This window comes from Cucumis sativus, chromosome 3, assembly GCF_000004075.3.
Source record: "Cucumis sativus cultivar 9930 chromosome 3, Cucumber_9930_V3, whole genome shotgun sequence".
Classification (NCBI taxonomy): domain Eukaryota; kingdom Viridiplantae; phylum Streptophyta; class Magnoliopsida; order Cucurbitales; family Cucurbitaceae; genus Cucumis; species Cucumis sativus.
The window spans coordinates 24,317,106-24,389,194 of NC_026657.2; the positions used below are offsets into that span (position 1 = coordinate 24,317,106).

General features: G+C 31.7%; 3 protein-coding genes and 1 long non-coding RNA gene across 6 annotated transcripts; 2 read left to right on the forward strand and 2 right to left on the reverse strand.

The window, feature by feature from the left end:
• Nucleotides 1-3,645: 3,645 nt before the first annotated feature.
• Nucleotides 3,646-6,617, reverse strand: LOC116402637. Its single transcript, XR_004215092.1, has 2 exons — nt 6,184-6,617; nt 3,646-4,074 (listed from the first exon to the last, which is right to left on the reverse strand). It is a non-coding gene; the product is annotated as an uncharacterized LOC116402637 (long non-coding RNA).
• A 19,909-nt stretch (nt 6,618-26,526) lies between these two features.
• Nucleotides 26,527-31,756, forward strand: LOC101205688 (probable plastid-lipid-associated protein 14, chloroplastic). Of its 3 annotated transcripts, none has more exons than XM_011653294.2 (15): nt 26,527-26,662; nt 26,801-26,930; nt 27,010-27,336; nt 27,429-27,472; nt 27,553-27,631; nt 27,720-27,836; nt 28,243-28,425; nt 28,502-28,588; nt 29,044-29,150; nt 29,240-29,327; nt 29,533-29,613; nt 29,692-29,768; nt 30,479-30,614; nt 30,733-30,795; nt 30,987-31,756. In XM_011653294.2, exons 3-15 carry the CDS (start codon nt 27,028-27,030, stop codon nt 31,608-31,610), a joined length of 1,995 nt encoding a protein of 664 aa, XP_011651596.1. In that variant the 5' UTR covers nt 26,527-26,662; nt 26,801-26,930; nt 27,010-27,027; the 3' UTR covers nt 31,611-31,756. The 3 variants fall into 3 exon arrangements, with proteins under 3 accessions (XP_011651596.1, XP_004145708.1, XP_031738945.1); XM_004145660.3 differs by having other exon boundaries at nt 26,801-26,926; XM_031883085.1 differs by lacking the exon at nt 29,533-29,613.
• Nucleotides 31,757-32,926: 1,170 nt separating this feature from the next.
• Nucleotides 32,927-41,491, reverse strand: LOC101205916 (splicing factor SF3a60 homolog). Its single transcript, XM_011653295.2, has 13 exons — nt 41,103-41,491; nt 40,482-40,595; nt 38,406-38,507; nt 37,067-37,209; nt 36,861-36,957; nt 36,448-36,612; nt 36,275-36,346; nt 35,311-35,469; nt 35,115-35,192; nt 34,581-34,709; nt 33,772-33,918; nt 33,259-33,434; nt 32,927-33,159 (listed from the first exon to the last, which is right to left on the reverse strand). Exons 1-12 carry the CDS (start codon nt 41,274-41,276, stop codon nt 33,288-33,290), a joined length of 1,527 nt encoding a protein of 508 aa, XP_011651597.1. The 5' UTR covers nt 41,277-41,491; the 3' UTR covers nt 32,927-33,159; nt 33,259-33,287.
• Nucleotides 41,492-45,658: 4,167 nt separating this feature from the next.
• Nucleotides 45,659-50,593, forward strand: LOC101206155 (vesicle transport protein SFT2B). The gene is made up of 6 exons (XM_004145662.3): nt 45,659-45,955; nt 46,055-46,108; nt 49,269-49,342; nt 49,629-49,746; nt 50,051-50,109; nt 50,281-50,593. Exons 1-6 carry the CDS (start codon nt 45,857-45,859, stop codon nt 50,357-50,359), a joined length of 483 nt encoding a protein of 160 aa, XP_004145710.1. The 5' UTR covers nt 45,659-45,856; the 3' UTR covers nt 50,360-50,593.
• The last annotated feature ends 21,496 nt before the right edge of the window (nt 50,594-72,089 follow it).

Here is a 72,089-nt window from a genome sequence, read left to right on the forward strand (position 1 = left end):
GTGATTATGTTACACCTCTTGCTTTTGGTTTGTGGGTGTTTTTCTTGCAGAATGGTTGTTTGCTTGTTTGTTTGGTGGCGCGATGACATGTCATTGAATACAGATCATTGCATGCAAAGTGCTCTCCAATATTCTCTTCATCATGCGAGTTGATATTATCATTGCATGCATAATGCTCTGCATGTCTCCACCACCTACTACTTAGTCTGCAGAGAGCAAGTTTTCCTTTTGTTTGTCCAAATGTAAGCGAAACAATAGGTTTACCTGGGTGAACCAAGGTCAAACATAGAAAATTGATATCAAACCTTAGTTCTAGGGTCTACTTACGACAAATGAGTTAAAAGAATTAAAACTACCAAAGTATCCTAGAGATGTTGTAAAGTTAATTTAATGAGGGTTATTATGCGAATGGAGGGATGAATGAAGTAACTTGCATTAAGGAAGTGGTTGAAGGAAGGTCTTATGCTACCAGACAAATAAGTTATACGACCACCTCAATGTGATATAACTCGCTAAGCTCTCATATTTAAGACGTGCTCCTCTCGGAGTCATTGAACGCCACTCTTGGTCTCTTTTCGGGATCCAAATGACTGAGAATAGTTTAAGACTAGTTTGTAAGGGGTAGTGGAATTTTAGGATTGATTGAAAGAAAATAGACTTTTAGGAAAAAATATGAATGAAAAGTCCAATTTACTCTTGAATGAAAATTTCCCCTCTCTTTCACACAACAAACTCACTCTTTTCTACCACATGTTATCTTCTTCCTCTAACTTCTCTCTGACCTCTTTCAAACTCTCTTTCTTTTGAAAATAAATTTTTATTTTAATTATTAAAAAAATATTTTTGAAATAAATTTATATTAATTTTCTACTCTTTTATTCCTTAAACATGTCATAAATATAAACAAGTAATAAGTTAGATTGTTTATACCTTTTATAGTTAGATAAGATATTTTTTTAATTGTGCTATATTAACTTATCTAGTTGAATTTTGATATGATTTATCGTACAATTCATAATTTTATATATATTTTTTGCTTCATCTATGTGGTTTAAATTTTAGAAAAAAACATTTAAGTTTATGATTATTTTATCTTATTTTATCTGTTTATGTGAAATTAGATAGGTGTGTACCCGAACTTTGATTTACTTATTTATTTATTTAATAGTTTATTAAACTTATTCTTTCAAACTTACTTTTAATCTTCTCGCCACTTTTGACTAAGTTGTCGTGTTATTTGATAAATGTTAATTGAGTTTGTTTTTTTTAGTGTTATATACTACTAATTTTTTGTTTGGAAAAATTCTTTAAAAGTTGAATGTTTTAATTGAGCTTATGTGTTCTTAACTAACGTGGAAAGATTAGCATGATTCTACACATAAGAGAATGTACTATTTTTTTATCTCACAAACATTTCACCAGTTTTAAACTTGAAAATACCCAATTTCAAATAATTTTATACTTATTTTAGGTGATTTACACATATTTTATACTGGTTTTAGATACTATTTTTTTTTATCTTACAAACATCGCACAAATATCTCGTAACTTTCAAACTTCAAATGATTAATCATAAACCAATTATAGGTGATTTAGGAAAATTTTGCACATGATTAAAGGAGCTTTTAGCCACTATTTGTATCTTATAAACATCTTGCAAACATGTTGCAAACTCCTCGCAACTTCTAAACTTTAAATATCTAATCCAATGATCAATTATATACTTGTTTTATGTGATTTAGGGTGGTTTTGCACATTGATTAAATATGTGGCTAATATTTATGATATGACTGACGTGTGGATGTCGGACCTAGTAGTTGCCTCATACTTGTAGCAATGTGTCCTTCTGCAGATGTGTCTCCTTTGGTATTCATCAGTTATTGTGTTTCCTTCAAGATTCACTAGTTATTGTGTTTCCTTCGGGATTCACAAGTTTGGAATGTGAGAGATGTGTGCGAGATGTATGCGAGATATGTATAAGATATATGCGAGATATGTGTGAGATGTGTGTGAGATAATACATATGTATCTAAAAGGCTTCCTAAACATGCATAAAAGCACTCCATAGAACTTAAGAGAGGTAGAAATTCGATTTTAGAACACGGTAAAAGTTTGGAATGCGCGAGATATGTGAGAAACGTATGTGAGATATGTGCGAGATAATACACGTGTACCTAAAAGGCTCTTCCTAAACATGTGTAAAAGCACTCCATAGGACTTAGGTAGAAATTCGATTTTGGAACACATAGTACAAGTTTGAAATGTATAAGATGTGTGCGAGATGTATGCGAGATATGTTTGAGATAATACATATGTTCCTAAAAGGCTTTCTAAACATGTGTAAAAGCACTCCATAGGATTTAAGAGAGGTAAAAATTTGATTTTGAAACACATGGTAAAAGTTTGAAATGTGGGAGATATGTGAGATGCATGCGAGATATGTACAAGATAATACATATGTACCAAACATGCTTCCTAAACCAGTGTAGCACTCCAAAAATTATTCTCCCCCGTAAACCACTACTTTTAACTTTTAACAATAAGAAATAACTTTTCATATTTTAACCTCTTGATCTCTTAAATAATAAGTCATGCATAAAGTTGAGAATTTGAAAAGATTATAAATGGTTAAAAATAATTGTATTTTTTTATATTAATTAATTATAAATAAAAAATCAATTAAATTTGGTTGATATTGTAAATTTAGAATTCGACATCGGCAAAAGGGTAGAATCATCCAAAAATGATTCTCCCCTTGAACGACTTTTTAAATAGTAAGGATTTATGAAAATTAACCCTAAAACTTTGAAAGAATAAGTTTAATAAATCATTAAATAAATAAGTAAGTAAATCAAGGTTGGAGTATACACCTATCTAATTTTACATAAAGAGATAAAGTTTTAACATTTTTTAAGAGAAAGAGAGTTAAAAGAGGTTAGAGAGAAGTCGGAGAAAGAAGATACCAAGTGGGAGAAGAGAGTGAGTTTTGTTGTGTGAAAGAGAAGGGAAAATTCATTCTAGTAAATTGGACTTTTCACTCATATTTTGTCCTAGAAGTCTATTTTCACTCAATCAAATCCCAAAATCCCACAACCCTTATAAAATGGACTATATTTGGTAATTTTCCAAGATACTCCAACTACATTGTTACTCTTTTACTAATTTATATTTACTAAAATAATCAGGTTCTGCACGAATTTGTAGTTGAATCTTTTAAAGATTGTCAGGCTCTTCTAGGTTCGTACTTGAATGTATTCGATTATTAATGTCTTATTTGAATCTCTTATCCATATATAACTTGAATGTTCTTGAAGACGTTAAATAATCTTCATGAAATTACATGTTTATGAGGGTAAAGATTTATAACCTTTGTAAATATTCTTCTACGGGTCTTTGCTTGAATGCATCTTGATTCGATGTGTTGAAGAAGAATGTTCTTTCTTTATTATAGATAGGGAAGAAAGAACATGAAACCTAAAAAGGATACAAAATCTTTAAAGATTTTCAATTAAAAATAATCTTTAAAGATTCTTGGTCAAAGATTTGTTGATGAAGTAAAACAAATATCTTTTTTAGAATATCTTCGTGTGAGAGAAAGTGTCAAATGAAAGAACAAGTATTCCTAAAACCTTAGAAGATATTTTGTAAAATAATATAAAAAATAAACTAAATATAATTTTTGTTAAAAACGTGCTAGCATAGATAACCAAAATATTCATGATACGAGCACACGCCCCAACAGAAGCATTACAAATGAGCAAAGCTATCATCTGCTATACATAAATGGGTGGGAAATGCTCGGACTCCACATGGACACTTTACACCCCACAAAATTTCTATCCATAGCTTCTGCCGTAATAAGGGAGGAACAATATTTAGCACAAACAATAAAAATATATGGGGACAAGGGATCACACTATCTAAGGCCCCGTTTTGGAAGGAAACAATCTGACACTTTGGTATCAACCATGACAGAGAAACTCACCGAAGAAATGCAGTCCATAATACTCACGATCCATGATTGATCAGAACCCATTTGCAGCATTAAGCATTCCAAACAAACTTTATTCCACCCTGTCATAAGCTTTGTACATGTTCAGCTTGAGCATGACAAAACCATTTTTACTATTATTTTTTCTCATTTTATGTTTTAGACATTCCTAGCTAATGAGCATATTATCAAAAATAAGTCTACAATGTACTTTAGGAATTCCAGATGACTAGGGACAACACAACTTTAAATTTATTTACCATAACTTATGCAACCAACTTATAAGTAACATTTCATAAATTGATCATCAATAATTAGAACCATCCTTAGGATTGTTCTTCTTTGGGATCAAAACAATATTTGTGGTATTAAACCTTTTAACAGATGTTCTTCTATGTTGTATGTCTAAGCAAGCTCCCATGACCTTTTTCTTGACAATATCCCATTATATTTGGTATAGAAGAGCTGGAAGGTTACCCGGTCTAGTAGCCTTAAGAGACCCATTTGAAATAAGGCGATGTAAATCTTCTCCTTAAAATACTCATGCGAGAAAAAACATTCATCTGATCAGTAAGTTTGTTATTAATGGCAAACAAAACAAACTGAATTTGATCATAATGCTTTTATCATCAACATTTGAGAAGCTAGAAGCCACTCTATTCCAATCATTGGATATAACCTTTGCACACTCATCCTCTCGAGTCCAAATCTCTTTAAATCGAAATAACCTCTTGTTAAAACCACCCCACCTTCTTCCCATATGTTCAGAACAATCAATGCGAATTGAACGATGATAAGAAAAATTCCACTTTAGATGAAACACACACAAACTAAGAAACAAAACAAGCTAATAAACTCCTTATTCCTCACAAACCGATCTAAATTCTTCATGACAGGAAAGATTGGACAACAGGGAGTATTAATCGAACCAGTATATCCCAAATCAAGTATGTTGACATCAAAAATGGTTTTCCAAAGATTTTCATATAAGAGCTATTTTTTTTCAACCCTCCCTTTTACTTTCTTGTCCACATGACCTCGTTTAGATTACCCCCAATCAGCCATGCATTATCATCACCATAATGGAGGTGCCTAATGAGCTCACAAGTTAGATGTTTATTTTGGAGTTCAGAACATGCATACAATCTTGTGAATCTCCAAATCTTACCCTTCCAACATGTACTACAGTCAATATGGATTTTTTAGAAAGACCTTATTGTGACTGGTATCTTTGTAGCCCACAGTAAACCAAAACCTCCACTTCTATCAATAGCATCAAAAGTAAAGCACTCATCAACATTGAAATGACTTTTAATATATTTCAATCTACATGCACCAATAATTTTTTAAATATGAACAATATAAGGGAATTTTTTTCGACCATAATATCCTTGAGACCTTTGAATGCTCTCAAGCTCTCCATGCCCCGAGCTTTCCAGCATATGAGTTTCATTGTTGTCGGTGGGGCTCATTTTGAGCACCCACCGTTACAGTCATATTAACATTATTAATTAAACTTTTCTGCTTCTTTTGGCTTAATGGCTAGTGCAGGATTTTCATACAACGCATCATTCTCTATTTTTCGTTCGCCTTTTATGGAGACCAACACACTACCCTCCGTTTTGGTTGGAGGATTTGCAAGTTTCCTAAAACCCCATTGCTTATTAATCTCAGATTCCTTAGGCTTTGATTCCTCCTTTTGATTTGCCTCCTCTACTTCCATTATTCCCTTAGTGCCAAAAACCAGCGTCTCCCTCTTTTTCAAATACCCAACATCATCTCCCTCTTTCCTTCCTTTTTTTCCTCTCTCTCCCTCATGAGATGTGATCTCTTTCTTTCCTCCCTCACCTTTCCTTTGACCTTTCATTATTCATTTCTTCACTCACTCCCCAATTCACCCCACCTTTACGTCAATCACCCTCACACGACCACTTGTTTCACCCCTTGTTGTTTCTCCACCCCGACCCTCATCCTCCCCTTTTCCTCTACTTCGCTAGCTTGCCTCCCATATAGATTTACCATCAATCAACCTCTTTCTCCCCAACGAAACTTTCACCCAATTCCCATAAGGCAATTGATCTAATCCAGCAACACTGGTTGTGTTAGCCTCACATTTACATATAGTATTGCCCAATAACCCAACAAGAATAATAGATGTTTGGGAGTTTTTCATATTTAAAAGTACAACATACCTCTTTGTTATCAGGGATTTGAAGCATCACTCTATGTTGGAGTGGTTTCGTTATATCAATACGCGCCTTGATTCGCATACGTGGCCCCATTTAGCCATTTCCATTCTCACTATCAGACTCAAGCACATCCCCAGTAGACTTGCCAATCGTCATAACCATTTTTCGTGACATACATAAAAGGGAGATCATGTAGTTGAATCCATAATGCTTCATGAGTAAAAGGGATGGTTAATATGCTTTATGAATCTTTTATAGGCATTATAACAATTAAATCATTATCAAAAGTCCATGGTCAAGTGTGTAAAATTCTTAGCTTATCCTGCATAGATTTGAATTGAATTATAAATCTATTTTCCCATGCTCCATCAAATATTGTCTCATGGTGAACTCTCCATTCCGATTTTAATACAAATCTAAAGGCATCTAAATTTGAATGCTTCGTAGCAAATAACTTTGTAGCCACACGTTAGTCAAGAGATCTGTCATTTTTTAAAAAGATTTCATCATCTTCAACCACTAGTTGTTGATATTATTTTTTGGTAAGAGAATGTTTTCAACTTCTACTGTAAATCCTCCATGTTGTCGGCCACCAAGAAAACCTGGTACCTCGACGAAAGAACCTTAGCAGCCTCCGCCAACTCCCAGATAGAGAGGAGCCCTAAACCTTGAGGGAAATTGTTTTTTAACATACCAACACTTTGCTAACAATAAAATTCAATTTTCTCATCCTCTTAACTTATAAAGTTTTTACTAAAAAACTGAAATTAATGTATAGTTTAAAATAAAATAGACACATAAATTATAGAGATAATCAATTACAAGAGGTCAACAAAAATTTATATGAATTACAATCAAAATTAACATTTATATTTCTTAAACTTTATTTTAGCTAGTCACTAGAGAAATAATTTTATTTTGTCCCATTTATCGCATTTGATACTGCGTTTTGTGTTTGGCTTAGTGTAAGGGAGTAATTTGATTGGGTTGACAACTCGAATAACTCGAATTTAGTTTCTAACTCAACCCATAAAATATGGATTGTGTTGGGTTGTCGTATTTTATTTTTCCGTTTAGGGCTTAGGAAAAACGGAGCTGGATGGTGCGATTGTGATGGAGAAGACCGAAGATTGAGGTGAGACAAAACAGAAGAACTGAAGATAGTGAAGAAGAGTGAGCGGCGCGCGTGACGGGGGAAGAGAGAGGAAGACCTAGTTTTTAGATTTTATTTTACTAAATAAATAATATGTATATATATATATTATTAATTCAGGTTGGATTGGGTTGAATCAAAAATTTCAACCCTCTAACCCGAGACCCAACCAAACCCGAAAAAATCCAATTTTTTTAACTCAACCCAACCCTTATAATATGGGTTGGATAGTTCGGGTTATTCGGGTTAAATCCATATTCTTACACCCCTAGCTTAGAGTATGTATGATGTGTTCCGAGCCATCGTGAATATAGAACTTTGGTTCTAAGTATGCAACTAGACTAGGAGACTAAGCTAGGGTCATGCTATAAAAGGGGCTGACACCTACTTATGTGTTGCTTATGTATAATGATATGTCAATTGCATACAAGTTTTTCTCTCTTTTACCCAAGTGTAAGCGAAGAGAGGGGTTTCCTATCAGGGTAGAATACAAGGATTCTTTGTTACTTAAGGTTATAATGCATGGTCTTACTTGATGTGGGGTCTATAAAGTATATAATTATTCACAATATCATCTAATATAAATATGACTATTCTATGTGCGTGGAGAAACAAGATGGAAATGAATGTGTTGGTTAGTAAGGATGTCAACTCAGTTTTATTTAGGCAAGGGAAAATGATGGAATGTCTATGCAATTTTGACATGTTAGAAGGCTAAATAGATGATTGAGGCGATACAAATCATTTGTTAACTTCAATGTTAGGACGAGCCTTCTCTTTGTGCCTTTCCCATACTTGTTCACCTTTTGGGATGGAAATACTCAAATTTACTAAATGATTTATACCTAATTCATTTGATTGCTTATCTACAATTCATCCTATATTAAGGCAAGCAACCTCTCGATGCTTTATTACCACACACACTCGCATTTTTTATATGAATGTTAAGGAGGAATTTAGCAACAAGATTGTATCTCTACATTCTCTTCACTACCTGTTTAGTTAAGTTCAGGTCATTACTCTATCAAGCGGCAACACTCAATACTTCATTCTTTCTCTCAAATAAAACAAATTATTAATCACTACACTTAACTAAACAAGATGAAAAATAGAAACTTCCAAATTCTCTAGTGTTAATAATGTCTTGCGAGGTATCATGTCTACAAAGAACTGTTATGGACAGATAAAAGAGATGGTTGAATGAAAGTAATAATGTATTGCATTTATAACTAAAATTTTAGGTCTTTCAGCCATGGGTTTCATATTACAAATACAAAATGAAAAGAAAGTACAAGTGAAAGCATAAAGAAAGAAGTTGAATAAGCTCTCACCTAAAACACAGAAGGTAGGTAAGAGATTAAGTTGATTTACCTGGATGATCTAGAGTCAAACACAAGGAAGTGATTCAAGATATTAATTCTATCGTTTACTTATCATCTATGCAGTATAAAAGAATTAAAGAATAACAAATGACATTAAAAAAATGCAAGAGCAAACTACAATTAATCGTCTACGCCTAGAGATTCTATAAAGGGGAAATATGGATGGCGAGATGGAATATACAAACTAACTTGTATATGAGAAATAGCGAAGGAATGTCTATGCATTGTAATGCAAATTAAGTAATGCAGCAACCTCGAAGTGATATAACTTGCTCAACCAACTTATAATTAAGGCATGCTCCTCTCAAAATCATTAAATGCTACACATGGTCACCTCTCGGGATGTATTAAGTATGATTATGAGAGATATATCTAGAAGATTTCACTTATAAAATGTATAGAACTTCGCAATTAAGGACAACAACCTCTTGACGCCTAGTGTCCACACTCGTTCACCTCTCGGGATACAAATGACGGAAGTTATCTCGCAAAGGGAGAGGACTCTCCCTTGCACGTGTTAATCATGTTCTTGTTGCCGACCCTCTCGAGTAGTTAGTGACTTATGTTGGCCAAGCGATGAGATTAGCTCAACTAACACGATATGAATTATAAGTTAAACTTCCTATTGAGAACTTATCACAAACCTAACTACTAATAACATATTGACAAGTGAAAAGCTAAGAAACACGGTTGGATCCTAACCCGTGGAAAAGATCAGTTTTGCTCTTAAATCCAAAAAAGGAGCAAGAATCGGTTCGGCTTAGACCCGTGGAAAGAGTAAAAAGAAGATCTTCAATCAAAATCCCAAGAGGTGCTTGAAAAAGTGGATGTAGGTTGAGTTTACTGAACCACTATAAAATCATAGTGTCTTCTTCTCTAACTTTTTCTTAATTACTTTTTGCATTTAATTTTAATCACACATTCTCATTGGTTGAGTTTGATTGCATATTCAATTCATATCTTTTTATCAATCTTGTTATTTAACAAATTTTACAAAGATTCTTTATTTTATTTAAAAAAATTCTAATTAATTTAATTTAGGTTTATTTTTTAAAAAAATTAATCAAATCCTATTCACCCCCTCTAGGGTTGACATACCGATCCAACAACCTAATTAAACAAAATAAAGGTTGATCATACCTTCATAGCTCCCAATTACTCATAATCTTCTCACGAACTTGAGTCGGACCACCACTAGTGTTGGCTCACTATTTTTCAGACTTAGAACCAAGTTATGAGACCCAAAAAGTGAAGGAATTAGGAGAGAGAGATGAAAAATAGAGGATTGACACAATTTTGGGAATAAAGAAAACTTTGGTGAATAATTTAGAAAATAATGTAATAATAGGCCAAAAAGTTTTTGAACAATTGAAAAATCCTCTTATTTAATATGTCACAGCCCATCCCGAAACATCTCCTCCCTAGGTCTGAGATGCGGCGTGAAGCCAACTGACATCGTTCTTCTTTTAATGACACTCGTCGACTCCGCTTAAAGTGTAGCTCTAATCTATCTCTTTTGGTAGCAACTTAGACATCAAGTACATAAAGGAATGTCTAAACCTTGAAATTAATAAATTAAAATTGTTGCAAACATCTTCATGTTTACCCACCAGTGTTTTAGAAAGCGCCCTAAGGCGCGCGCCTAGGCTCAAGGCACCCACTTGGGGCTTATTTGTGAGGAGGCGCAGCGAATTCTAAAAGGCCCAGATTAGGTGCGTGCCTCCCTTGAGGCCTAGGCGTGGGCTTTTTTTATAAGTTATGGGCTGGGCTTTAATTATAAAAAACTATTATTATCTAGGTTTTTGAAACATATTACGTAAACGTGAAGAAAGAACCCTTCTCCTTCCACGCGCAAAGTTTCTTCAACACAACTCTTCATCTACTTCTTCGGTTCTTCGTCTTCCGTTCTGCTTCTACTTCTAAAACTTTTTGCTTCCTTTTCCACCCTTCCGTTCCGGCCACCCTTCTTCTTCACAAAAAACGGGTGTTGCGGCTGCCATTACTCTGTTTTTTGGTGCAAAAACAAAGGAAAAGAGAAGACAATAATATTCTGTGCTACAGTGCTAGTGCTTCAGTTTTCGCCTCCTCCATCTCAGCTTTATCACGGATGAGTATCTCAATCGTTCAGTTAACATCTACATTGCTTTCTCCTTCTTTTGTAACTCTTTTACAAGAACATCAAACTCCATCAGCATCCCACTTTCTTTCACCACAACTTCTTCAATTCTCATTTGAAGCTCAGAAATTCTCTTCATGTTCTCTTCCTTTTTCTGTTTGAAACAGAATGTACTCTATTTCAAAGAATTTTTAGTTTTTATCCTTTTACTTTCATTTAACATATTGATTGCTCATAATGGTGAAAAGAACAAATATGGATGAATGAACTTGAAATGTTTTCTATCTCTTGCATCTTTTGGCTCTATGTCGTTTTGTGTTTTCATAGCAAGGTATACCCATTAAGTGACTATTGGTTTTGTCTCTTGACTTATTTATTGTGTGCAAGTTTTGGACATCTTCTTCTTCTTATACTTCTCGACTTCAACTTTCTTCGATAACCCATCAAACTCAACCTTCATCCCATCCGTCTCACAACACACTCCCCTTCAATCCTGCATTTATAACAACTTCATCCCATCCATAGATAGCTTCTGTTTTTTTTTTTTTTTTTTTTTTGATAACTTAAATCATAGATGGCTGATGAAATTTTGAGAAAAGATCCGGCATGGAAATATGGTCAATTGTAAAATGACCAAGATATAAATACGCTTGTCTGTGGATTTTGTTCGAAAGTAACAAAAGGAGGGGTATATAGAATGAAACAACACATTGTTGGTGGTTATAGAAATGTCACCGCATGTACAAAATGACCGGATCACGTGAAGGAATAAATTAAAGAGTACATGTCCGAGAAAAGAGAGATTAAAGAACAAAGAAATCTGATTGTGGACATTGATGTAGAAGATTACGGTATTGAGGATGAAGATGAAGGGAGTGTTACTGTGAACAACAAATCAACACCAAAGGGCCCGAGCTTGAAGAAGCCAAGGCAAAAGGGTCCAATGGATGCATTTTTTACTCCTAACCCAGAAACTGTGGTTCAAAATAGAAAGGACAAAGGAAAACAAACTTCATTGAATGCGACATACAAGAAGGAAATGAGAGAGCACACCATCCAAAGAATTGCTCGATGGTTTTATGATGCAGGAGTGCCTCTGAATGCTTGCAGATATAGGAGTTTTGCCCCTATGATTGAGTCAATTGGGAAATTCGGTCCTGAATTGAAACCACCATCTTATCATGAGTTAAGAGTTCCATGTTTGAAGAAGGAATTAGAAGCAACAAATGAGTTGATGAGTAACCATAAGGTAGAGTGGGCAAGGTTGGATGCACTGTTATGGCTGATGGATGGACCGATAGAAGAAATAGGACATTAATTAACTTTTTAGTTAACAGTCCTAAAGGCACCATGTTTATAGTCCATCGATGCTTCATCTTATGTGAAAGATGGAAAGAAGATGTTCGAGTTACTTGATAATTTTGTAGACCGAATTGGAGAAGCGAATGTTGTACAAGTAGTTACCGATAGTGCCTCACCAAATGTGATGGCATGTAAGAATGTAGACTACTTACAAGTTATAACTTTAATTTATTAGATTTAGTTGAGTTCTACCTTAAATGTGCACTTATTTTCTTTGTTAATAGAGAGATTGTTAGAAGCAAACCGACCACAAGTAATATGGTCTTCGTGTGTCGCTCATTGCTTAGATTTTATGTTGGAGGATATATACAAGATCTCGAATATTCGCAAAGCATTGAAAAGAGGCATGGAGATCAACAATTTCATATACGTTCGTCCTGGATTGTTAAACATGATGCGACGTTTTACTAACCAAAAGGAGTTAGTTAGACCAGCTAAGACTCGTTTTGTTACTACCTGCATTACATTATCGAGTATACATCGTCAAAAGAATAATCTGAGGAAGATGTTTACTTCAGATGAATAGAAGGACAACAAATGGAGTAAGGAGCAACAAGGGAAACGAGTAGTTCAGACTATTTTGTTGGCTAGTTTTTGGACTACAATTGTTTTCGCTCTTAAAGTATCTGGCCCACTAGTCCGAGTTCTTAGATTGGTTGATGGCGAGAAGAAGCCACCTATGGGATATATTTATGAGGCCATGGATAGAGCTAAGGAAGCTATTGCTAAATCCTTTAATAATAATGAAGAAAAATACAAGGACATTTTCACCATAATTGATAAAAGATGGGAGCTTCAGTTGCATCGTCCTCTGCATGCAACGGGGTATTATTTAAACCCGTCATTCTATTATTTGAATCCTAACATCCAGAAGGATGATGAAATAGTTAATGGACTCTACTCATGCACAACGAAAATGGTTGCTTCATTGGAAGTACAAGACAAAATACTTGCAGAACTAAACAAGTATAAGAGAGCTGAAGCATTATTCGGACAACCTTTAGCAATCAGACAAAGGGACAAAATATCTCCAAGTAAATTTCAACTAAACGATTACTCAACGATACTAGCAACAAGCTCTTCTATTAATATATATATATATATATTTGTTTGTGCCTATAGTGGAATGGTGGGATAATTTTGGACAATCAACTCCAAACTTGCAAAAGTTTGTTGTGAGAATTTTAGGTCTTACTTGTAGTGCTTCTGGATGCGAGCGTAATTGGAGTGTGTTTGAGCAGGTTACCTTTCCTCTTCTTAAGTACATTGAGAATGATAATCAAAATTTGTTGATTCACTGACAATGAAACTTTCTAATTTTTCAGCTTCATAGCAAGAAACGAAATAGGCTTGCTCAAAGTCGTTTGAATGATCTAGTGTTCATCAAATACAATAGAGCACTAAAACGTCGATACAACCTATGAGATATTGTCGACTCCATCTCCTTGAAAGATATTGATGATAGTAATTCATGGTTGATTGGAAGATTGGATGACGATTCTGAGGAGGATGATGAGTTGGTATTTGACGATGATTCTTTAACGTGGGGTGATGTTTCTAGAGCTGTCGGAGCAAAAGAACCATCATTCTATTCTAGAGCTAGTACCTCTAGAGCAAAGACTATTGTTTCATGTTCATCCTCGTCTACCACGCAACGGAAACAAGTAAATTTAGATGACTTCGATTTGGAAGAAGAAGACACTGATGGCTATAAGTCTTACGAAGGAGTGAATGAAGACAAGGATCAATTTAGTGATGATGAGTTTAATCTTTAGGGATGAACTTTTATTTTGATTATTGACTTGTTGAATATTGGGTAGTTTTCTTTGTTGTGTTTTGTTGTTTAGGCTACTTATATTGGGTACCTATATTTTATACATTGTTGCTCTGCTATGTGTGTGTATATATATATTTTCTTCTCTTTTTATATATAGTGCGCCTTATGAAAAAAAGCTCGCGCTTTTTTTTGCGCCTTGCGCCTAGGCTCCAGAGGACCAATGTGCCTTAGTGCGCCTTGAGCCTTTATAAACATTGTACCCAACCAATGGACAACATGTTAAATAGTCTTATATAGAAAAAAATTTAGTTCAGAATCTCAACTAAACAACACTATCACAAAACTCAAAACCACAATTCTCCAACTAGTCTATTACAAATAACAGCGATTTAGCACTTTACTGGCTAAATTACAAATTACATGCATCCATGGAATGAATTCTTGTTATTTTATATCCATATATTTTTACTCATGGATGTGTCATGTATGGCTTTAATTAAGCGACTAGTAGGCGATTGAACAAGGTTATGCGATAAAAGGTGCAATAATCTTATTCATGGATTACTAACTTTTAAAGATATGCATGTAGCGCAAGTTTTCCTCTCTATCGCCTAAGTGCAAGCAAAGAGAGATTTCCTGGCAAGTCTATTATTGAACACAAGGAATTTAAGCTCCTAGTTGTCTTACACGCAGCTAAAGGTATTTGGTATAAGCTATACAATATTGTTATAAACAATATATTTTTATCCTCATTATCAATTTACATTATGGTGCTTTGGCAGTGCAAGATGAGCATGGCAATGAAGTGAAGGTGGAGAGTGAACTCAGTTCTAGGCATAGCGAGGAAGGAAAGTTTAATTGTCTAATTACAATGAGTTGTACATTAATAGTTCAAGGCAATACAAAGCATGCATTAACTTCGAATTAGGGCGAGCAACCTCTCGGCACCTTTGTCATACTTGCTCACCTCTTGGGATCCAACAACACAAAGTTAATCTATGATTTATATCTAATCATCTTAGTTGCATTATTAGTAGTTTATTATTGATTAAGGCGGATATCCTCTTGGTGCTTTTGCCACACTCATTGACTTCTCTGCAACATATGCAAAAGACAAACTTGACGACAAGATTGTATCACTACAATATTCTTGTCACTTGCTTAGCTAAATGTGTGTGTTCTCACTTGTCACGTGATTACAGTCAACATCATTGTTCTTCTCTCGAATAGACAATGCTTTGACATCCATGTTTAACTAAACAAAACTCATAACGACGGAAACACTATGATTCTCTAGTATTAAAAATACATTCCATTGCTCGCAAACTAATCAAACGTATTGAACATGCAGAGTAAGAGAAAGATGAAAGAATGAAAGAAGAAATGCACTGATTTCGTAAATATAATTTTAGGCCTCTCCACCATGATGTATATATTACAAAGCAATACAAGAAAAAGATAAAATTGAATACAAAGAAAAGTATATGTCTCAGAGTATGATTCCTCATATTCCTTGGCTCTAATTTTGTTCTATATGTGAGGAGGGAAATGGTAGGGGATGAATTCTCTCTCTCTTTTGTTCTAAGCTCTCACCTTAAACTCAAGGGAAGAAGTGAAATGGACGATAGGAGCTTGCTCTCTGGCCAAGTATGCACACCAAATTCTAAAGTAAAGAGCTTATTTATAGGCAATAAGTGATGTTGACAGGACATCCCACACGTCATTAATGCCTTTGAAAAGTTACATCATCACTGCATAGACGTTCTTTTGTCCTTTTTTTGACATTCAAGCTAACCAAATTTGTCTACTAGTGTATTAGATTATCGAGCTTAATTGCTTGTCGCCGCATTGGCTAGACATGTCTCCTTGCATAGTCATTCTCTCACCGAGTTATACTTCTTTTGCCTATAATCCTACGATAAAGACACTAAGAACGCAATAAAATACGTATGAAGTTCTTTTGCACAACGTGATTCACGTCTTAATCAAATCACCTACTTTTCCCTTGTTTTCTTCTATTCTTATGCGATAAGACTTCATTATTTTACATAAAAGGCCATAATACCTTGTGTTTCATCAAGTTATCAATGAGCCGTATAAAAAACTAGTCAAACTTCTTCTCCAAAGCATCGCAGCGCCAACTTTCCTTTTTTAACTAAAATATTAATTTTGGAAATATCTTATGGGCTTCCTTTATATATTTGGGACTTCTTTAAGACTCAAGGCACAAAGTTTACCTTAATTTTTAGTCCCAAAAGAGTGTGTTTTTTTGTCCTAAAGAGTTAGATAGTATGAAGATTACTTTGGTGGCCGTTTAAGATCTTGAGGCGATGTTCAAGTGACACTACTACAAAAACAGGCTATCTTGACGTTTGCAGTTTTCCTTTCTTGACGTTTTTTACGAAAAACGTCAAGAAAGATTTCATTTTCAATAAAAAACGTCAAGAATTTTTCTGAAACATCATTCTTGACGTTTATTAAACGTCAAGTAAAATAAATTTTTCCTTAACGTTTTTAAAACATCAAGAAATATCTATTAATTTTTTGACGTTCTTAAAATGTCAAGAAGCGTATGAATTCGACATGCTTGACGTTTCTTAAACGTCAAGAATTTAAAATTTTACTCGATGTTTTAAAAACGTCAAGAAATTTATAAAAAAATCCTTGACATTTTTAAAAACGTCAAGAAATTTATAAAAAAATCCTTGACGTTTTTGAAAAACGTCAAGAATTTAATCGTAAAACGACGTCATTTCATTTAAGTACATTTTTCTCTTCTGTAAAACCTAATTTGTCGCGCGTTCGAAGGGAAGCTTCTCCCCTTTTGCATTCGTCGTTCGTCGTTCTCCCCTTTCACCGTTCTCAAACTTTCACCATTCTCAAGCTTCCACCGTTCATCGTTCTCCCTTCGTTCATTCACCGTTCAGTTCATCGTTCACCGTTCACCGTTCACCATTCGAAACCCGTACAGAAGCGTGAGCCATCGGTGATAATGCCTCTGCTAAAGACTTAGGAATAAACACAGAGGAGAGAGACCCTTTCTTTCTATTAGAGAGATCATTCACGAGATAAAGCCTACGGTCCCTGTTCATCGTTCTTGCACGGCTCCCTCTATTCACCTTCTTTGTTCGAAAACGCGTAACACATTCAGACCTGTTCTACCAGAAAACCTCCATTTGTCTCCAATTTCTGTGTAAAAGGGAAGCTCCTGTTATTGCTTACACTGAGAAGGTATTGAATTTTAATTTTCGGTTCTAACATTTTTCCTAATCTACTTCTTTCTTCTTCTTTTCAATTTTACTTACTTGTAATCAAACTGTGTTACAGATAATCGAAGAAGGGAGTTTTCAATTGAGAAAGTACGAATCTTATCTTTACCCTCTCAGATCTAGTTTCACACACATTTTATACCTTGTTGTCTTATGTGTTTCTTTTGCTTTCAATTTGATTATCACTTGTTTTTCTATCTTACCTGTTGAAGGAAATTGAAGTCTGGGGCATTACCCTTGTGTACATTCTTTAGATGTTAACGAATATTGGTTTAGTAATTGTTTATTTATAATGCAAATTGCTCTAATATTCAATTAATGGTACTGGAGGAAATCCTGATGGAACCATCCCGGCTTAGTTGGTTTAATAACTGTTTATTTATAATGCAAGTTTGAGCCTTCAATTTATGGAGAGGAACCTCCCTGCCTATCTTCTGAGCTAATAGGATCAGTCTTTATCTTTGAAAATGATACCACATTAGAAACGACATTTGGACCTATTGTGTTAATTACTCCAAACATGAAACTTGTACTTGTACTTTTCTGATTTTCTGATTTTCTGAGTCATTCTTTGTATGAGTTTGACATTATTTTGCGTTTCCAATTGTTTGACAGTGATCAATTGTTGTAGTTTGTTGAAAATTAGGTGTTTTTAAGTTTGTCCTTCCACTTTAATTATCAATAGTGACAATAACTTTATGTCTCATTAGATTTACAATGATGGATAAATCTTGGATGCACAAGAGTAGATTGTCTAACGATTATGAGTTGGGTGTGGAAAACTTCATCAAACTTGGATTTTCTAATACAACTAGCTCCTATATTCGTTGTCCTTGTTTGAAATGTGGGAATTGTGAAAAACATAGTAGAAAGGGTGTTAGAGATCACTTGTATGTTAATGGTATTGATGAAAGTTATAAAATTTGGTTTTAGCATGGGGAAGAACTTCCTAACTCATCCTTCTATGATGAATCTTCAAAGTTTGACATCCATACATGTGAAAATCAGGATGTTGGAAGTGTAAAAGAAATAATTGGAAGTTGCTCATGAGGAGTATTCAAAAGACCCAACTGGATTTGAGAAGTTGCTTATTGAACATGAAAAACCATTGTACGAAGGATGCAAATAGTACACAAAGTTGTCTACTCTAGTGAAATTGTATAATTTAAAAGTTAGGTATAGATGGAGTGATACTAGTTTTTCAGAATTACTTGAAACTTTGAAGGAAATTCTGCCTACTACCAATGAGCTACCGAACTCATTGTATGAAGCAAAAAAAACATTATGTGCATTAGGAATGGAATACGAAAAGATTCATGCATGCCCGAATAATTGTTGTCTCTATAGAAAAGAATTTGCTAATGCAATTGAATGTCCTAAATGTGGTCAATCAAGGTGGAAAAACATCAAGGATACAAATGAAAGGAGAAAGCAAATTCCCTCTAAAGTGATATGGTACTTTCCAATCATTCTACGATTTAAAAGGCTATTCAGAAGCATTGAATGTGCTGAAAACTTGACTTGGCATTCTACTGAAAGAATTAATTATGGTAAGTTACGACATCCAGCAGAGTCTCCAGCATGGAAGTTAGTAGACATGAAATGGCCAGATGTCGGTTCTGAACCCAGAAATCTTCGGTTAGCATTGTCAGCCGATGAGTAAATCAGCTGATGTGACTTAACAATACTGTCAGTGATGCTAACAATCGACGTTGATAAAATCAGAAAAATGATGAGAAGAATGCAATTGACGTCGGCATGCACGAAAGAATAAAAGTTTCCCGCCGCAAGTAGCCTATATAAATGTTCCACCTCAATCAAGGAAAAAGAGGTCAGACGTGTGAATTGATCGACCATGGTTTGGTCTAAATGGGCCAAAACCTAGAGAGCTCCAGTGGAGCCGGTAGAAAGGACTAGCCTCTTCACCTTCTGTAAAAATTCTCACCTTTTTCTCCAACCAATCTTGTAAGTGAGAGCTTACAGAGAAAACTAGAGAAAAATCCACCATCTTCTCCATAAGTTGTAATATCTTTCACCTCTTTACCTTCCATTTTCATATTACATTGTAGTGTATGATGTTCATATTGTACAGTGGTCGAAGGCCTATATTCTTTAATACATTGCATAATTATCCATTTTCAATCTATCATGTATTTACTATTCATATGTCAAAGTGTTATATATATGTAGTTTATGTGAGACCTATTTCTAATTTGAGTATAAGAAGAAAAACCTGGCTAAGTATTTTGAAAATTGTGTTCTAGATAAGAAGAGACATTTTGAAATAAGACTTAGCGATAAGAAGTTGGCGTTTGAAACAATCCGCATAAAGGATTAAGCAATAAAATCTTATATGGTAAAGTATAAGTTTTGTGATTAAGAAGTTAGTTCAGGAGGAAGTTTTGAGAAAAGAAGGATTTGTGGTAGGACCTATAAGTCTAAAGCGTTCACAAGAGAAAGAGTTTTCACGAGAAAGTTGGGTAGTCCGCAAGAAGAGTTACGCGTTAAAACCTTTGAAAGTTATGTTAAGCGGTTAAACCTATTTCCATAATGGAATTAGGCAAGAAGAAAGGTTTGGTGAGAAAATATCAAATATGATTTGATTGAGGTTAGAGTGTAAGATTAAGGATTTAAGCATGACTAAGATAAATATTGATTTTACACGTGTAAAGTTTTAAGTAAGAATTGGCAATTCAACAAGGATTTGAGGATGACTAATCTAGGTTAAAAAGTAGTATAAATACTGGATTTGGGTTATTAAGTAAGGGGAGGTTTTTAGGAAATTTTGAAGGGTTGAAGTACTGCCATTTTGGTTTTGCGAGAAGAAGAAGAAAAGATTTTTGGTTCTAAGGCTAAAGTATTAGTGAGTATTTCTTTCAAAGTATATTTTTAAAAAAAGTATTTATATGATTTAAAACTTGTTTTTAAATGCTTAAAGCATGATTATGATTATTACAATTTAAATGATTATAAAATGGTTTTCAAACTATTAGTTACTTCTTTAAATGAGCTAATTGTTACGTGCATATAAGGTTTTAGGCAGCCATGTAGAAAAGGCCTGCATGGTGGAGTGAAGTCGGCTAATGTAGAAAATGACTGCATTGTGTTAGGCAGCTTGAGCAACCAGAACAAATCTGTATGTTCTTGAATGTTGTTGATACAATAGTCTAAACACGAGATAAAGAGACCAAGCGTAGAGAACAATTCAAAAGCCTTAGCAAAAGAAAGGGTTGTAACTAATATGTGTCATGCAAGATAATGTTTTATGTGAAATGTTTTGCAAAATGATGTGTTAATAATAAACTGATTTGTGTTAAAATGTATGATTTGGTGAAATGATTTATGGAAAGATATTGCAAAAATGATTTCATAAAACTTCACCTAGTTTTTTAGACTTACGTTTTAAAATTTCTTGATTAAATATGATTTAATCAAATTAATTAATTATTGTTTGATTTAATTTAATTAAATATGATTTAATTTAATTAAAAACTAAATATGATTTAATTAAAGTTAAATAAATTAAAATCCATATTAATTGATTGTTTTTATAAGGTTATATATTGATAAAATGATTGATTAAGTCTGAAAGTTTTTATAAGTGTTATAAAATAAATTAGACTTTTAAAATCAATAACAAAGATTAAATGCATGCTCACTTAGGTTAAACATATCTTCCATTTTTTCATAGAAATAGGTCGATATCTTGTAAAACTGGTTACAAGAGGCTCACCTGGTTCAATCTTGTCAACAAGTCAGATAAGATGACTAAGGCTGGAGGTTCTTAAGTTGACGGTTTACGGAACACCTCCTACCTGGAGATCGTAATCAGTTCTTAAGCCTAGTTAACCTAGTTTTATGAGCATTCATGAGAGGTGTGAGGTAATAAAAATGGTTTATCACCTAGACATCATAGGTTAAAATCCTGTATAATGGTTATACTCGGATGTTTTATCTAGACTTAAGATTTGTTTAAGTTAGCCTAAATATAAATCTTGAAGCTTGGATTACCCTATTTTTTTCTTCTTCTTTAAAATAGAACACTTCAACTAGAGAAAAATAATGTATTTTAGCTCTAGTGTCCCTAAGAGTTCACACCGTGAGGTCCATGCAGGGCTTTGTGTCGTGCATAGGAGCGGACTCCCTTCGAAGAGTGTTTGCATGGATCAAAATCAAGGTGAATAGAGGAAGTAGTTCATAGTAAGTGGGTGAGAGATTTGTGGCAGCACATCTCACGGTCTCTTCCATTAGGTCGCACCGTGAGATTTCCATAATATGCCTACTTGTCTGCCCTGGAGCGACGTTCCCTTCGGAGGGTTGTATTATAGGATTCGGAACACCGCGAACTCCAAATCTGGATAGGTTTTCTTAGATTAGTTTTCATAAATGATTCTAATCTATGAAATCTGAAAATGGTGGGTAACACTTACAAGAATTACTAAGTTGTTAGTATATTCTTGACTAAAGTAGCGATAACTGAGTGCTCTCTCCTTCCGCTTCACAGGTATGTTGTTTATTCTATCCCTAATTTTATTTTGATTTGTTATTTCATTTTCTTGTTTTATGGAAAAAAATTGTTTGAATTTAGTTATATTGTTTGAACCTTAATAATAATAATAACAATATTATTATTATTATTAAAAAATATAATTATTAATAAAAATCTAAAATGGAAACATAATTAATGCACCTTTAATGTACTTTTTTTTCTTTTTTTTTAATTTTAACAATGATTTGACTACTACTAATAATAATAATAAAATAAAATAAAAAAAAACACCCTAGTCCACTGTATGTTCCTCCCGCTTTTAATTAATTTTGACCAGGTTGGTACGTATGCTTGGGGCGCTGCATGCCTCGTGTTGATTTTATGGAATTAATCTATATTTCATTCATTATTTAGTAGAGATACAAGCCTATATATAACCATAGAGAAATGCACTTAAGGAAATAATATCAAATAATATCTCCAGAATAATATCTCCTAAGAATAATCTAATTATATTAATACCCTCCCTCAAACTCAAGGTTGAAATCACAAACTTGAGTTTGCTAAGAACTAAGAAAAGAAATAATATATCTAGAATAGAATAAAAAAAAACCCGAAGAACAAACACACAAAGAACTTCTAGGTTAAAACAAACCCACGAAAAACTTTTGGGATAGAAACATAGATCCTCGTATAGAGATCTATAACAGAACCTAGGAAGAACGAAACAAGAACTTCGGGGGCAAAATGAAAGAGCAAAACGGAAGCAAAGTAGAATCAAAGTTGGACGAAAACAGGGTTGAAATTGGACAGAAGTTTTTTGTCAGATCAGAATGGAACCGAACGAACTAAACTAGAGCAAGTCAGAATCAGATTAAACGAGAAATCTGGGGCGAACAGAACGGAAACTGAACTGAATGGAGCAGAGAGGCTTAGCGGATCTGAACAAAAACAGAAACGAGGCGTCGTTGGATCTGGGCTTCGATCTAAACTTTGAAGGCAGACATGAAGGATGGGTCTGAACGAAATTAGACAGATCTGGAACAGATTGGAGGCAGACGCGAGGATCTGAGGACATGGGGTTTCATGGTTTTGTTAGGACAGTGTAAGGAGATGGAGCAACGGCAACGAAACGCAGCGGCGAGCGGAGCTTCTTGGACGACGGAAAAAACTGAAACTCTTTGGCTGGGCGTTCGGCTTCAACTGACAGAGGTTCAATCGGTTTCTTGGCTAACGGAAAAACAAGAGGTCCGACGAAGAACTATGAAGGAGATGGTCGTCGCAGACGCTAGTGAAAAACGAATGGGGTTTCTAGGGTTTGGATGGTGGCAGATTTGAACAGCAATGAGTGGCAAAGGGAAGGTGCAACGACAACGGCGAATTTGCAGATCTAAGGGGCGGCTTCAGCTAATGGGAGATGATTCTGCCTCCGTTGATGAATGATCAACGGAGGCAAAGATCAAACGGGATGTGGAGGCTAGAATTCACTAAGGCGAAAACCCTAGAGCTCTGATACCATGTTGATTTTATGGAATTAATCTATATTTCATTCATTATTTAGTAGAGATACAAGCCTATATATAACCATAGAGAAATACACTTAAGGAAATAATATCAAATAATATCTCCAAAATAATATCTCCTAAGAATAATCTAATTATATTAATACCTCGCATGGTTGTATAGGGAATTGTGTCGAGCGAGTAATGCACGATCTTTAGAGATTGCTGGCTCATTAATATTGTTGCAAGTATGGGCGTATGACAGATTTTCTATTCTGGCACCACAAGTACCAGTTGAGGTGTCAGTTGGTCGACCTTTGAGTTTCAGGTATTTTTTATATATATATATTATTATTTTAGTAAAATTTGCAGGGTTTATAACTTATTAATGATTCATTTCTCACATTAGATGGAGTGATGTTATACCATTGTTATAACTGTCAGCAAATATGTTGATCACCTACCGAATGTTTTTTTATCGGCTGATTAACTCTCAGGTAGTAAAATATTATACAAATATTGCATAGACATGTTTTTTGTTGCTTCCTTGTGTTCGTTTTTTTTAACAGATTAATTAGACACCATACACGACCCATATTATGACATTGCTTCCACATCAATGTCATAACGGTCAAGCGATGTGGACATATGTGAGTCCTATGATTTGCTTTCATCTCGTTGAGAAGCATCAAGCAAATCGTGTATTGCGACAGTTCCATATACTACAAATGCCACCAGAGTTTTGCTCCACAGATCAGGGCCTACACCAAATTGATTTAAGAGGCAAGCACGATCAAAATTGGAGTAGGATTCATGCAGAGCATATAGCAATGTGGCATTCACGAAATAATTTTTGTGTCGAAGCAGAAGCAACACAGAAGCCAACAGTATCAGATGACTACTTTTCCTAGTACACGTCGATTACCAGACGCTTCATGACACCTGATGGCGCTTACTGTTATCGCATGGTAATAGTTTTAATATGATTTATAAATTTAATACAAACATGAACATTTTTTAATTATATTATTTACAATCGTTCAGAATAATTTGTTAAAGACGTACATCGAGTCTCCATGGAAAACAATTTTGAAATTTTTAGACAAATGTGTGACGAAGTCATGGAAGATATAGACCACCTTGTTCAGCGGACTCGACATTTAAATGTTGCTGACACAGATCGTAGACACATTCGACGGCAACGACGACGACAAGGCGATGATATCGTAGAGGAAGATGGGGAAGATTCTTAAGTTGTATAATTTAAGTGTTTTTAAATTTTGCTAGAACTTATTCAAGTTGTATAAATAAAAAATTGGACTTTTTAAAATTAATTATAAATTAGAAGTTGTTATGCGTGATTTAGATGTAAGAGTATTCTTAATAATATCAATATATAATATATTTTTTAAAAAAATAGAGAACCAAGTATTAAAAAAAACGTTCAAAATATTTTTTTCTTCGATCTATCTTAAGCAACAATATTTCTTTAATAAATTAACAAAAATTCTTATAAGATGTCACTAATGATGTGTTTTACCTTTGGTTTTTTGTTTTACCACTTACCATAATCAAAATTTTGTTTTTATTTTTTTTTAATTTGTTTAGAACTCAATTCTTAAATAAACATAAATTACCAAAAATTTGGACATTTAAACAAAAACTAAAATTTTCACATATTTAAAGTTGGACATTTAAACAAAAACATAACTTCTCAACTACCCTAATTTTGTGAATACTTTTTAAAAACACATTATTTAAAAAAAAAAAATTGTCTTTCACAAATGTTTTTACCCTAAAAATAGTTCATCTTTTAAAATATAATAATTTTAAAAAACATATATTTAGGAAGTCGTGTACCCAGTACACGACTTCAGTCCACGTGGGTCAAACTCGTCCATACGTGGAGCAAACTGGTCAAATGTGCTAACGTGTACATTCAGGAAGTCGTGTACCCCGTACACGACTTCGTCCAATTTAAAAAAAACCACATATTTTTTAGAATAGTTTTGAAAACAACCTTATTCTTATAATTTCTTATTAAACAACCCTATTTTTCAAAATATTTACACAAAACACATTATTTTTTTAAAAAAATCGGTTAAAATGATTTAATTATTATTAATTATTAAAAATAAAATAAAATAACAATACTTACTACCCTTCTTAAGCAACCATAAAGATTCTAAGAGATAAAAGAGGTTAAAACATGAAAAATCTACCTCTTTATTTTATCTTGATGATTAAATTTTTAGAATAATTTATATAAGTTTATAAGATTTTGTAACTCTCTTAAACCATTTTTCTTATAAACATTTTAACATTCACTTTATTTAGGCTTTTTTTTAATTTTCTTCTCATTGCTCACTGCTTTATAATTAATTTAACATCATTCTAACCTTACTCAATTTTATGTGATAGTATTGTTAATACTTTGTAATGTTAGGGAAGACTTAAAGATGCATTGCTTAATAATTTGTAATGTCAATTTTGTGAAATCAAGTCTGATAATACTTTTAGTTTTTAGTGAAGTCAAGTCCCAAATAGGCTTGAATTTTGTAATTTTATATTTCAGTTTGTTCTACATAATTATATTTACCGATTTCTAAAAAAATATACTTTTATCTTCGAAACAGGTTAAGAGGAGAAACATTTTATTTTTAAAGAGCCATACTGGTGTGGTATGAAAATAATGATATACAATTATATTTTATTATTAAATTAATTTATATTTGAAAAGATTTCGTTTTATGTTGAATTAATAAATTATTTTCAATTAATTTCCATAATAAAGTTATACATGGATTAATATCATAGATAAGGAAGTTATCATTTAGATAATAAATTAAATATAATGTAATTAAAAAATTAATTTGAATTTAATTTCAAAAATTATAATTGTCTTTAAAATATAGGAAATGAGAAAATAAATTTTAATTTATGACATTTTTTAATTATCGCGATTCATTTCAGTCTCTAAATCTTTCAAATTTTAATCTAAATAAAAAATAGATAACTAAAATTTTTAAAAAAATTTCTAAATACTTTACATTTTCTTGGATTTACGTAAATTTCGTTTAAAAAAATGGACTAAAACCTAATTATATTAAAATAAAAATTAATGAAATATGCGGATAAAGATGAAAAAACCCCAGAAAGGAGACAAAAAAAATATAAGAAATTCAATTCGAAAAGAAAATGATGACGTGTAAACATCAGAGCGGGCGTGATCAGAGAGGATTTAAAATCAGCCGTTAAAAAGGAGGAAGACAAGAGAAAGTCATATATTTTCAGATATTTAGGAGAGCGAGGAAAGCTTACGGTGCAACGTTTTCTACTCTTTCTTCCACGCAACATTCACGTTCTTCATTTTCTATATATTTTTTCAATGTTTCCTTCCTAAATCCTCACACCCATCTTCCTCGATTTCCGGTTAGTCCACCAATTTTCTTAATTCTCTGCTTATGAATGCTTCTTCTTGTAATTTTGACCTGTTTTTTATGTTCTGTGTCAATTTGTTCCTTACTTTGATGGCTATATTTGACCGTAATTCTACTTCCCCATTTTCAGAATTTTGATAATCCACTGCCGTATGTCTTGAATTCGGCACGTCGTGTTACGAAGAATCTAGTACAGGGTCTTTGTGCCACAGTACTCTATCCTATATCTGTGCACGTAGCTACCAGACTGCCACTTGTATGTCTGTATCCATTTCTGTAAGTTTTTGTATTACTTTCCACTTCGAAGATTGGGACTTTACTCAATTGGATTTGTTTCAGTGGCTGGACCTGTGATTTATGGGACTGTATCATGGAATGGCTTCGAACCCAAGCTTCGAAAGGGGAATGGGTGTTTGTTTTAAGGATAATCTGTCGACTACACTGATTGGGCCTGCTCCAGTGCATTTTGTCAGGAGAATTCCCAGTTCAAGATGTTTAAGACCACTATGTTCTTCTGTGCGAAAAGATTTATCTGTGGCAGAATCGAAGCGTAATGATCAAGGGACTCTATCAGTTTCCATGGAGGAAGAATTGGACCACGTCATTAGATTCAAGATGTCTGATTTCAAGATTCTAGATTGTGTCAGCACTGGCCTTGGAGGTCGGGTATGATAAATTTGTTCTTTTTTTTTTTTTTAGTTGATATCATTGTTTGTTTTCTCTTACAAGTTGTTGACATGTTAGCAACAATTTGGTAGGGGGATGAAATAGTTTTTGAAGCACTTGTGAATAATCGCCTTAGGTTAGTTACTTCTGTTTTAGAACTTGATATTCTTCAAATAGTTCAAGTTTTAACTAGTGTTCTTATTTTCTTTAATGTAGCCCTTTATACAACACAAAGGTCGTGCTTCGAAGGCTTAAGACTGCTCAGGCTCAGCGTAGAGGAAAACGAGCTATAGAAGTTTGTATTTAATGCATATTGTTTAAATGGAAATTACTAACAATTAATAGTATATTGTGCTTAACTCTGTTAGTGATAATGTGGATAGGTGTTAAAGAAACTTGCTCGTCGCAGACTGATGTATCATTCCTATTCGATGCAAGTTCATGGCTACATATCTTCACTTATGAGTAATGGCCACTCCTCGTTTACTCTGGTCCATGGGGTAAGGTTGTTAGATTAGATGTTATTTTGTGCCTTCCAGTGCTTTGTCTTTCAATCAGATTTTGTTCACCCACAATTGGTTGTAGCATTCAACATTTAAGCCATTGTAAGTTTCCATGAAACCATCACTTTATTAATCCAATCAACCCAACTTTCACTGAAGTTCACTTTTCTGAACGGCTTGTGTCATGTCACGAATATACTTTCCTTGTAACAGCTAGAACTAAATGTAGGATTGCTAACTCGTTCTTCTGCGAAGAGTTTGGAATAATCAACTTGTGCTTATTAGATTGTATTTCTTTATATGACTTCTTTCACTTATTTTTAATTTTAAATTCCAATGGCTCTACTCATGTGAAATTTATAGAAAAGTAATGTTAAACCATACTTTCTGCTTTCCATTGTAGCATCACAGTAGTTTTTCTTTGAGGCATTGGCTTCAGCAGTCAGATTGGCTTCCCACATTGGAAGCTACTCTTGCATTGGATGAAGAGTCTGTCAGAAAGGTTGGAGATACTACAACTGGAGGACCTGCAGTTTCACGCCACTCGCGACTCATTCGAGTATTGATGAGGGATCTCTTGATTGGAGTAGGTGAATTGTAGAAAGTTGGATATCTATGAAATTGAGTGGCTAGTTCTTCATGCCTTCCTTGTGTTTACCCAGGTTAATTACTTGCACAGCCATGGGCTTGCGCATACTGAGTTGAGGTTGGAAAATGTTCACATAAGCCCAGTTGATAGACATGTCAAAGTAAGTACAGTGTCATTTCTATTTTATTACCATGATAGTATTCTCGTATTTATAAATCAGACATGCATGAGGTGAAGTCAAGCCTGATAAGGCCTATTGTTGATATTAACTGGCAATGTTTGGGACATTACTTTATTACTTTTCACTGAGCTAGTTGATGATTGATGAATCAAATTGAATGCTTTCTCTGAAATACGCATGAGTATTTTTCTCTTATTGGAACCCGATTTCCTTTCTGATTGAAGTTGCAATTAGATGTTCTAAATGAATATGCTTTATGGTTTAGTTTTGGTTACTCTTGCGAATCAGTAAAGTTTATGCATGTGCTTTAGATTATTGAATTTATAAATGGTAACGGACAAACATCTATTAAGTTACTAACTTAATATTCAAGAAATAGACCAGCAAATTACTATCATTCATATCTTATATTCATCCAGCACTTCTCTTACCAGGTTGGAATTTTGGGAAATGCTGCTTACTTTCATGAAAATGCTGGAAGTGATAACACTCCCGAAAGTAACTTGGATCGGCGGCAGATGATGATTGCATTTGACATGAGGTACTGTTGGAGAAAGGAATTACTGTTTAGTATAATCCTGTTAAAACTTCCAGTTAGTCTTCTTGATATTTTTCCACTTGCGGTTGTAGATGTGTGGGGTTCATGATGGCAAAGATGGTTTTGCAGGAACTCATGGATCCATTGATATTCACGAAGTTTAAATCCTTCTTCTCAAAGGTATAACATGACATATGAATAATTGCATTACCTTTTTTTCCCAGAATCTCTTCTCCAGGAATCTGCATTTGCAGGATCTGTCACTGGAATGTTTAGTTTAACATTTCTGTTGTTCGTTCTAACATTGGGTGAATACACTTTTAAGATCTAGTACTTATGTATCATTTCAAACATGTAACCACGTTTACTTGATGTCGAACTATAGGGCCATGATCCTTCATGCTTGCGTGAATATTTATTGCGAGTCCTTGAACATAGACTATCATCTGGAAATGTTGGCTTACAAGTAAATATCAATATTATCATCTTCCTGCAATCACTTTCCCCAATGTATGCGCAGATGTTTGATTCATTTATCTTGCAGATACTTGACAGAAATTGGGGAGCAGGATGGAATCTTCTGTCCTTATTACTTGCAAACAAGCCTTCTAAAAGAATAAGGTAAAGTATATATATTTGCATTAAAGCGTAGCATCTTAGAAGAGGAGTTAGAACGTGAAAATATATTTAGAACTTTGTTGATGGAGTATGTTAACTATCTATTTGTTCGGATCTTTCTTGTCTTGGGTAGCAGCCACAAATTCTAGAAAAGGGTTAATCTCATATGGAATATTTGCACTAGGGCAACTTTATGGGGACAATCGAATAAAAGACAAAATGTTCTCCAAGCCTTTATTGGTGGTAAGAAGCATTTTATTGGATAAATGAAGTAGGGGAAGACCCCAAGCACCTAAAGGTGATTACAAAAGAGATTTCCAATTGAAAAATAAATAAGAAAGCCTAAAGTTCATAGAAGGGCACCAACAAAAAGCAGCAGACATGATCAAACTAATAAAAGAAGAGTCTCTAAAGAGACGCTTATAACTATATTGGGAGGAAAGTTGAGCTAGCTAGCAAAATACTATGCACTCTTTTAATGTTTACTTTCAAGTGATTTGGACTATTTTTTTGGAGAAGAGTTGAGCATACATGTTGTTTGTAGATGGGATCTGGGAAGTTATAGTTTTGGAAATGGTGAAAGCTTTGTTGCAACTACTGTTGGATTCCGAGTTTGGGCCATCATTTGGTGGAACTTTTCTTTTGTGTAACTGTTAGCTATTCGATGAGAATTTTGTTTCTTTTTCTAAATAAATAACTGAACTATCCTGCAGCTGTTTAGAGGCTCTCAGGCATCCATTCCTTTGTGGACCAAGATGGCGTGTAGCCCCATCAAAGGAAATTATTAGATGGGGTCTTGGTTCAACTGCAGTTCGAATTGCAGAGGAATATATTTACAGTCATTCTCAGGTATGTTCATAGTAGACCTCTTCGTTACTTTTCTCCTTTATCCTGTCTCTCAGAACATTTTAAAATTTAGAAGGTAATACCAACTAGTTTTTCTTTTTTCTTTTCTTCTATGATTAAGCGAGGAAAGCTTTCCCACTTCATTGAGTTGATGGAGATGTTGACTCCTCATTCAAAACCAAAGGTGATCAATATTATCATTTACATGCCTGCATATAAACATATTCGCACACACCAGCATGCCTTAAACATCAACTTATGATGAAATCTATGGTTCTGGTATTCCGATTGTTTACCAACGTAACAATATGTTTATGTTCAAGAAGTAATTATCAGTTGTGGCATCTAATTGCTTGCATTGGACTTTCACTACAGCATTGGCTGGAGGTAATTCCAGGAAAGTGGCGTTTCTTGTACTCAACAGGGAGGCACATCGGACTCACCCTTCGCCAACCTCCTGATAGAGTTCTTATCGGAGATGTGTGCTTGACAGTTGCAAGAGACACTAAGTTAAACAATCGTATCTCATTGACCTCAGACATCGAGTTCACAGTCATGAGAGGTCGTAACTGGCCCCATGATAAAATTGGTGTCAACGGTAAACTGGTAGGTTACTCTTCCTCTAGAATACAAGCTGGAAGAAGATTGTACCTGAAGGAAGAAAACACCACTGCTCAGCATGTTCTGTCTCAAAAGTTGTCTAGTCAGAAATGGAGGAAGGTGATCCCTTTTGAGGAGCTTCCATCAAGCCTCCCAGCAGTAAAGCTCGTGCCAGCTGACATTGATTTGACAATGAAGCTCGATGATCCATTGGGCGAAGACGTAGACGCTGCAAGAAATATAATTCAGGAAGTCCGGACACAAGTTCCACCAGAACTGTTTGATTTGTCAAAATTAATCTGTGGGACATACGTGGACTCCAGGCTTCTGATTCTTCGTTCAATAGATGGATCTGCCCTTTTGTTTACCAGATCTTGTCTGGATGAAAACCATAGATGACTGTAGCTTTGAGACAGATTGTGTAAACCAATTTAATTGTAAAGAATTCATCGTCAAATTTGCCAAATGGTAAATCCATGTTTGTTTAGCTTTTCGAGCCTATTTTGTATATTATGGAAAAACTAAAACGGTGGTTTTTTCACAAATGAAAGCATCACCTATACACTTTCGTAAAAACTTGTTTTAAAATCTTCAAAATATTAGAGCGTAACTTCAAGGACGGAGTTGTTATTTATGTAAATATTGGCAACTTGGTTTTATGGATACATAGACAAATACTTTAAGAAATTTATTCATAAAAATATTTGTGAGTTTTCTAGTTAAATTTTAGAACAAATTTATTTATGTAATAGATTATGATTTTAAGCATATAAATTTCAATTAGTAATCATATGACCTACGGGGTATTAATCCACCGTTAGCATAGTTTGATAATAATAGTACTATTCCTTAGTCAGCATATTCAAAACTTCTTGCATCAAAATTATTTAATATAACAAAATAAGGATATAACAATCAGATCATTCAACTTATAAGACAAAACATAAGTACATAACTATAATAAATAAATATTTTTAAATATAACAAAATAAACCAAAATATTTACAAAATGTAACAATTTCATTTTCTATTAATGACGTGGATTCATTGATAAAATCTGAAATTTTACTATATTTTATAAATATTTTCAATAATATTGCCATTTGTAATTGTATCCCTACAAAGAAACTCGTTAGAGATTCGAAAACAAATTAACATTAAATATGATAATAATATAACATAACAAAAAAAGGAAAGAAGAAGAAAAAAAAACTATACAAGTTAGACTAGAAAGAGCTTTGAGTACAAATGAAAGAGAATAGAGAACTTATAAACTTGAGAGGAGTATGTAAAAAGTGATGTGAAAATAACATGACACCACTATTTCCATGATAATTGGGTAAACTATCCACAATTTTCATGAGTTAGAGTCGGAGGAGGTTATTATATAAAAAGTAATGTTACCTCCAACATAATTATCTCAATCTAACCTATTTTCATCTATCACAACTTTTTCATCCTTTGCATAACTTATACTGTATAGTTCATCAAGTTTCAATTTACTGCTATTTATACTTGAGGCGGTTCATACAAACATGCCCAAATATTTGATGAAGTATAGAAAACAGTCTTTTTATCGTCATATTTGATTTTTAAATTTATGAACTGTTATGATGAGACGGTCACGTTGTAATATTCTCATTAAATAATTTGAGTTTACTGTCAATTAAATCCAAGCATCCTCCAATTTTGAAGTGTTATAGTACAGCCACAGGTGAGAAAAGATCGAATTAGCAACTGCTCGATGGTGAGCAAAACGATTGAGAACTTCTCATATTTCAAGTAGCACAATCACAATATCAACTCATTTCTACCTCACAACAGAACAAGATTTCTCAAAATTTTAGCTTGTATAAAAGCGTTACATTTCCTTCTGTTTTTCATAATCTCTATTCATTTAACTTGATTACACGATTCCTCCGAAACTTCAAAGACTAACCATAACAACCTGAAAGAGATTTAGAAAATCCCATTCACTATTTTGGAATAGAACAAAAGAAGGATTTTCTTCCATATCTCATTAGACAGAAATTCAGATGAAACTTACTAGAGAGATTTCCCTGATAAATGTGATTCTCATATCAATCCCTGGCGCTGCAGATCTGTATATGTCTTCTTGTTGTAAATGTTACCCTCCTTATCTTCGTATTCTTCTTCGAGATCTGGTCGCCACTTGTTAACTCCTTGTCGTTCTTGTATTCTTTTCCACAAGTCTTTTGCCTCCTGAAAATTCAGAAGAGTGATTATCACTAAAGAGGTTTAATTAAATTTGCGATCATGCAGCCATTTCTCAGTATTATCGGACCATTGACTTGAATTTTTTGACATATTGATAAATCAAAATGGTCAACATCAAAATTGAAGGGTAAATATCTTTCATGGAAAATGTAGTCAAAATGTCAGATCATCTTGGTGTACCCTTTCTAGTTTCTACTCTTTACAATTAATTTTTTTCCTTTTTCAGTACATTTTGATCTAATAATAAAAAGTACAGTTTCTTATACAAAAAGAACAAATACACTCACGGATAAGGGGGTTCAAAGCACCACCAAAGACCTACCTCAATTGATGTAATTTCATTGAAGTTCTTGGTATTCGGAATACCAAGGCAACGCATTCCGTGCTGATGACGCCATTCCTTGAAATGTCGTTCAAAAGCTCTACGACCCCAGTAACTATAGTTCCCACATATCTCACATTTAAATTCCTGTTCCACAAAATTATCAAATTTTCAAGCAAATCTTTCCACGTGAACTTCAATTAGGGGTGTTCACGGTTCGGTTCGGTTCGGTTTGGTTTCAAGCTAAAACCGCACTAAACCGCAAAATGCAACAGTGTGCCAATGAACAATACGGTTTATGAAAACAAATGTGCAACTGTGGCTTTCAGAATGTAATTGATTGAGATTAGGCAAGAGGAAGTTTATGAAAATCACATGTATATCATGTTTCACTTCTACACATACTTTTTTACCACAGGCTTGAAAGGAAAAAAACACAAAAATCAGCAAATATGGTCAATTCCACATAAGAATCTAGCTCAGTTAATATGCTCCCTGAAATGAAAAGCATGCTTCTTAAACAGAAATTCACTTCTGAAGTGAAAAATGATGACCAGCTAATAAGCTTTTTTCCCCCTTTTTTGACATCAGTGAATGTTCAAGCCAGATTACACGCACCTTGACTAATCTTACTAGACAATCTGTCTGACACTAAAAGATTTGGATAATGAAGAAATTTGTAGGATATTAGATCTTAGTCCTTACATAGCACTAAACTAGGGATCTTTTTTACAACTGGATCTTAGTTCTAATATGCTATATTTTCTTTCCCGTGCTACAGGACTTTGGTTGGCGAGGGAATGATTTACCTGACCAAGGCCATGAAGCTTGTAGAGCCAGTAAGGTATGGGTTTCCCATCCCAACCCATTGGGAGCTTGAGTGGGTTATAGATCTGTTGTTCTTCATCATCACTTTCAGACTCAGCTTGGGTCTCTTCCTGCCAGAATTTCCATGTCAAGGCTACTAAAAATTTAGTGGCGAATAATTGGTAAACAGTTTCTAAAAATCTCAATTTCTTGCCAGCCCATCAACACACTTGCATAGAGGAAAGATCTTGAAATGACGCATGCAATTCATTCTCAAGAAGGAAGTAAATTTGGTGAACTAGTATTTAAGGTTAAATCAGTCTACCATTAGCTAGCTTTGGATGCATGTGTAGACGTTTAAATAAGTTTCTGATAAATATTACATCACCATATCAAATACACAGCTTACAAATGCTTCTCAAACCTTTAGGCAGGCAATGGTTTTGTGGATGATGTAAACACGGTAACCATGTGGTCCATGTCAGAAATAATGTATACCAAAAGTTATATTAATTAGTAAAACTACTGTTTCTCACCTCCTCACGTTCTGCTTCAATTTCCTCATAAGTTAAGGCCTGCTTCTTAACAATGTTGTCTTTTGTCCGAGCAATTGTCTGAAAATGGCCACAAATAAAAGAAATTAAGAAGTCCCCAAAAATATTCTTTTTCAGAATATAAATTATGATGGTTCAGGTAATCAAAAAGACATTTCGATCATTCTCAAAAGCTAACCTCATCCAGAAGATCGCACAATTTTTCAATTTTTGCTTCCATCAAGGCAACTTGTTTCAAATTTTCATTGTTTTGTGAAGCCACAGCCGACCCATTCTGAATAGGTTGCCGAGACAGTTTTGCGAAATGTTTTTTGTCCAACAATTGAAGAGGAGTATGCTGCAAAGAATAGGGGTGCAAATAAACTGTAAAATTAATCAAACAAAATTGCTTGAAATTTGTTGGTGGTGAAAGATTAACTGACAATCACAGAAGTCAGCAAGAAGAGTTGCGTCTTCTACCTACTATTGCTAGAAGATAACAAGGTAAACATTTTTTATCATATATTAATATAACATAACTAGCATAAAGTGGGATGCGTTCATATCTGGAACCAAACACCAGATCAGAAGTAATATATGGAAGACCTAGCATACAGATGACCACACTAAAGGAAGAGAGAGAGAAGAAATGAAGTTTTATTGAAAGACATGTACAGAGTAAAAGTAGGTCAAGCAATTCTACTGATGACACAATAAGGGATATAAAAAAAACAATTCCTTTCTTTTTTTTTAGTATCTAAGCTAGCTTACTCGCACTTCGAATAATCTCATAGAACAACCCACCTAAGCCTACAACATTTGGGTGTCAAGAAAACTTGTAGAAAATTAATTCCTAGGTAGGGGCACCATGAATTAAACTCATGACTTTTTAGTTAGTTATTGAGACTATGTCAACTATTTTACCACTAGACCAACTCGTGATGGTTAAAAAATCAATTCCTTATTTGAAACACGTATACACACATGGAGGGGAGAGAGAGATATAGTCTTATAAGCGTACAGAGATACACAAGCATATGCATCCACATGAAAAAGTAATCTGTAAATAAGAAAGTGGTATACACATAAACAGTATGCTTGAATCATCGTAGATTCACAACAACTGACATCCTATATCGGAAAAAAAGGCAGTTAAGTACTACCTTAGTGAGGAAAAGCCTCTCTGCACGCTGCTGAACTGTACCACCAGTCTTCAGTCCTAATGCCATCAATCCCTACCATAAAGTGGTACAACAATCAAGTAAGAAAAACAAAAAGAAAGATGCAATGCCATATTTAGAACTTAATGCTAATTGGCATCACAATCACTTTGTACCTCCTTTAACCTTTCAGGACCTAGTTCTACCAGCTCTTCCACTGTGCTATAATAGTCAAGATCAATAAGACTATGCTGAGCAGAATCATGGCCATTATCTTGACTAGTGTTCTCCCATCCTTCAATTGTACCAATAACCCATCGCTCTTCAAATTCAGATTCAACCTATCAAAATGCCCAAATAATCAAAATCGCCAATAGAATGATGTAAGCCTAAAGTTCTATACAAACAATGCATACAATAGCTAACTTGCAAACAGCATCATTTCAAATGATTAAAAAAGCAACATGCAGAAGAAAAAAAAACTATGATGAAACCAGCCTATTAAGATCTACTTCCAAGAAGTAAGGCAGCATAATGCATAATTAAAAATTGAATTTTAAATTAGGAGAGAAAAGTATCATAAAGTAACCTTTGAGAATATCCGATCAAGATCTTGCAAGGGCTCTGTACGCTGGAAAAAATAAATGAGATAAGCAAGAAGATTCTCCAAGTACTCCCTGTATTGTCTGTACATAAAATAAATAATTAGAGAAACTCAAAATAAGACACCATTTATTCACTTTAAAATAGATCATTAACTGAATAATATTTGAGGAAGAAAATTGATCTGTTTACCTTGAAAACTTTAGTTTCTGAGAGATTTTCTGGGGCTGTGAGAAAACATCCAGGTATGAAGAGTACTCGATGGCCTCTCCAAATTTTGAATTGATATATTGGTTGTACAGTTCGTGCAAGTCAAGATACCGTCCAAATGCTTCCTAAAATAAACATGTCAATAACTGAAATAAAAACTATGGATACACAGTACACACACATCATACATATAGAAAGTTGGAATTTCTAATTTCATTCCATGCATACAAGGAAACAATGTTGAAAATCCTACTATGATCCCTGAAAGTTCACATTTATATTGCTTTGGTCCTCAAAGTTTGTAACTGCCCATTTTAACTCTTGTTCTCAAATTTTTGTGTTATATTTAACACAAATCCTACAGCAACTACTTCTCAAATTTAATACCAAACTTATGTGTGTACCTTAGAAAAGAATTTCACATAATGCATATGAAATTTCTATTAAATGAAATACGAAAAATTAGCAGGAAAGGAACAAAGAAGAATTTTACTTGAACTGAAGGGGCTAAGAAAAAAATTTAAAAGTAAAAGAATAAAAATAAAATAAGTGTCAAAATCAACCTTCTACGAAAACAAACAAAAGGGAACTTTCTCAAAATGTCCCCCACTAGTCAACAGAAGCCCACATTTGCATTGCTTAATCAAAGACTAGATAACATTCTTTTTGTAATGAAAACAACAACTTCCCTTGGGGGGAAAAATGAGATTCTTTTTTTATGAAAACAACTTTCATTGCAGCAAAAAAAAATAGAGGTGCTACTGCATAACATCTACTATTGAATTCAAAAAGGCATAGGCCTCAGGCAATTTGAAGGAATACAAGAAAGCCAAGAAAATAGGCCAAACAAAAACATAGACCAACAAGAGTTTGGCCCACACAAATGGCCGCCCAAAAAAGCAACTCTAGCCAAAAAAACAACCCTACAAGAAGAGAATAAGGCCTAATGACACCCAAAAAGACTCTTAGTTATTATGACCAAGTAAATTCTTGAAGGTCAGTTACCAATATCTAGATGTGGCAAATTAGTATAGTGCATTAATATCAAAAACAGGTGCTGCCTATCACTGGCAATAGAAAATCCCTTAATTTGATAAGAATGTTGTATCTCATACTCAAAATCCAATCACAACACCGTAAAAATATGAAAACAAGAGCATGAGAATTGTTTTCACGATCAAACGTGAAGCATGAGAAGTTTCCATGTGCGTAGACAGGCAGTGAGGAAATAAATTTGATGAAAAGCTACAGGGTTAACCATGAAAGAACTACAGTCAAGCAATTATATGCAACTTCAAGGTATAAGAAGAAATAGGGAGACCTCTCCACTGAACTCAATTTGTGGTTCCTCTTTCAGTAAGCCATCATCCTCGCTAACATCGACAACACGTGCAGCTGGGTGCCTTCTATGGTATTCACGAATCTGCAAACATAGTAGATATCTTTGAAACAATAATACACACCTGTGAACAAAATGTTATGCTTTTCTCATTTACTTGAGCATTGTATTTTTTAAGTTTCTAAGAAACATGTCTCTGCAGTTTAAGCAAGAATAGGAACATCCCTGGACTTTCCGTTTCTTTGTTATTACAACACATTGCCTCTGGGCTCCTCTCTTGAGGCTTCCAAGAAGAGTATGTTAGGTCACTTTTGTGGAAGTCCATGCTGTCCAATTCTATCATTCCAATTGAAAAAAACGATAAAGCCTAACACACAAGTTTACGTGGAAACCCAAGTACAGGGAGAAAAACCACGATGTAGAGTTTCTTATTATTTTCTTATGAATCGACATAATACAAGAGAGGGGTATAAAAAGACAATAAGTGCCTAAACTAAAAAAGGAAAGAATAATTAGTGTTACAAAATACAAAAGAACCCTTTGGCTTTCAACATGCAACAAGCCCACTAATTCTAACCGTTCCTAAATCCTAAAAATTAAAGACAACCTAGGGACCAGGATCAAGGACTCCCCCGGACGGAAACTACATCATGAGAACCTTCCAATTTTTTGTAATCATCAAAAAACAATATAGCCAAAGTGCCCGCGAAATAGTTAAGAAGTTTGTATGTAAAGACATCCACCAAGATGTCATTAAAAAAATTTTAATAAAAAATAAAATAAAAATAAAACGCTAAAACTAGAGGACTTGTCTCTGAAGGGGCGCATGTGTTTTTCCTTCCAAAATGTGCCATAAAAGAACTCTCAACGACCCAACTACCAACAATATTGATTTTCCCTTTCAAATTTCATGCATGAACAGCCTCCATGAGCCAGTCATCAACTTTCTAGGGAGGCAAAACAAAATACTTTAAGTCCCTACCAAATAATTCCAAGTTCTATAGGCAAAGTCATAGTGGAAGAGCAAATTGTAAAAGAAATCCTCCATCTCTGTGCACAACCTACAAGCTGACAACATCGGATACTAATTATCAAAAAGATTAAAAAACCTTGGGTCCAAACTCTGACCTTTCCAAAACCACACTCCTCATTCCTCAACATAAATTGTCCAAAAATAGCCTTAGATCAATTGTTACCTACATTGACAGTATTTTAGACGAATGGCCTCTTCCCACCTTGGCTTACTTCTCTGTGCCAACCCTCCCAAAGCCTCCTTTTGAAACTTCATACTTGCAAAAGCTTGAAAGGAAAAACAACATCCCACTCCAAGAAAGGTTGGCAGTAGACTTGCTCTCGTTCGAGCCATTCTTTTGCACCTCCCAACTTATTACATTTCCCTCTTAAAATGCCAAAGTATTAAACATCAAAGAAGAGATTGACAGTAACTTCTTTTACACAACACATCAAGTTCTTTGAAGCAATGTTGGTCTCCCAACTGCCTCAAAGCAAGCCAGAAATCTAAATGCATTGTAATATTAATTTCTCAATGCCACCTTCTCTTCACTAGCCCTTATGCGCAATAATTTATAGAAAATCCCTTAAGCCTATAATTTGTGGAAAACCATCTTCAGCAACTCCAATTGGATGATGCCACTCCAAAAGACCTCAAAGGCATCCCCGCACTCATTTTGGATGAGCACCCATTTAAGAAGGGAGTCAATTATTTATGGCCCAATTTTGTTAGAATATGTTTGTTGTCTATAGTAAGGTTTTCTTAGACAAAGAAATTTCTTTAAACACTTCTTGGGATAAACTCCTCATAGTGAACACTTGGTGTAAATTACAGCCTACTTTGTAATTGTTCTAATAAACCTCCACTTTTAGCTCTAGTACGAATAGTTTTCTTATTGAGATGAATTAATAATAACAGAATGCTGTGCTTGAATCCACCTCTTTTTTCCACTTTCACTTCTAAATTCACTCGTCAACTTTCATGTGGAAGATGTACATTAATTCTAAAGTGCATAGACAATAGTCTAATGAAATATTGTCGCTGACCTCTTTCAATCTATCATAAAATGCACTAAAAACGTTGGTTCCTGAAGTTGTTTGCCCTCCAAGTGCCGCAATCTCATCTTTCCTGGCGCTATCCTTATCTTCGTAAATCTCAACCTGCACACAAGAGCAACAATGGCAGGAAGAGGGTGGAGGAGAGTTCAGCCCAGATCAAAGAAAAGCATACCATCGAGCAACCATAACATAAGGGCACCAGCAGAAAACAAACAAAATAACCCGTCTAGCTAATCAAAAAGTTTCTTCACATAAGGAATTTTGTAAAATTCATTTTTCCTAACTCAAACAAAATCGCCCAACTGAAGCAAATTTAATTTGTACTGTTACCACTCCACTACATTTGATATCCAAACTTCTCTAGCGGTGAAGAGATAGCTAATTCTTTAAAAGCGAGGTGAAAACTTTCACAGTCAGAGTAAAGTTTACTACTTGAAGAAATTAATCTCTACCCAAATGCCGCAAAGCCAAATTCAAGAACATGGTTGCCAATGGAAAATCTATAAACAAAAAATTCCACCAAATGGAAGCTAAAACCTAAAACTCCCAGACCCCATTAGGTCCTCGTCAGCAGTGAGAAATCAGAGAAAAATAGAGAGAGTGAAGTACAAGTTTTTCGGTGGTGGACATGATGGTGTCGATCATACTGCGGACTCGGTGACTCTGTAGCAAACGGTCCTTGCCGGAAGCAGGTTCATTTTGGAGCTCCTTCACTATAAGCCGCTCGAGTCGCTCCACCTCCTCGTGTGAGGAACGGGTCACCTCTAGCAGAGTAGACGACATGTTTAACTTGCCAACCTTAGTCCTTCGCTATCAGCTTCGCACCAGAGCTTGTAATTATAGAAGCTGCCTCTGAAGAGAAGAAAAAGCCCTCCAGATTTCAGATTTCGGTTTTCAATTTTGGGGTTCGCTCGCTCTGCTTCTTTTTCACATATAATGATAACCCATAACCTTCATATTACAAAAAAAAATGCCCATAAACTCGAGATTGGGGTAAAAAATACCCTAAACTTTTGTTCAAAAGATGCAAACTGTTAAAAGGTTATCAACATAACCAATCTCATAGTATCCTTATAATTAACATTAATTGTCAAATAAAAAATGTGTTTTACTAATTATTGTTTTAGGATTAAATTTTGTTTTGCATTTTTATGTGAATTTGTGGAATTTTATGTTTAAAATATTGATGTGATGGATATAATCAGATGTTAATGTTACGAAATAAATATTTTTGGAAAATTGTGAAAACAAAAATTAAAATTCAAAAAATGAATTTAAGTTAGTAAATAAATATTTTATTATTTTCAAACAAGTAAGCGTGTCTATTATTTATATTTGTGTTATTTTTGTGTTTATTTCCCGTGATTTGTAGATTTTTTTTTGTGATTCATTCCTTTTATCGATATCGAACCGATAAAAATGTGAAAATATCGATAGAAATATATACATATCGGCGTAAGTTTAAATTATGGTTTTAACGTTTTTATTTTTTGGTATTAATAAATTTGGTGTAAAATTTAGATCAAAGATATCACTTTTTAACTTATCTAAGTTTAAAGGTATTTATAAAACATTTCAATAATTCATGGGTAGTTTTTACAAAAGAAAAAAACTTTAACATTTATATCAAAAACCATATGTAAGAGTATTTTTTAATTATTTTCAATAGTTTGAAGGCGTTATTTTTTACACAAACTACAAACGGATATTGGTGTATGTTGTTGAAAGTCCAATGGTATTTATGTAAATTATTATAGGGTCTTTAATTAAGATAACATAAATTGTTATATGATATTACGTAAATGATCCAATTTTCTAAGAAAATTCGCATATGTCCTAAATGGATCAGTATATTACACAGATATATGACTCAAATTACTTTAATACTCATTTCTATTATTTAATTGATTTATAACAATGAAAAAAATCGCGGAATACCGTTTTTGAAAGAAGTGAAAAACCTTTAACATTTTCCTTCTACGAAAACAATCGTGTACTTTAATATATCCATTGAAGAAAAAGTCAAATAAAAAAAAATCAAATACAGCAAAAATGATTGAAAAGAAGTGGAGAGAAGCTACGTAACCAAAAAATGTATGTTTATATATATCCTTAAATATACCGTTTGATACACACACTTCACTTATACTTTAAATTATTATATTTTATTTAGTAATTATATATAATATGGGATATATATACTAAAACACATAACAGAACTAATTATAGATTACACATATATTAAAGTACATTTATAAATAAGTAAAATACATTTATAAAGGAAAAATATATAAGCATGATCATGTCATTTACTACTCTTTTAGTAATGTTTTTTATATAAACACATAATTTAAACACAAATTCTATATGAGTTATGTATAAGGTATTATTATATATAATATGATGTGTATATATATATATATTAAGTAACATAAGAGAACTATTATAGATTGTGGATATATTAAAGTACATTTATAAATTAATTAAATACATTTATAAAGGAAAATTATGTATGTATGATCATGTCGTTTACTAGTGTTTTAGTAATATTTAGTATATAAACATATAATTTAAATACATATTATGTAGGAATTATGTATAAGGTATTATTGTATATAATATAGGGTATATATACTAAACAACATAACTAAATTCAGACTTCTTACTGTACTTAATTATATATGTCATATTGTATATATAATGTGGTATATATATGTGAGCAACATCTAAGTAAAGTATGAAATTTGAAGAAAAGAAAAACGAAAGTAATTAATTGCAATTTGAAGAAAACGAAAGTAGTTTAGGAAGCCAACTAACCAAAAGTTGTCTATGAAACGAAATTTCCAACAAAACTAAAGAACCAAATTGAAGAATGTTACTGATAACAGTGAAATTGATGGAATAAACGTAAAAAATTAATTTAGGAAGAAAGTTCTTTCCTCGTCGATGCCATACTTTCTTTATAATTTGTTGTATCAAGAAAATATTAGTTGAGCATCCTTTCAAACTTACTAGATAATTATGTTAAGACCCCTTCCCTAGAATTTAATAAAATTCCAACAAAAATAGAGAAACATGTTTGGACCAAACCCATGTTTGGAATTGAGTTTGGAATTGGGGGATTGGTATTTGAAACCAAACCCATGTTTGGACCATTAGAATAAAATTCACGGGATTAAGATTCCCTACCTATGTTTTAGGAAAAAAATTCACTTCAACATTTTATCAATGATCATTGATGATTGTTGGCAACAAATGTCGTTAGCCAACCTCACAATCAACTATGATGATCGATCATGATGGTCACAACAACTGATTGTCTCAATCATCAGTTATAGATCATCTTGATCATCGATTATCAATCATCTTGATCGTTGGTGGCCTACAACTTTTGACGTCACTGTTGTGGGGTGAACATTTAAATTGATGGCAACCAATCGTTATCGTTAAATGTTAATTACCGATGTCATGTCTATTAACAAATTGTTGTGGTGATGGTCCATGATCAATAGTCATGACCCTTGACGACAGGTTGTCATGATGGTCGATGACTAGCCAATTATTGTCTTAAAACTGGCGACCATTGACTGTCTTCACTATTGATTATCTTTACCATTGATCAACGACCGTCTTCACCAAGGCTTCTTGCAATATTTCACATGGGATTGAGTAGTAAACACTATTCAAACTCATAGATTACATTTTTTTTTTCTAATTCAATCTAGAAAATTCATCGACCAACTTCAAACACCACCCCTAATGATCACTGTTGGTAGACCACTAGGTATCATTATGTCAACTCCGCCGATGAACTTCCGACCACCAACTTTGTAACCGTTGCAAACCTTGAAAGATTAATAAAAAACAAAAATTGAATTTTTTTCTCTTAATTTGATCACAATAATATTTTTTAAAATATGCCTTTTTTCATTCTTCTATTTTATTTTCTTTGTGAAGTTTTTTTAATAACTATTATTATTAGATCATCTTTTTTAATTATCTATTTTCTCTTCTTTATTTAAAACTAATATTTTCTTCATTTTAAGAGATTTTGTTTATTTTGTTATACTTTTTCAAGATGAAAATTGATGACTTATCTATTATGATCTAAATCAAACATTAATATATTGATAATATAGTGAAAATTGTAAATACATATCACATATATACCCTAGTTTATTTTTAGTTTAGTAACATTTTTCATTTCTTTCGTTAGTCAATTTAACTAGAAGACTTAGGACTTATTTAGATTGACATAAGATTTTTTTTAAAAAAGAAAAAACTCATTTTTATTTGGAATCTTTTGATAAATATGATTTAGAGTACATTATATGGGTGTCATAAAAAGACAACCATAATGACCAAATGTATGTAACTCTACTTCATTTCATTTTTGCATCACACTTTTGGTTATGCTTTTTTTGAAACCTAATAGACCATTTACTTAATTAGAACTTTTGCAAACTCCATCAGTTGACATAATATGTTATATTTTGTGAATGATTTGTAATATTCTTAATTAGATCATCCATGTTAATGTAATCGTAATCAAAATTATTGTTATCGAATATTAATTTATAGTCTTTACATTATTTTCATCAAAATGAATAGAGTGAAATACAAAATACGAACAGAAAATTAATTAAAAAATTGATACAAAATAAATTCATGGTGTACAATTAATAAAAAATACTAAATAAATTAGTTAAATGTAGGAGTTAAAAACCATCACCCAACACACAGCATTAGAAATCAACATATGTCAAAATTCCATCAAATAAGGCCACAAAACATGACCTAGTTTGCTCATCCCCAAAACATTGCTTGTATACGTGATGAGGAGTGGGTCTCTCCAACAACATCCACACCCTTCGTCTTTTGTATAATTCCTATTTTCAGTTTACTCTCTATATTTCGATATTACCCTTCTCTAACTTCATATTTTTGTAGTTGCAAATGATGGGAGGTCTAACCAATTCATTTAGGCCAACATCGCAATTGTAGTATGGTGCAAAATATGACGAAAAAAATACCAAAATATTCAGAGACAGCTAAATCTTCTTGGAGCTTTTATTTAAGGAGACTTGCAATTTTGGCTGCATAAACATGAGTCTAATCTTTTTTTTTTTTTTTTTTCCCTTCATCTATCATTCATCAATGAAGCAGTTTTGACTAAAAATAATTTTTAATGCAAAATTGTCGAATTGAAAAAAAAAAACCAAAATTAAATGAAATTAGGCATTGAGAAAAAGAAAGTTGCTTTTTATAGGGGATTTTAGGATTGTTTATGGACGATCAATCACGATTCCCCTGGTCGACACAAGACAACGTGAGCTGAACCCCAATCCTGAATTCCTTTCAAAATGTGGAAGCTCAGCGAAGGCGTATTTGTCGATGAAGAGCGTAGTCAGAGCTTGTTGGATGAAGATTCAGAAGACCTATGCTCTCTAACTGCTGTACAGGTACTTTAATCAACGATCATACAGTCTCCTCTTATGCAAATTTTCATGGGTTTTGCTCACTTTTCTTTCTTCTTCCTCTTCTTCTTTTTTTCTGAACAGAGACTGTACGCTTTTGGAGGCTGCTTGACCGGGGGCGTGGTTTGCATGATTTTGGTATGAACATTTGACCCACTTCCATGTTTAAACAGAATTTTACTTGCCTTTATGTTTTGTACATTTTTTGTTTGTGGGGAATTTTGATGATAATATTGGGTTTGGGTCTCAAGCTAAGCTCTGGGTATGACTAGTAACTTGGGTTTTCTCTGTATCCATTGCTTATTTTGGGATTTAGTAAGATGCATATTCTGTAACTATCCACTGGTTGGAGTTGGCCCTTGAGGCTTGAAGTGTAAATTGAAAAACACAACAAAGAAGGAACGTGGTATAAATCTGGATAGGAAGCTAAGGAATTTCCTCCAAGAACTAAAATGGGGGTACTGAAGAAAAATTAAGTTGCTTGGTCAATTGGGAGACTTTCTACCAATTGAAAATGGAGGACTCTTGATGAGGATTTAAGGTAGAAAAGTGCACCTCAATTATCAATTTGATATGGAGACATTTGACTGAATATGATGAAATGTGGGAATGGGATTTTATCCGTTAGCTATGGGAGAGTATAGAGGATATTTTTCAAGTAAGGAGGGTTGGATGCTACTTCTTTCAATTGGTATCATAGTTATGATCTAAACCTAGCTGTTCGGGTGAGATCCTTAGCGATTTCAAACAAAAGTAGTGAATATCATAGACGAATCCCCAAATCGGACAAAAAGTACTTGGAGCAACAAGCAAGTAATAACTCTATCAAGCTCACTGGTAGAGAAGTAGATCTTTGTTTGAGGGGAAGAGATCATGGGTCTGACAGGTGCTCAACACGAAGTGTACACAAAAATGATTGTGTTTGTGTTCTATCTGACTTTGCAATTGGGCATTGAGAAGAGCAAGCTCACTTAGGCAATTGAGAGTGGACAAATAATTGGGTGATTTTTTGTTCGAGGTGAGGATTGTTAGGAGTGGAAACAAAGTCGCATATTGGTTAGGGAATGAAGTGAAAAGTGATTGTGAGTACATAAGTGAAGACAATTATCTTCATTGGTACGAGACATTTTGGGTGGTAATAAAAGTAAAGTCATGAAGGTTTATGCTAAAATGGATAATATCATACCATTGTGGTGACTGGTGGAGGTTTCATTGTCCTTATCAAGGTGAAGCTTGAGAGGATGTCCTTGGAGTTTAAGCATGACATCCACAAAGAGCTTAACTGAACCAGAAATGGGCAGTGAGCATTAAGCAAGGAATTGTCAACGGCAATCTGGAAGGAAAGAAGCCATAGAGAAGTCAACTTCTCAGTGTAGGCATTATGACATGAGGGTAAAAATTAAGCTGTAGGGAGGGGACTCAAAGGAGAAATTTTGGTTTTAAAATCCAGTTAGTTTGTTTTTTGTTGCAATGAAGAAAAGAAACACGATCACCTGTCTTTTCGCTGTTATTAACTTTAAGCTGTATTGCAAATCTCAACTCAATAAAATGCAGTGCACTTAGGCTCTTGTCAAGTCAGTCAAAGACAAGGAGTAATGTCCCATTGTTATCAAGATGCAGACTTGAGAAAAAGGATAAAATCATATGGATTATTGCAGTAAAAAAAAACTCATGGGGTACTAGTGAATACAGGGTTCACAAGCTAAAATTTTCTTCATTATTGAATTATCATAATCAGTAAACAATAAGACTATTCAAGAGTTAAGGTTAATTGTCAATAACATAATATATTGCAGGCGATTGGCTCTACTAGATTGGGGGATGGAGTTTAAAAAGCTTATTGGTTCCTCAAATAGTCTGGAGTGTTTTGTTTCTACTCAGCCTTTATTAAATTAACCAAAATCAGCCAAAAACTTAAAAGACCCTATAATCATGCTGATTTGGAAGTTTAATGTTCCAAAGAAGATAAAAGTTTTTCTCTGGAATCTTGGCCATAAAATAATGAATGCTCAAGAAAGCTTAGGAACCACAACATTAACCCTTCAGTCTGTTTTTTGTGCTTAAAAGGAGAATAAAACACTGAGCTTCTTTCTCTTTGAGGGGATGGGAACAACTACCTAAGAATTTTGGTTTATGCTCTTGTTTACCTGAGAAGATGGGGATTGGCTTATTGAAGCCATGAATGGGGGTAGAATCTAAAGGAAAGATGAGAATTTTTTAGAGATGTGTCGCAGTGTGTTTGTGTGGGAGCTTTTGAAAGAATAAAGCGTAAGGATCTCTGAATATAAGTTGCTTGCTTTTGATGATTTTTGTAATTTTTTTAAAATTACATCCTTGATGTGAAGTCTTCACAAGGATTCTTTTTACAGCATAGCTGCAAAGAAATCCTCCAAAATTGGGAGGCTGGGTTAGTTGTCAACTGTGACCGGGCTCCTTACCCCCTAGGCTGTGTTCTTTTTTTTTTTTTTTGTGATGAATACATATGAGTTTCGATTAATATATATACACACACGGACGCACACATTGCAGGCTAATCTTTGTGTAATAGTGTTGTACTCTTTCACCCTTTAGTATCAATTGATGATTTTGTTTAGGAGTGTAAATGGGTTGGGTTAGGTAGATTTTTTGGACCAACTCGAATTTTTGGGTTGGTCAAATTGACAACCCAAATAACCCAAACAAGATCTTCAACTTAACCCAACCAAACCCGAAATTTGAGAGTTGGGTTGTCAGTTTATTTCTTTTCTTTTCTTTTTTTAAGTATATTATTTATTAACTTAAAATACTTAAATTTGTCTACAACACATTTTAATAACTAAAATTTCATAAAATTCAAATGAAATATAAAACTCAATTGAAATAAGTGTTAAATATCAAAATTCAACATATCTATTTACAAACTTCAAATAAACTTCATAATGATATGTATGAATTATAATATTTATAAGTTATATATATTTTAATAATATTAGAAATTCGAGTTGGGTTGGGTCAACCCGGATTTTTAAAAATGTAACCCGAACCCAGCCCAATAAAGAAAAAAACATAAAAAATTCATGTTGTATGGGCTGTCGGTTTATTTGAACACCCCTAATTTTGTTCATTGCTTCCCTTTTTCTTTTCTTCGTTGGTGACTTTTTTAAATCTCCGTGTTCTTTTGTCTTAAGTTCCATTTGGATTTCTATGATTCTACATTGATATATCATAGTGTCATTGATTTCAGTTTTGCTCATTATCTGAACCCGTGCTTATTAAGTGAGAAATTTGATCCGTTTACTACATTTTCTTCTTCTTGCAGTCATTACTTGTTTTTGCTAAGCCACTCAAACTTGCTGTACTTTTTGCATTTGGCAATGTTTTGGCAGTTGGAAGGTATAACCATTAAATTAGAAACCTGTTGTTTTTGTTATATTGTAAATATGTCAGTAGTAAAGAAGTATTATTTGGAGGAGTACTTTTGTTCACTTTCATTGCATTCTCACTTGCATTTAATACTTCTTGTAATCTTCTATCTCATATATTTCTATCAAGAAGAAGGTTTTTTTTTATTTTTCAAACAAGAGGAAGATAATCGTGGGGGAAAACTTTTTACGTATTTCCAATGTGTTATTCCTTTTCCTTGAGGTGTTAATATTCCAAATTGCACCTTATTTGGCAGCACAACTTTCCTATTTGGACCTAGGCAACAAATAAGAATGATGTTTGATTCTGTTCGTATTCTTGCGACAGCTATTTACCTAGGATGTGTTGTTCTAGCTCTTATATGTGCTCTCTGGGTAAGTCACTATTCTGACTATATGACATATACAAGAAAGCGGACTTAAATTGCTAATGCATTAAGGTATTCAATGAACAATCTTCAATTAATCTGTGGAACACAATGTTAATGGCATTCGTATTAGGTTCCTCTTCAGCTGTTTCACAAGGTTCCCAAATACGGTTTTGCATTTTTTCTTTAACAAATAAAAGCATGTAATGTATCAAAATGTTATATCAACCTAGGATGGACTTATGCAAACAGTTATTGTCTCATATTGTCTTTTAACTGAGTTTCATTGCTATTCATTTTTCATTTTTCAGATCCACAATAAGATATTGACAGTGATTGCAATAATAAGCGAGATATGTGCACTAATATGGTACGTTTACTTCTATCAATTGCCATCGTCCACTCAATTCAAGTTCCATTTAAAACTAGAGGATGAAAAGACATTTCCAGTCAGTGAAAATGTGTCCAGTCATATCTTGCGAGACTCTTCTTGCATCTAAACTAGATTAGATCATAACTTTCTTGGTTTATCATGTTCCAGGTATAGTTTGAGCTATATCCCTTTTGCCCGGAGGATGGTCTCTCAATTGATGATCCGATTTTGTGATACGGAACTATAGACAATGAAACATGCGATAATGATTGACGATTCAATGTTTCAAGATCTGAGATTGTTTTTTGTCTTGGTTTTTTTTCACATTTTAGTGAGCACAACACCGGTTGGAGATTTGTTTTTTTCTTATTTTTTTTGGTCGAAGTTGAGTTTGTCTACATAAATGTATAATCCAAAAGTCAGTTCAATGCTTGTGCTAATTTTTTAAATATAATAGCATTCTTTTCAAAATATTACCTCAGGTACCTCTCTTTATATCTCAATGGGAAGTATTTTCCGGGTAAAACAAAGTTAGAACCTTTAGAAAGGGAGTATGAAGCCCAATCATCATGCTCTGAGCTTTTATCTGCCTGAGTTACTATAGGATATTACAAAAAAACACAAATTGGTAATATTTTACACAAATGTATCAAATGGGCCATAATATTACACAATTATAGGCCCAATTTACATATTTGCCCATTAGTCAGTTTTTTCACAAAATATACCTATTATTATTAATATAGAAAATGAGAGGAAATTGTGCAACATTAAAATAGGAAACTTCTTTACCGTTTTCTCACTTTTCATATTCAACAAAAAGCTTGTCATTTCAACAGTCAAAGAAGTGATTCGAGTTTGGGGATTGTTGTGAAGTTGAAGCGTTTGAGCGATCTCGACGGTGAATATTCTCCGACCAGTTAATTTGTTTTCCGACGGTCGAAAGATACAAGGTTAAGTTGTATATATTCTATAAACAGATTGCATTTGGTATATTACATAGATTAAATATGGTAGTCTGAAAAGGGAAATAAAAAATGTGATTTTGCATGTGTTATATACTCTGGTTTATTGAGGTATCGGATTGAAGATGAAGTTTTTTAGGAATGTCGCATTAGAGTTTTTCATATGGATATTGGGTATATCTGCAATTTTCGTTATATTTTGAATTTTAGGGATGAACTGAAATTTTGAGTTTGATTTCTTTAACTTACTGAACTGAAGTTCCTGAGGTTATTTGATACTCTGATTTTCTTTGACAATGCAATGTCCTTTAAATATGTTAAATGTTGGCAATGTAGAAAATGGTAAGATGAAGTAAAAGATGTCTTGGGTCAAGGATGAAAAAAGTAAGAAAAAAAACGAAGATAATCCAATCATTGTCGATGATTCTGAGGTATATTTAAGATTAATTGATATAATCTGTTACTTTATTGACAAATGCAAATATTCTAAGTATATTGTATTCATCTATATCATAGGATGAAAAGGGATCACGTTCTAAACAAACTTATGAAGAAAATCAAATGGAATTCAAACCTTTACAAAAAGTGTACCTATGAGAGGATGAATATGATATAACAGGACCAAATTGCACTCAAATTGTTCTGTACGATGAAAACTTAGCAAGTATAAGAAAAACAAAGGTAGAAACGTCAGTTCAAAATATGGAAGCACAAGGAACAGAGGTTAGTTTAATTGTTTTATATATTTTATAAACATAATGTTAAAGAGTTTAGTTAATATATATGTATATAATTACTGTTATCTATATTTCATAAATAAATGTATTGATATATAGTGGTATATAAAAATGTATACTTAATAGGATCTAACATGATGTATACTTAATAATGTACTGGTATATGATGTTATATTAGAAATCGGAAGGATAAAAGAACACTGAATTACCCGTAGAAGAAAGTGATGAATCTGACGAGGTATATTCAAATGGAAGCAATATTATTTTCTTTATTATTGTTAACTAGTACTAGGTATATTTGAAATATATGATTTATATTTTACAGGATAATGTACCGATATTGAAAAGAAAGTTATATACAGAAATGAAGAAGTCAAGAAGAATTTCTCAACAATCTCAGAAAAAGAAGAGAAATTTGTCAGATGCGGACAAAACTAAACAAGGGCATACAGGAAAGAAAAAAAAATAGAAAAAGATTTGAAAAAAAGTGAAGAGAAACCAAATAAAGCAAAGAAATCAAAAGTGCAAAAAGAATTGAAAAGAAGTGTAGAATAAAAAAATGTATAATTTATATATACAGATATATATCATTAGATGCATTCACTGAATTAAATTTGGTATTGATTATATTGTAATGAATATTTATAATGTTAACAGAAAGCAAATATGAAAAAATAAGATTGTAGAAAAGAGGGATGCAAATGAAGATTTAAAGGAGGTATTTTATGTCATACATCATATATGTATATGTCAAATAGATATCATATATTATTTATATGGTGAAATATATTGTTTGACGTTGTGAAATAGATATAATAATGCAGGAAAATTAACATGTCTTAATATTAATGTTTGCAGGTTGCACCATTAATCCTGAAAAGGAATAAATGGTATAGATCACAGAAACTTAGTATATATGCACGTCTAGATGTTATTACAAACATTAAAAAAAAAAAAAAAAAAAAACTGAATAGGGAGCAAATAGAGATGTTTAGGAGTTCTCTGTTTGGTAATTTCCTTAATCTAAAAATAACTAAATTCTAAAGCCAATTGCTATTTCATATCATAATACAGCAATGTACCTTGACGAAGGAAGATGAACTTTGGTTCAATTTTGAAGGTAATATAGCTAAGTTTGGAATTAGGGAATATGAAGTCATAACTGGTTTGAATTGTGGTCCTTTACCACAAGCGAACATGGAGAAACTGAAGGGGAGATTTTTAGGAAGATATTTCAAAAATGAGGATATTATATCGAGGTCAAGGTTGACATACATCTTCAATGACTCTAAAAAAGTAAAAGATGAAGATAGAGTGAAGTTGGCAAAAATTTATTTTCTAGAAAACTTTCTACTAGGAAAACAGTTAACAACAGGGGTAGACATTGAGCACATCAAATTGGTTGATGATGAACCAATTTGATAGTTACCCATGGGGAAGAATAGGGTATCAAGTTGTGATAGATTCAATAAAGAAGTCTATAAAAAAAACCCTTCAGCTCTAGCAGTAGGTATTTCTGGATTTGCTTATGTAGTTTTAACATGGGCATACAAATGTATACCACTATTGAGTGGACCTTCCATGTTCTGTGCTAAAAGAGTAAGCTATGTAAATCGAAATATATTCAAATGTATTATGTATATATATAAAATGCCCAAATATACTTATCTTCGATACTTTTCAAATTTCAGTTTGTGTTCAAGGGGTTGTTTGTTGATGAAGATGTCATGGAAGGAAGTATGTTCCATGATACTGAAAACAAAAATTTTGAAAAAGGAGAATGCTCTAAAGAATCTGAGGGTATTAACACTCAAATTCCTGAGTATTTCCTAAAATTCCAGGAAATTATGTTGAAAAACAATGAAAAATTAAATAAGAAGCTAGACAAACTCATTGGGAAGGTTGAAGAGATTAAAATAAAAATTACTAATAGAAGTAGTTCAAAGACGGAAGAAGAAAATTGGGAAGATAGAGATGAGGATCGAGATGGAGGAAATGGGAAAAGAAATGACAGATTGGCAGACGATGGAGAAGATGGTAATACTGAAAATCTAAATATAGATGAAAAATGGGAGAGAACTACAATAATAAATAGTGAAAATGAAGCTGCAAGGGTATGATATTATTACTAGTATATGTATTTTTTCTTTATTAGTGAAACACGTATGTAAATTATATATTTAGTAATTTGCATATATTCTTGACTGACAGGATGAACAGAACGAGAGCTTAGATGACATGGTATACAACATAGCTCTACTAAAGGAAGCAGAAGAAATAGAAAAAGAAGCACTGAAAATGAAGGTTATTTAATTTATTAAATCATTTATGTATTAATGATTTTATAATAAAGTTTATAATGTTTGTTGCAGACTAAGAAATTGGGGGAAAAGCATATTAATCAAAGAGTTATTGAGAAAAATAAAACATTAAAGGTATGTGTAAATAAAATATTTGAAATATATGACATACTATTATCTATATACCATGAATTATTTTAAATTATTAATTAGGAAAGAGAAAGAAGGATTTTTGCTTACAAGCAATCAGTGAGGAGGAGCCTAAGGAGAGGAAATCATCTATAAAAAATATTTAGGTTGGTTCACAACCAAATTTGGATTAGCCGAGACAAATAAGGAAAAAATAGAGATCAGCAGTCAAGGGTTTGAAGGTCCAAGTTTCAAATTATTATCCCAATAACTTTAGTATTTTAAAGTTCAATAGGATAGAGTTAATGTTTACGGCTATGTGACGAAGATAAACTTCAATTTTTGAATTAATTTACTTGTAATTTTCGTTAAGATTAATTGTTGCACTGATACATTTAATTTTCTTTAAGATTAAATGTTCATATTTAATTTTCTTTAAGATTAAATGTTCATGGTTATGTGATGAAGATATTATGCAATCACTCATACATTATAAGCATATATTATTTATATGGTGCAGTATATTGAGGAAAACATATTGTTGAAATTAATAATATAAAATGTTGAAAATGATTCTAAAAAGTATATTTGGGACAAGTTGTAATTTTTATAATTGAGAGTATATTCGTTATAATTGATAGTATATAATTTAAATGTACTTAGTAAAATGAATAAATTTTAATGGTAGTGCATAAGGAGAATACTATAAAAAAATTGGAAATAAATAAACTTATATAAACGTTAAAAAAAAGTTGAATAATAAACGTATAAAAATAAACAAATGAGAATATAAAATTTAATGAAATACTAGCTAGATAAGAAAACTTGCACCGCTTTCTGTTATGCTCATAACGCCCACAACAGCTACATTTTATCCGTCACTTGAACTCCATTTTAGAAGGGATTCTAATCTTTTTCGGTCTACCAACTGGACGTTTTACATTAGGTGGGAGGATGTCAATGGATAAAACATCATCAGGTACTTGCCATTGTCGATGATCACCTAAAGGGTTTGTTAATTCTCTATATATTGAACTCAGTGTGTTATTGAAATAATAATGAGAAACAAATGGTTTTATTGACAAATGTTTCATGGTAAGAACAGCACATGCATGGGTAAAGGTATTTGCAATATATCCCACATCCTACAAGTACAGATCTTCGAAGGCAAGTACACAACATATTGAGAAGTGTCATGGATGACCTGGTATTTCATATTGTTGACTGGATTGACCTACATAGATAATTAAATGTATAAAATAACTAGGTATATATTCGATAATAAGATGTATATATTAGCATTCAATTAAGATTATAAGTTAAATATATCTGCATAGATCGACTATTTTCAATTTGTTCCTTTATAATACCTTCAACAGTTTTTGTAAAATTTGTAACTTGATAAGCTGCTTCATTTCTACTTTCAAAAAACCACCACCTCTGCAACATCATTCTCAATACCTCAAGCATTGAACATATTGGCAATTCCCTAGCCTTGATCATTGCATTATTCAGACTCTCAGATATGTTGGTAGTCATGACATTATATCTACTAAGGGTTATTGACAATTATGATGTTTATTTAATAAATTTAACTTCAAACAAGGTTTTTCACTAACGTGTGTGCTTAATTGGTGCCATGACAAGGAATTGGACAGAGGAAGGGTCAACACACATCGATGTTAAAAAAACAACTCAAATAATAATATTTTCTTTTTAATGAAAAATCATAATTAGTAATAGAAAAACTAATGTTATATAAGTCAAAAAATTTAATTGATGATATGTCATAAGAGTATTGGGTTATTGACAATTTATGATTGCATGGTGAGCCTGAGATCATCCTCGAGAATTTTATAAAGATAAAAAGTGAAAAAGAGACTGAGTATGTTTAAATGCTATTTTAATCAATTAAATTCACATATCTATTTATACTATTTAGGTTTTCAAATTCTAAGATTTATATATTTTACCTAGACTATAAGTTTTGGTTATTTAAATTTAATAATTTTGATTCCAACGTGATAGTAATATTATTAACATTCTTTAAAACTTTGTTAATTTTTCTTTTTAAACTTTTAAATTTATTTTAGGAAAATATCATTTAACTCTACACATGTTACAAATTAAAAGATGAAAATTGATTTGGTGTTTTAAGGTGAAGGAAATTGATTTGGTATTGAAGGTGGGTTTAAATATGAATGAAGGTAAATGTTTAAAGAAAGATATGAACAAAATTTATTAGATTGTTCATAATTAAAGTTTGTAAAATAAAATAGCTCAACTCTACTGGTAAAGATGAATTTTTTTAATAAATAGGTAAACTTGGAAAATAAAAACTGGAATTGAGGAGTCAACAAAGTCATACACTCAGGGATGGTTATAGTTAACCATAGGTTTTGGGTTAACTGATGGGCTGCAGTGCAAGCCCGTAAAAATGAACATAGAAAAGAACTCAAATCAGAGCTCCTGACTATATTTTAATGGCAACTTGTGAGTTAGGTTCCGAAAGTGAAATCCAAATATATGATGCTTAATTGGTGTGCATTTTGTTATTGTTGTTATGACTGAAGAATTTATAAAATATTTGTATATGACACAAACCTTACATCATAACAGCATGTGGAAAACTTTTCCACCTACCTCAAATCCTCTCCTCCCACCTACCCATGTGGGGGATTTCCCTTCTTCAACTGCCAAACCTTTCTCTTCCAACTTGATGAAACTATCTTTTTTTTCTTAAATTATTAGCATAATTCATAAACTCATCACATTCAAGCTAACACATGTCTGCTCCACTATGCATATATGGCCCATGTTACACACATCCCTTTTTACCATAATGCCCTTTCTCTGATAATGATGGTGGCTCCGATACTTTAACCTTTTCTCAAGCTTCTTCTGTAGGAAATCTGATTGTGTCTTTTGAATCTTTTGGACTATATGAAACTTCTGCGAGGTTGGGGAAGGAGTAGTATGGGCATGGGGAATCCATTGTTTTGACCTCTCATCACAAAAAACTTGGATTCTTTTTTTGTATTTTCACATAAAGTCCCCCATATAAATATAGTATTATTATTGTTATTATTACAGTTCAATTTTTTTCATTTTTAAATTTTTTACCATTATCGTACATAATTTTGTTGTTGTTAACCTATAAAGTTGGTCTTTCATTGCGAAATCTATTATAAAAAAGAAAAAGAAAACGAGTGTGACTCCAAATTTTGGAATGGTTTATAATTAAATATGTGTTAATTTAGTTTATGGTCGTTGAATAGTGTTTTACTTTTCAATTTAAACAGCCCCCACCAACCCACCATCTTGACAACTTAAACATGAATTAACCATATTCAATGCTGCCCAACACTAACTTTATTTTGTGTTTTCCTCAATAATTTATAGCCACAAGCTTTGGCCTAATCAATAATTATGTCCTCATTTCCCATTCATTTTCTTCCCTCTTTCTTAGAAACCAACTCAATTTCCAAACTTAACTTTTGATTTCCCCCTTGGAACTGATTTTGTAAATTCATCCAACAAATCTCATTTGTCACATTATAATATCATTAATTGACTAAAAAAACAACATAAAATTTACCACTTCTTTAATATTTATATGGTTTTCCTTTGAATGTCAAAGTTTTTATTTATTAGAAACAAAACCCCTTTTTCTTTCATTTTCATTTTTTACTTCCTAATTTTTTTTTTTTTTTAAATATTGTTTTAGAAACAAAAAAGAAGTGAATTAGTTATAAAAAGAACTAAACATCAAAATTTAAAATTAAGGTTACCAAAGGGCCTTAAACATCTTAATTACCTCTTTGAAGTACACAAATAGAAAACAATAAAGTGAACTCCTTTGTAAGCTCATCATCCTTTGTACTTATTTATTTTAATTTTTATAATATTATTCTAGTGGCAAAGAAAATATGTTATAAAAGAGAAAGATAATTTAAAGGATAATTGGATGAGGGGTTTTGGATGCAAATTTGAAAGAAAATAGAGATTGTAACAAATACATTCAACTACTGTGGTCCTTTCCTTTCCTTTCTCTTTCATTTTTTTCTTCCCTTCCTTTTCTCTGTCTCCTACCTCTTCTCACCCTTCACCTTTTGCTTTTACTCTTCTTGAATACATGTGCTTAATTTCTTTGGTCACTCTCATCTCTTTTTTCCTTTTTCCCCTTTTCAATAACATCTACAAATATAGATTTATCACAACATTATCTATGTATCAAACACACATCACTTTATAGTGTTAATAGACGTGTGATAGCTAAATTAAACATAACTCAATTCGTATATAAAAGCATATTTGTAACTACGGTGTCGATGATTCCAATTTTCCTATCTCCTATAGTACTAAAAAACATGAAGGCGCTACAAGCCAAAATGAGTGTCTACCTCAAATCCTCCCCTCACATATGTATATATATAGAAGTTAAAAAAAAATAGTTTAATATAATTGATTGCATCTATATTTCAATTAATTTATGGTTTAGTTTGGGAATGATAGCAAGTTAATTAATTGGTAACAAGAGAAAAGAAAGAGTTAATTAAATGATTAAATAAATTAAAGAGAGTGAATAAAGCTGAACTAAAACGAAATTATAAAGTCAAAATCTTATGATTAGAAAGCACCAACAAACAAGTGTCCTCTTTTAAAACCTCTCATAATACCACATAATTTCATACTATTACTTTTATTTTATTTGTTTATATTTCATAAAACTTTCATTAGTACAACAAACAACAAATTAAATAAATAGAATTTTTAGTTTAAAAAATTGTTCTAATTGAGAAGCGGAAATTAGACTATTCCAATGGTACAAGTAGATAATATGATGACAAAAGTTTACATATTTATATTTAAGGTTGGTATATAGATATATTAATTTGTGTTTGTTTGTTTTTGTCTAAATTATGATTGATCTTTTTTAATTAATTGAAGAAGAAAAAAGTAAAATAAAAAAATTGAGTGTTTTAGTGGGCGTGACCTTTGGAATTTTGAAGGAGTAAGGGCAAGGGGCCCTTAACCATTTAAACGGCCAACTTACCTTCACTTCTTATTCTTTTTTGTTTCTTTTTCAATATTAAAATCCATATCTTTTTTAATCTTAACCAAACTCACCTTAAAATTACATATTCACTTTTTACTTTTAACCAATAATTAAATATTTATCTCACATTTCTTTTATATGGAAAAATCATTTTTTGTATGTGTTAAACAATTCATTTTGAAAGTGTGTTTATGATTCATGATTAATAAAGTGGATGATTCTTTTTGTGAAACTCAATTATTTCTCATACACATAAATATTGTTCAACCAAATCATCCTTATCAGTCGAAAGGGAACTAGAAAAAACAGAAATATGTACCAACAAAAAGGGCATGTTTTGCCAAAGGGTGAGCCACAATATTGCAATCATAGGAACTATATATTACAGGAACTCAACAAAGAAGCCACCTCAACGTAATACCAAAAGAAGAGAAAGAAAAGGAAAGAGATAAGAGAACCTTCACCACACCAATGGCGTCAGCCTCCAAATGAAAACCCACAAATCTCCAACTCTCAAACTAAATGTAAATCATATAACAAAGCAAAATGTTCACCAACTTCAACCAAAAATAAAACAGACATTTAGATTAAGCCTTAACCAAGTTATAATTGATTCAAGTTTTGGAGAATTAAAAACCTAATGTTTGTCTCTAGAAATTTTGTTTTGGACATTTTGACCAAGTTTACATACAACTAATTAAGCTTTGATTAGTTAGTACTTGTATATATTTTCATCATTAACCTTTTTTAAAATTAAAAAAAACCACAAAAAATGATATATTTTTAATAAGAAAATCAGATTCTTTTGAAGAAGAAGAATAGTAGCTAACATGTCAGGGTTAGTTACCCAATTTTGTCTCTATTTGTCATTACATGTATATCTCTCTTCTTTTTTTAACAAACACACAATTGTTTTTGTTTATACACTCTTTTTAATTATAAGCTTTTTCTTTTTTTATCACCATAATTTCTTGTTTTTATTCTAAACCAACAACTAACAATGACACACAACAATTTTGTTACTAAAACTTTCACTTTACTCCATGCCCCCTTTTTTTTTTTCTTTTTTTAATTATAATCAAATACATCCATTCTATATATTGATGCACATTCTTTTTCTTCTAGAAAAACATTATAAGTATGGGAGAGATGTGGGCATGGTCTCAAAATCAAACTATATATTATATTGTGCTTTTGGTTTACTGATTTTTAATGTCATTATTTTGAAGACAAATAGGGATGGAGAAGTCGTATTAATTATATAAAAAAAAAAATTAAATGATATGGAATTCAAATTAATTAAAACGGTGCACATGCTTGCTTAATATTTTCATACCTACCTTTACTTCAAGTAGTGTTCAAATTCATCACGTTATGTGTCTCAATCTTGTTGTTATTTTTTAAAAAAAAACTTTTAGTGTTATTATTATTATTATTTTATCATATAGTTGGCTTAGTCTTTCCCATTTACGAGAAACCAACAAAAACTTTTCAATTGGGTATAAGTGAAAAATCACCCTCCTCACCTTCCCAATTTCAACTTTACCACTCTTTCCCATTGCATTCTTGGTCATTCTAACCTCTTCCTAACATTGTCCCCTCTCCCTACTTTACCTATTAACCATTTTTTGTACGCATGTACTCAAGAATGATATACGTTACTTACTTTAACTAAACGTTACGTTAAGATTTTTATATATATATATACGTTTCTTAAATATGTTTAGGCTTTGATTATATAAAGAGTGTAGATGTAAAAACTTATAGTTGGTATTGTTTGTGTTAATTAATTTTGAGAGTAATTTAGAATCCAAATTATATTCTCACCAAATTAAAATTAGTTTCCTATCTCATTCCTCCACTTGGAAATTTGGTTTTTATTTTTTTTTTTTTTGTTAAGAAGGTCGATATAGATGAAAAGTATACATCTTACATTATAGTTATTTTTTTAATCCTACAATAATATTAATATTCTAACCCAAAATTAAATTAAGTGTTGCATATGAACCTACCTTGTGAGGTTATATAAATGAAATTCAAGATTTTTACTGATCTTTGCATAAAAACTCTCTTTGCTATTGTTGGTGTTGGTGCTGCAAGAGTATTGTTTGGTTTGTTTGAGTGGTTTTTGTTATCCTGTCTCCACCTTTTCATTTGTCTTTGCTTGTGTTGATTTTCTATTTTACTTGTTGTGTGTGATGTTTGAGCTTGGAGGTGTTCCCCTTATGAGTTTATTGGCTTGTGCATTCTATTTTGTACCTTGGTCCAGATGGAACCCCTCTTTGTTGTTGTCTAATATATGCCTTTAAAGAAATATCTTTGCAAGTTGAGTTATTTGTTCACTGTTGATACACGATACACAATGATTGTATTAAAGTATTTGTATTAACAAAAGAAAAAAAAACAATCAAATATTATAAATCAAACTTCTAAATCACCAAAAATTAATCTTACAATTCAAGGCAAATGGTAAAAACCACCAGTATGGTGTAGTTACAGCTTAAAATTATACATTTAAATTTTCAATTATTATATTAGCTTTGAGAGTTCAATTTTGATTATTAGAAATCCAATTATTAGGGTCACACCAAGTTTCAAAGCTCAATTTTAAGATCGGTACGAATTTGATGATTTAATTTTTAATATTTTTAATTGGATGGTGTATAATCATAAGTTATAGTTATAAGTACCCATTGATTTTTCTCTTATTATTAAAAATAAAGATGGGTACCTTTATTAAATAAAAGTTTATTTATAGTTAAACTTGATTGGCCTACTATCATGAATGCCTTGTGGAGCACACGACCCCTTCGTTCCACCAAACAATTTAATTCATTTTAAAATATAATATTTCATAGATTATTATGCCATTATATGCTTTATTTTCATCTTCTTATGCTTAATAATTAATTAAAAGAACAAATATTTTATTTAGATTACTTAATTATTTAAATCTCTTCATAGAATCTTTATTGTCTTGATCTTGGTGAAATATAAATAATTAATAAGCCACTCTATTTAATCTAAACCAACCATTCAAAGTCAAAAACTCCAAAACTTTAAATTCATTTTTTGGGTTTTAATTTTCCTTTTCTTAATTTACTTTATTTAACTCATTATTTAGTACAGTTGGTTGTTGTTATTGTACCTTGAATAAATAAAAGTGAAATTATTTAATAATTTACGGAGATTTCCATGTTCCTTTTTTCTTCTTATTATATTTTCCCACTTTATATTATATGATTTCAATGTTAATTTAAATATAATATATGGTTTGGACAGCTTGATCTTATATGATAACTATTCCCTTTAAATTGGTATATTATGTATTTCCCTTACCTTTCACTTCTCTTGTTTATTAGGTTTAGTTTTATGAGCTTTTAACTTTCTAGACATGGAAATTCTATCAATAAAATTTCTACCAATAATAAATAATAAAAATTTCCATTGCCAATATTATAAAGTAAAATAAATAAATAAACTTCGTGGTACTATAGAAATTTGTAGATTACATCGACCATTAAAAAATCGACCTTTTAGATAAGGTCTATCTTAATAAATTACTTTTCGTATAATTATAAAAATATATAATCTTTTTTTAGTTTAAATAAAAGAGCATAGCATTTTTTTCAACAATATATTTAATTATGAATTGAAATATATATTTTACTTTTTTAGGAATAAAGGTTAGAAGAATAATTAAAATTATGTTAAAAAAAGAAAACACAAAAGATAAATATCAATTAAAAGGAATCAAGTTTGATAGATGTATCAATTCATAAATATAAGTTTAAATTAGAGACGGCCCAAAACTCAAATTGGAACTAATTCAACCAATGGCAATTTTCTAAAAGAAAATTCATTGGACCATTATTGTATAAAGTCAATTAAATCAAAGTATGTATTTTTCTTAAATATATATTACATAATATAATATAAATACTAATATTATTACATATACTTATTCTAAAATATATTATTTAAAAGAATAGAAAAAGAATCCAACAGCTTAAGGGAAGAATAATATTAAAGAAATAGAAAATTTTGGAGAAAATAAGTGTAAAATAAAATCAGATCAAGTCCAACTGAATTGTTTTAATATAATAAATGGGTGGATGCTCACCTTTAATTTAAATTTATATATTTATAAATTTATAAATTTATAAATTTGAGGTTCTAATTAGTATAATCATTAGTTTAGAATTTAAATTAATACAACCTTCCATATTTAAATATATAAATTAAAATTCATTTAAAAAAGTGGTATCTTGAAATTGGTGGACAAAAATTTGGTAGCAATTTTGGTATAATCCTAGTGAAAGAGATCTGTGACAGGCTCTATTTTGTGGGTATGGAATAAATTAAAGTAAAAGGAGGGATACCAATAAAAGGGAATTGGGAGAGTGATGCATGTGGAAGCTAAGAGAAGGCCAATTTTCATAAATTACAACATTAATGGGATAAAACAAACTTTATATTATGATAATAATTAATATATATACTATATTTAAGTAGGGGTTTTGGGTTGATGAATTGTTTGGCTTGTTTACAAACAGATGGTTTATAATTGAACACCAAGAACTCCAATTAAAAATGAGAATGAGAACCCATTTTCAAAATGTGTTTTTGTTTCTTTTTAATCTTATTCTCATTCCATAATGAAATATATAAAGCATATATTATCACTTTTAAGAATATATACTCTATTTGACTATTCCAACTTTTTAATTAAAATTTTACTTAATTTTTTACTTTTTTTTTTAATTTGATTTCTAAACTCGAAATAGTTATTATAAATTATCATCAAAATAGATTTAGTTTTTGTTATTTTGTACGTGAACTGTGTATTTTGTGAAAAATGAGTATTTAATTAGTTTATTGATTTATTTATATAAAAAAAAATTATTAATCTTTAACACTAGTTTTTACAAATAGAGACTGACTTACATTAACTATATTATTGCAAATGAAAGTTTGAGGACTATATTTATACAATTTCAAATTCTTATATCTCTATTTTTGTAATTTTACTTAACACTATATTTTTCTTTTTGAAAAAATTGGAGTTTAATTAGTGAGAGTCAATATATGATTTGATATTTCTTTTAAACACTGTCATTAATAATGATTTAATGAAGTTATATAATTCTTATGGACAAATAGTGAGGGTGGTTAGACTAATATCAGCGTAGATCATACACTCTACTTTATCATATATATTATATATTAAATCAAACTTCCCAAATCAAATTCCATAAGCTTTAATCATTTGGAATTATACAATGTTAATTAATAATTTGTTAATTAGAAGTCAAACTTTATATTTTTTTCCTTTTATGTTCTATAACTGAATTGTTATTAAATGTTAATAAGCTACTTTTACTTAATTAATAATTGTCACATGAACTTAACTAATATGTTAGTATCCGACAATTTTATGAGATTATTTCTATATTCAATTTGGCAATTCTTTATATTCCTCATTATTATTTGATCACTTACTATCATTGGGAATATCGACATAAATTTATTTTATTTCATTTCTTATTATGTTGGAGAATTCAAATATGTATTAATAATTTACTAAATATTTTTGTTTTTGTTCACCCACATTATTAATGACGTAATTGAAAATATGTACAATATATTCAAATTTTTATGTGTTCTTACTTATTTTATAACTTTAATTACAATTTTTACTCTCTGTTTTTCAATTACAAAAAAACTCATTAATTTAAGTCTCAAGTTGTATACGGTTGTTGTATTAAAAATTATATTTTATATTTTAAAAATATATTTTTTAAAATGTAAGTATTTGTTAGTAAAAGTAAGAAACGTTTCTATATTTGTTTTAGGTTGAGGTGTTATAAAAATTTACATGGTATCTATAAGGGAGAGTTGAATGTGGAAAGTGAATATGTTTAAAGTTGATAATATATATATATATTATATGATTTTGTAAAGATATGTTAAAAGGGTAGAGGGTACAGTTATTTCTAACAACTTCTTTAACCAATTAAAAGATAGACAGAAGTTTATATGAAAAAAAAGTACAAGTTTGAATGTTTAGAAAACTACATGATGATCTTTGATTTCAATGAGATTGTTTTGAAGTTGGCTAGCAAGATGGACCCTTAAAAGAATACATTATATTAAAAAGTTGAAACACATGGAGATGTCAATATGCCCTTATATATGTGTATATATAAAATTGAATTGAATCTTATTTTTTTGGGAGGGGCCGGGGCGTCATTTCAAGATTGGGCCCTACCTTAGATTTAAATGTGATGCACACACATTTGCCTTTTTTCACTTTGTATTCTATTATATGCTTCAGATTCCATTTGAAAAGCAATATATTTTATATGCCTTTAGGAGGAAAAAATAAAGCCTCCCTTTTTCTTTTCCCCTTCTTCTTCTTCTTCTTTTTTTTTTTTTAATTTGTAATGGCACATGGATGGCTATAATTGTGGATACTATATATTATTTTTAACATTAATGTGAACACACTTTATTATATTTGGTAGGAACATCACTACTAGAGAAGTCCCATTATCAATCACATTTACCAAACATTAATTACAACACTCATATAACTCTAAATTAGCATTCAATTTTCTTTTTAGTCTCTGTTTTTATTTTTTAAAAAATGGTAGTTACGTTTGTTATATGATTTTTAAAAAGATATTTTTTTAGTACTCAAATTTACATTAATAACTGATTTGATGTTTCAATGGTTGAAATGTAACTTTTTAATTCCTAACTCTTAAAAATAATTTTAAAAAATTCATCAAATAACTTTACGTTTATTTTAAAATAAATAATTATATGATATTTCATATTATAAAAAATCTAAAAATCATCCTATCATATTTTACTTCTAATAAGACTATTTTTAAAACTTCATAAACTAGAAAGGTACGTCTTGAAAACACACGAATGAAATGAGTTTATTTTTGTTATTATAGATGTAGAAACGAAAAAGGTGTATTTCTAAAATTTAGAATGAAATGGTGAAAATAAATTAAAAAGTAATATTTGTTAGATTTTAAAATTAATCAAATATGTAGAATTTTGCTCCATGCTTGTATTATTATATTAAATATTAAAGATAGCTTCACACAAAATTGTACGTTTTAGTTATCACTGAACATTCTTTCACATGAGAATTTGGGTAAAAATTAAGATGTCGATTACTTTAATGTTACAATAACAGTAATATAAAGACAAATTAGATAGGGGGCCTTTTGGAATCAACATTAATTAGCACTTTGAACATGATAAAAAGAAATTCATATATCCCCGTTTGAATTGATGGAGAATTGGATTCACTTTTCCAACTACCATTGACCAAAATAATAATATGGTATTTTTATGCACGATTACTCGTAGTTACGAAACTCTAACAACCATTTTATATCTATATCTTGTAAAAAAAATCACTGTTTTCTATTCCAAAAAACAAAAACCTTTTTAACGCCTTGGGAAAAGAGTGGGGATGACCCTACACGCACACGACAACACTACCTCTACAAACTTAGAATTGAATCTTTTTGTTGCCATTTTCAATTCGTGGGTGAATGGAGAATCAAAGGGTTAGAAGCTATTTTTGTCTTTTTAGTGATTTTTAAAATTTGTGTAATTAACATGAGTTTTTTTTCTTCCTAAATTGGAACAAGACCTACGAGTGTAACATATGATTATAAGATTTTGATTTGAATTTTAAGGATGATTCTATTTGATTAAAGTAGAGTTTGGATTAGTTAACTTTATTTTGTTGTATGAATTAAGAAAGAAAGAAAGTAAAAAAAAAAGGTTTGTTAATGTATTGATGTTTAAAAGAATGATGAGAGAGTTGAGAAAAAAAGGATTATAATAAAGTATAGGGAAAAGGGTGTAAAATTTGGATGTCTTAAACAAAATTAGAAATTAGATGAATAATGAGAAGAGACGACACCGTTTGGTAAGTTAAAAGAACCAATGTGAATGTGGCAATGTCTCTGCCACTGCCACTACCACTGCCCCTGTAAACGACCTGAAACATATACTTTCCAAAATGAAAAATTAAAAAAAGGCACAACTATACGATGTCGTTTAGCTACATGCTGCGTTAAACCGAGACGCGGAAAACGACGTCGCACGCCTGTTTCCAATTTTTGGAACACAGAAGGACGAAACTTGACGAGACGTGTTCCAGTGTACTCAAGTCCATTTCACTGCAGCTGTCACTCCCACGTGCTCACCGATGGATCGACCTTTCTTTGGAAAACAGAATAACTCCTGCTCCACGCCCTACCCAAACAAAACCTACTGCCTCAGTAAATTTACTTCTTTTCTTTTCTTTTTATTTACTCAAAGGCTCTTTTTATCTTTACATATCTTTTGTTTTCTCATCTATTGTTAGAATTAGTTTTAAAAACAAGACCAATTTTTTTTTATTAAAAAACGTTTTCGAAATTCAATTATTTTACCTAAAATATTGTAAGAAATCGGAAGAAACATATGTTTTATTTTTAAAACGAAAAATAAAATATGACTAAGCGAAGACATGTTAAAATAATTGAAACATTTAAAAAATTGTTCAAGAAAATATAGTTATTTACGTTATTCTATCTAAATTTTTTATTGCCCTTGGTTAATTCTAGTTTGAATTACTGAATTTCTAGTATATTTTCTTTTTAAAATGTGTTTGTTCTTTGTATTTCTAGATTAGACTAAAAGTAAACAACATTTAAAAGCATATAGACTAATATAAATAACATAAAATTTGAAAGAAAAAGAAAAATCTAAAAAAGCAATGTAACACCAAATTAATAAAGCCAAAACTTATAAAGACTAATAATATAAGGGAAGAAAATCACCCCAAAGAATAGTGCCAATATTTTGTTGACATCTATTGAATCTAATATATACTTGATATATATATATATACAAAAGATAAGATTGGGAATATAAATGGAAAATAACATTATATAATAGGACAAACAAAATTAGATAGGTAGATGTCTTTCACTAGTGACGTTTGACTTTCTTAGGTTATAAGATTAAGGGCCATTCTCCCAAAGGGCACATATATGGTTTAAATTCAATTCTCTCACGTTCTCAATTACCATTCATTTTACACTCCAAATTCAGTTTTCTTCCTTTCTAAAATTAGCATTCTTAGGTGAACAAAACTTGTACATCATATCACCATCTCTGCTAACCCATCTCACTTTCTAGTCTTCTTTGCTTTTGGTCTAATTTGAAATTTGTTCAATTTTAATATTTCTACCCTAAAATACTCAAATGGTTAAAATTGGGTTGTGAAACCAAAATCATTAACTTTGACCTTTGACCCAACACAAGACAATAGGTTAAAAAAAAAAAAAAATGAAAGTCTTTTCATTTCCAACAACCATAGTTGAGAAATCAGTGTCTTAGGGGCTTACTTTTCAAAGGCATGCTTAATAATTTTCTCAACCAAACACATCATTTAAAACAAAGGGTCCCATTTGGTAGGCCTATTTTCATCTCTCATTCAAATGTCACTTTTATTATTCAAATTGAATATGGTGTTGGACACAATTGACTCAAACACATATATATGCAATAACACACAAATGGACATCATACATCAAAATCATATCCTATTAGATACTTTTCATTTTTTTCCATTTCAAACTAAACTTATGTACTTGATATCATAAACTATTTATCAAAATTAGGTTTTGTTTGGCAACTAATCAATTTTTCTTGTTTTTTATTTTTAAAAATAAATGTGTTTTCTTTTTATTTTTTATAATGATTTATATATATTTAAATAAAATGGTTGAATTCTTAATCAAATTCTTAATTAAAAAACTGAAAAATAAAAACTGCTTTCTAAACGAGTCTAATCTTTTTTTCTTTTTTAGTTTGGTTGTTTAGGTCATTGACAAGAACTAGATTGCAAAATAAGAAGTTTGAAAATAAAAATAGGTAAAGGAAGGAAAGAATTAAAATTACTTTCTTTTTATTTCCATGACCATCAATCATTTCTAATTATTTTCAAGACTTTCAATCAATATATTTTGATTTCTCATTTATTACATGTTTAAAAGGGGTGACAAAGTCAAGCTCCTTTCATCTCAATCATTCTTTTGATTTGAAACCATGAATTTAATCGCAAACATTTTGGAAAAATAGTTGATAAGATATGTCCCTTGTACTTTTTCTTAAAAGAAAAAAATAATTACTTTTATAAAGAATGAGAACTGTGAAAAAGATAATAATAATGTCCCTGTATAATCTTCTAATATTTTTTTTTCCATATTGTATAATTATCGTTAATACGTGTAACCAATTTGGTGGAAGATTCATTTATCTATATATATAAGAACACGTACCTCAATTATTGTACTAAAAGTAAATAATGTGTATGTATAATTTACATGGATAAAACAAAATAAATTCATATAAATATGTACCCATACATTTAACAATAAAAGAAAAAAGAGAGTATATATATGGCTGGTTAGACAGGTGTATTTCTAGATAATGAGTCAAAATCATTAAGTTGGGTGAAATAAAATACCCTCTCCTTTCAATCTAATTTTAGAAACACATTTATATGAAAATAAATTCATTGGTTATTCTATCCAACTTATCATTAAATATAATTATATAATTTTGGATGAATAATAACGTAACATTGTCTTTTGTTCTATTTTTGTCTCGTAATATTTAAAAACGCTATATAATTGAATGATGACATGACTTTTATATTTGGATGATTAAATTTTAAAATTTATTATAATAATTAAATTGACAAATGACCGATAAATTTTGTTAGTTTGTTCTATACATTTTGTATGGCAAGCATAATCAACCCCCTTGAATCAAATAAACTTAGAAATTAATTTTGTTTTTATTTTTTCCAAAACTTAAATATCCTTCATCCCTTAGAGGCTCCCTACCTTTTACTTTCAAAGCAAGTACAACCCATTATAAATTAGCTCTACAATATTGCACTCAAATATTCTCACAATAAATCACAAATCTTAAAAAAGAGAGAGAATTGGGAAGAAAAGAAAACATCTCTGTAAATCACAAAAAAATTATATATACTAACCAATTAAAATCTTAAAGATAGTTACTTTTTTAAGTTATTTGATAAAACATGAATTTATGGTCTAAATTTTAATTAAAAGTTAAAATTCTAAACTATAACGAGTGGTTGTACGTATTTAAGTTAGTGCAGTGTTTTAAATGTGAAAAATATATTTTTTCAAAATGAAAAAATTAAAAAAGTTGTAAGAACAAAAATAGAGTTTAAACGTATTGGAAGGCATGGATATACAACAGACAATCTTATTCTCTTATATATATATATATAAGAAAAAGAAATGAAAATAATTAGAATCCGTACATATCTGATATTGATAATACGAAGCACTTATAACTTTATTTGCAAGAAAAGTGCTTCTTTACTTCTTCTTCTCTCTCTTCTTTTGATGCCGACTCCCTAAGTCACCCCCAAGTTGGTATAATATCACCATCTTTATTTCTCTCTCTTCTTCCTTTCCTTTCTAATTTCTCTCTCTCTCTTCATTGTAAAAATAAATAAATAAAATACACAATATTCCAATTTCATTCACATTTTATACCATCCTCTTTATCTTTATTTTTCCAGTCTTCTAAAATTCGTTTCTTATTTTATGGTCATCGCCATCTTTTGCAAAATTTACTATTTGGTGTGACTATGTCAACTTTCTATATTCTATTCATGCTACTTAGTTTAACGTTAAAAATAAGTTACGTGTCATTGGACAAGTTACGTGTCATTGTTTAATAAAAATCTCTCGTTAGTTGGACGTATGTGGTGAAATATCTCAAGCACGATGTCATTCTTTTAATATTTTATTGCATGAACTTTAGGTAGCGTCTTGTATCAACAATTTCATTATACTATTATTGGATGTGAACCAATACTTTTTGCATTAAATATATTTTAGTTGAAAAAGTATGATTATATTAGTGCTTTGATATCAAAAGACTGTCTTCATACACTTGATTTTGATATTGGAAGCAACTTCAACTAGTTGCATACATAATAATTTGAATAATATATAACTTATACACGCACTAGACATTGACAAATTGAGTAAAATATTCTATAAATAAAAAGAAAAATTTATGTCACACTTGAATTGTAGTGTTGAGATGCGAAGAGTCGACATGGATGTGATCAACACAATACACAATTTTATTTAATAATAGATCCTTTTGAGTGTGCATATGGTAAAATATCTCATGCATGACGTTCATCCTCAATAATTTATAACGACGACTTTAGGTAGTGCTTTGTATATGCAATCCCTCATTCGAATACAAAAACATTTTTCTTTCATATTGAATTAAACACATATTTTCTAACTTCAACTCTAATTCAATTGACACGTTACTTGCATATCATCAATCTCAAAGTCAATAATTCGAATCTTTTATCTTAACTACATGTAATTATACTAGAGCAGTGTGAGGTTAAAAATATGATTATTATATATTATGTTGTGGCGAAAACCAAGTGTTGATACACCAGATTTAACCGGAAAAAGTTGGTTTGATACATGAATTTTGTTATTAAAATAAGGGTTCAAATATGTGATTGACATTGACAAAATTGAGTAAAATACTGAATTAATTAACATATATATATATTATATAAACTAAAAGAAAATTAGATGACTTAGATTAGCATATATTTATATATAAAAGTACAGATACATATATGGGATGTATTATTTTGTTGGTGTAATGGGTGATG

Excerpts from the sequence above, each read along its gene's own strand:
- LOC101205688 (XM_011653294.2), top strand. The coding sequence starts at position 27,028 with ATGGGACTGTATCATGGAATGGCTTCGAACCCAAGCTTCGAAAGGGGA. Across the intron at positions 27,837-28,242 it reads CGTTTACTCTGGTCCATGGG|CATCACAGTAGTTTTTCTTT; the intron begins GTAAGGTTGTTA and ends TTTCCATTGTAG. Across the intron at positions 29,151-29,239 it reads ATGATTGCATTTGACATGAG|ATGTGTGGGGTTCATGATGG; the intron begins GTACTGTTGGAG and ends TTGCGGTTGTAG.
- LOC101205916 (XM_011653295.2), bottom strand. The coding sequence starts at position 41,276 with ATGTCGTCTACTCTGCTAGAGGTGACCCGTTCCTCACACGAGGAGGTG. Across the intron at positions 38,508-40,481 it reads TTTATGATAGATTGAAAGAG|ATTCGTGAATACCATAGAAG; the intron begins GTCAGCGACAAT and ends CTATGTTTGCAG. Across the intron at positions 35,193-35,310 it reads TGTGCGATCTTCTGGATGAG|ACAATTGCTCGGACAAAAGA; the intron begins GTTAGCTTTTGA and ends GGCCATTTTCAG.
- LOC101206155 (XM_004145662.3), top strand. The coding sequence starts at position 45,857 with ATGTGGAAGCTCAGCGAAGGCGTATTTGTCGATGAAGAGCGTAGTCAG. Across the intron at positions 49,343-49,628 it reads AATGTTTTGGCAGTTGGAAG|CACAACTTTCCTATTTGGAC; the intron begins GTATAACCATTA and ends CTTATTTGGCAG. Across the intron at positions 49,747-50,050 it reads CTCTTATATGTGCTCTCTGG|ATCCACAATAAGATATTGAC; the intron begins GTAAGTCACTAT and ends TTCATTTTTCAG.